At 43.0% G+C, this 71,634-nt stretch overlaps 4 protein-coding genes across 4 annotated transcripts in view; all 4 read right to left on the bottom strand.

The window, feature by feature from the left end:
- Positions 1-23,356: 23,356 nt before the first annotated feature.
- RRAGC (Ras related GTP binding C) lies at positions 23,357-43,775 on the bottom strand. The gene is made up of 7 exons (XM_023196474.3): positions 43,416-43,775; positions 40,879-41,082; positions 39,771-39,970; positions 36,424-36,538; positions 35,658-35,800; positions 29,973-30,121; positions 23,357-24,879 (listed from the first exon to the last, which is right to left on the bottom strand). Exons 1-7 carry the CDS (start codon positions 43,650-43,652, stop codon positions 24,728-24,730), a joined length of 1,200 nt encoding a protein of 399 aa, XP_023052242.1. The 5' UTR covers positions 43,653-43,775; the 3' UTR covers positions 23,357-24,727.
- A 2,535-nt stretch (positions 43,776-46,310) lies between these two features.
- MYCBP (MYC binding protein) lies at positions 46,311-57,219 on the bottom strand. The gene is made up of 5 exons (XM_023196473.3): positions 57,120-57,219; positions 56,847-56,919; positions 51,684-51,732; positions 51,001-51,130; positions 46,311-48,537 (listed from the first exon to the last, which is right to left on the bottom strand). The coding sequence occupies exons 1-5, from the start codon at positions 57,201-57,203 to the stop codon at positions 48,493-48,495; spliced, it is 381 nt and encodes a 126-aa protein (XP_023052241.1). The 5' UTR covers positions 57,204-57,219; the 3' UTR covers positions 46,311-48,492.
- A 683-nt stretch (positions 57,220-57,902) lies between these two features.
- On the bottom strand, positions 57,903-60,175 carry GJA9 (gap junction protein alpha 9). Its single transcript, XM_023196470.3, has one exon. The coding sequence runs from the start codon at positions 59,934-59,936 to the stop codon at positions 58,392-58,394; it is 1,545 nt and encodes a 514-aa protein (XP_023052238.1). The 5' UTR covers positions 59,937-60,175; the 3' UTR covers positions 57,903-58,391.
- Positions 60,176-69,764: 9,589 nt separating this feature from the next.
- RHBDL2 (rhomboid like 2) overlaps positions 69,765-71,634 on the bottom strand; it is a 43,999-nt gene continuing 42,129 nt past the window's right edge. Inside the window, exon 7 of the mRNA XM_026455759.2 lies at positions 69,765-70,630. Within this exon, the coding sequence (XP_026311544.1) occupies positions 70,451-70,630 (180 nt within the window). The 3' untranslated portion in view covers positions 69,765-70,450. The remainder of the gene's footprint in view (positions 70,631-71,634) is intronic.

Here is a 71,634-nt window from a genome sequence, read left to right as displayed (position 1 = left end):
CTCAGCCCTCGCAATCCTGGCTTGGTGTGTGCATGTGTGCACAGGTTTCCCTATTGTTATCTTGGGAAAAGAGAAAGCAGATGTTAACCATCACCCCTTGAGAATTCACCTTGCTGTGCTGTAAAATTCTGCATTATTCACATTCCAAAATCCTTCCACTCTTGTATCCGTCTTAGATAGGAGTGAATATTTGAGAATTCAAAAATGTGGAGAGGATGGAGGCGGCAGAAGTTTATTAAATTGGCCCAGGGCAGTTTTGAAATTTGAAAGTTTCTCACACTCTCTGGCTCTGAGCCAACTCTCAGCCGACTTGGCTGAGCAGTCTGTGTAAGGGTTTCTCATCGGGTACCCCTCTTTCCATCCTTATGGAAGCTGAAAAGCAAGTGTGGTTGAGTACCAAAGGAGGACTCCAGACTTCTCCAGGTCCATCTGGACTCTGGAGCACACCAGAAACAAGGCACAGAAACATAAGGAAGATCCTCAAAATGGCTTCACAGCAGGTGCATCAAATATTGGTTAAAGTAATGAATAATTTTTAAGGCAAATAATTCCAAGGCAACTTCTTTTTCACGTAAGTCAGCAATGAAAACTCAGCCGTTTCTTCTTGCTCTGATCTGGCTGACCCGAGCTAACTGACCCATTGGAAAGCGAAAGATTTGGGGGTTTTGTTTTTGTTTTTCTCCGTTTTAGAAAAAAAGAGCGAGAGAGAAAGAAGCAGCAAAACCAAACCAAACATCAACTCATTGAAAAACTGTAACACAGTTTAAAAGGGTGTTTCCCAAAAATACAAATGCGCTTTTCAACAAGATAACTGCAGGTGTCTGTAGCAATAGAGCAGAGTGATTAAGTGCAAGGCTTTGAATCAAAAGGACCTGGGCTTTTGCCTCTGTCTCTTTCCAGCTGTGTCACCTTAAGCCAGTTAATTAATCTCTCTGGCCCTCAGTTTCTTCCACTGTAAAACGGGAATAACAATAACACCTATTTTACGAGACTGATCTGAAGATTAAACGAAATAATGGAGATAAAGTGCACAGTATCTGACATATACTAGGTGCCCAAGAAAAATGTAAACTGCTGTACGTTATTATTTTCATTATCGTTATTGTTGGTGAGGTCATTTTTAAGCACCTTGGCCCCCAGAAGGAGAAGCATCCACAAGTCCTGCACTGAAGCCACAGCTGGGATGTGGCTTTCATCATGAACTAAACTCAGTGATCCCTTGACATGAGGCAAACTGCAAAATCAAGGCCCCTTCTGGTAGGGGGCAGGTGGGTTCTCCTCCCCAACCCTCACTCCCCACCCCCAGGTTTTGGTTGCAGAATTCCCAGCTACGGAAGACTTAGAACATTTTGGAGTAGAAAGAAAAGAAAGACAAAATAGAACCTTATTCCAGTACTTAACGGATTAACTACAGTCCTCAATTAATGGAATTCTAAAATGTACCATCTTTTAAAGAAGAAATGACCCAATACCTACCCTCTGATCTCTGTCTTCGCCATGGGTAAATTGTTCCCTAACCCAAGTGCCACCCTCAGAAGACTCAGGTGAGTCCTGGTACCTCCTAAGCCTCACAGAGACACACTTGGGTTTGCTGTAAAAGGTGGAGCGGAGCCCAGAGGAGGCGACAGATGTGTGTGCGAGATTGTCACAGATCGGGGTGAAACTGAAAAAGACAGTCTCATTAACCCGAAATAACCAGCCAAGCTAACTGACCCAGAGCCCATACTCTCTGAGCACTGGGGGACATGGGAGTTTGCTGAAGCCTCTGCGCCAGGTGTGGGAGGCTGAGCGCGCACCCTGCAGAGCTGTGCAGGCGCTCCCCCGCCTGAGCAGACAGCCATCCATCACTCCAGGAGAGGCAGCGGTGGGGACGTGAACTCGGTCACCTCCTCCCCCTCGCTCCTCCCCGGCAGGCTCTGAGGAGCCGAGGCGGTGGCAGCAGTGCGAGGAACAGAACACGCTGCAAACTGCTTGGCTACCCCTTTACAAGACTGACGCCGCCGACACAAGTTTTTCCATTTCCCCAAACAGCCTCTCCGGCTGCCAATAAAGACGGCTGCTCTAGGCCCTTGCATGCTGTCAAAGGGGTACTTCTCCAGCGGCTTCGGAGACGGCTTGTTTGCCCAGAGCTGGAGCTGCAGGCCCCTAGAGAGAGCCACCTTCCCCCTTGTGCTGTTGGTGAGCTCCCTGCCACCCTGGCCAATTGCATGGCTGTGTGGAATAATTACCGGGTAATTTGATGGCAGGCCTCATAGGTGCTGGGTACTGGCTTCGAAGGAGACTTCGAAAAGGTATTCTGCCGCCCTATGCCTCCTCCCAGTACAAGGCACAGTTAATGCCTCAGATCCCACACTGCCCCTCTCCTAGAAGTGCGCTCTGAGCCACTGGGGCCTAAGCCGAGTTGACAGGCTCCATTAGAGAGCGACTCTGTCATGGAAATTGTGATCTTAACAGAGGGGCATGTGGCAGATACCAATTCCACTCACATCCTTGTACTATGTGGCTCTCCCAGGGGGCTACTGATGGGATCAAGGGATGTTCACACCACCAGTCCCCAACTGCCTTCATCTGACCTGACCTGTAAGGCCCAGATTGGGGCCTTCAGTGCCCAACTCTGCTCCTAGGAACTAATGGCCCATGCACTCAGGGACAAAGCTTCAGATGGTTCTCAAAAGCAATGCAAAGTATAGAACTTTGCAAGGACTTTGGGATCTAGAGGATGTCTTTCGAGCAGGCCTGGCAGCAACAAGAGTCCTGGACTGGGAAAGCTGGATGCCCCAAGTGACCTTGGCAAAGGCCTTCCCCCTCTAGGCCTCAGTGTCCCACCTCCAAGGGCCAGGACAAGGCCCAATTTCTCAGAATCTGAAGCACTGTTCAGGTCTGTTGCTGCCCAACGCACAAAGATGACCTGTAGGCCAGGTCAAATTCACAAGATTGAGCCCCTTCCTCCTAGAAAAGAAAGAAGCCACATCCAGAGAAGCGTGAATAGAGAAGGGAGGTGACAGGGTCCTTTGTAGACCTCACCTGCAGGTCAGGCAGATCCCAGCACTGTAATGTCAGACCTTAAAGTCAGAGAACCTACGACCCTGAGGCCCAAAGAAAGGGGCCAATGAAACGAACCCATGAATTCATATCGGTGCACACTCCAGAGGCAACAGGACTGACCCCAGTCCCCTGAGTCCCACCTCCCTTCTGATGTAGGGAAGGCAGGGTTTGCCCAGCACCACCACTTCTTCTGCCCACACAGATGTCTCTCTCCGGTGACTGGGCCCAAATCACCCATGTGCCAGCCTCCGAGACATGCCAATCTCTGCTCGCCCACAGGTGCTGCCACGGAGATGGGCGGGTGCCTCCACCTGCCATTGTGGGTTCTGGGTGGAGGTCGCTGGGGCTGAGGCAGGCAGGGACCGGCCCGTGGCCTCTGCCAGCTAGAGAGATACTCTACATGCCCAGGTCTGGAGCAGTAGAGGGGAAATAGGGAGAAGGCTTGACCATGGGTTACGTCTAAAGGGAGCGGATCAGGACACAGTCAGGCGGCCTCTTGCAGCGGATTTCACCCCACGCGGTCCCCGGGCCCTGTGGGTGCGGCCGGCATTGACCAAGAGGGGCTGAAGGCGCCCCCGCCTGGCGAAGCCCACCCCAGCGCGGAGCCCAGAGGGCCACGCCTCGGACCCCGCGCCGGGGAAGCCTGGAGCAAGCCCCCGCTCCGTTCCGGGCAGGGGAGCCTGGGCTGCTTTCGACAACTCTTTTCTTCCTTTGGTCACTCCGGCCCCGGAAACCTGGGCTAGGGTGCCAGCGACAGCGCCTCCAGCGGAGCCGCGCGCAGGCCCCTCCAGACCCTGGCAGCGCGGCTGCCCGCCCGCCTCGGAGACCAAGGCTGCCATCTAGTGGCCACGCGGGCGCCGTCGGGGACCGGAGCCGGGCCGAGCGCCGGGGGCTCCCGAGTCCGCGGCTGCGCAGCGGGGTTCCCAGGACCGGGACTTGGGCGCAAGCTTCAGCATGAGCTGTGTGACCCTGGGCACGCCCAGCCCTCTTTGGATCAACCGTCCTTTCTCGGTAAAACGGGGAGGATACAACTCCTCTGCTCGGGGTCATCGGGAGACGCGGGACCGAGGGACGACGCCTCCTCCTTCCCGAGACCACCCGCCCCATGCACTCCGCACCGCACTCCCGTCCAGGGAAGTCTTAAGGAACCCAGTCCCCTAGATGGGAGGTGGAAGGAGGCGCTGGGGAAATCCCGCAAAGCAGGAATCCGCACTAAACAGCAGGATCCTTTTCTAGGAATTGTAAACCCAGAATTGTAAATAAAATGCTAATGATTTATTCGTGCTCAAACGCCGGGGGCTGCGTCGCCGCTTTTGAAGACAGCTCCAAGCGTGGCTTTCCAGGAAGGCAGGCCTCCCCGCGGCGGCTTCCAGGGCTCTCCGGGGCCTCCTCCCTGGCCGCGGGTCCGGGCTGGGGGACAGGCAGTGGTTCTTGGTGGAGCGCTCCCAACCCGTCCTTCACTGAGACCCGGGTGGTGGTGGAGGAGGTCTTTTTCCTTCCATCCACAGCCTCCTCAGCATTCACCCATCATGCATTCAACCAATGCTTCCCCGTCGCCAAATACCTACTAAACCCTTAGCTGACCATTGGTAGTCAAAAAACAGTCGTGGGAATCACATCTGGTGGGGAAGATTGACTTGATGAGCAAATCCTACAAAGAAACGCGTGCTTGTAAGTTACAGTGTCTGGGGTAGGGGTGGGGCTGGGGAAGGTAAATACAGTTTTTTAACTTCCGGGATGGATTCCATCAAAGTTCTGAGAGCCTGAAGGAGCACTGAAGGGATCGAGTCTTAACCTTCTCTTGTGAGTCTTGACTACCCTACATATTTAAGGTATTTCATTAAAGGGTAAGCTTTAAAAAAATAAAAATAAAAACAAAGATAATTCAAGCAACATGCATTCGCATCTGTGACTGCCATGGTAGGGTCTGATGCCTGACCTGGCTGGGGAAGGGGGTGGTGGAGTCACTGATCATAGGCAAGAGGAGGTGGAAAACAGGGACTTTCCTTCAAACTATGCAGCCTGCCCAGCTGACCAGAGCAGCAGAGATGTCTCCGTTTTCAGCTGCTTCTCCTGAGTTGGCAGGAGGTGCGCAAGAGACCCCAGAAGTGGACTCAGAGCTACCTAGAGAAGCTTCCGTGGCCACAGGGCCTCCACCTCAGGGCTAGGAGACCTGGAGTGGCCCCACCCAGCTCTGGCACAACTCCCTGCAAAAGCACATTGCAGGCTTTGTTTGTTTTTAATAAAAGCTTCTCTTTCCCACACTCCCTTTATATAGTTTCTAGAGAAATAGCACGTCTGGTTAATACTGACCTTCCTAAGGTCCTTTTGAATATAAGACACAAATGTATCAAGGACGATCAAGATTCCTACCTCCGCCAGCAAGCTGATTTTTTGCATTTGGTGGGCCTCCATCAGACCACCAAGGCAACAGTCATAGACTGTACTGTGGAGGAAATTCAGGAGTCCTGCAGAAGCCTAAGCTGAGTGACCTTTATTCTTGTGTTCACTGGACAAATGTTTATTGATCTCCGCCTATAGACTGACTCCATCCTGGGCCTTGGGGATTTAAGACAGATAAAACAACTCCTGCTCCCAGTGGGCTCACAGCCTGAGTCAGGTGTCTCCTTTTCAAAGTAAGGAATTCTGGGATTGCCACCCTTTGCCCCTTGGACCTCCCACTACCTCCACACACACAATTATGTGTCCCTTAAATTAGTGTATAGTTTGAGGGAATTCATGAAACAATCAGGTCCCTGAAGCTTAAAAAAAAAAAAAAGAAGTGATACTTGGTCAGAGTAACCAGGAACAAAGTCCAAAAACAACCTCTTTGGGGCATCCTTGTTATAATACCCATACCCTAGGCTGAGCTATGTTGAGGATCACACTTTACTTCACAGGGTCGTGTTCTAGTAGATTTCTTTAAAATAATTCACAGTGTTGGAGTCACACAATGTTGGATCAAAGAAATAAGACACAAAAGAGCACACACAGTATGACTCTATTTACATAAAGTGTAAAGCAGGCAGCAATATGCTGTTTGGGTGTAAAGTTATGAAGAAAGGCAAGGAAATGATCACCACAAAAATTAAGATCATGAGTACTTCTAGGAGGGAGAGGGTTGAGATAAAGGACACTTAGCTCATACAGTGGGCTTCTGTGGGGCTGGCAATACTCCATTTTTTACCTGAGTGGTGGTTACAAAGGTATTTGCTTATAAATTATTTGTCAGATTGTATATATGTTTTATGCACTTTTATAATGTAATAGCCCCAAATTTTAAAAATGTCAATAAAAAGATAAAGGAAGGAAAAGAACATCCAACCTATTTTTTAAATGTATTATAATTGTCTCAAACTGAATTCTTCAGTTTGAGTGTCTGTATCCTGCCTGAATTCTCTATCACTGCTTGTATCAATCATTTGATGGTTGCAACAGGTTCTGATCCTGACTTAGCCTTATAGACACTGGGAAGGCAAAGAGCTGAGCCCAGGAGACTTGCGCTTTAGTTCTACAGTATTACTAATTCATTGTATGACCTTCCCTCTCTGGGCCTCAGTTTCCTCTACTGCACAATGGCAGGGGTTACAGGAGATGACTTTTCAGGCCTGTAGTCATGTGACAGGTGCCTCGGATCCCACACATCTTGCAGTGATGTCACTGCCAGAACAAGTGAACATCCCCAAAGTCAAGTCATCAAACACCCAAGGTGGCCCTCTGACACTGCCACAGACTGTTCCTGGGGGCTGGCACCCTGCCTTTCACCACCTCCCAGAATCTACAGCTAGAGAATCACTCCATCAGTTCTCAGATTCCTCCCCTCTGCAGAGACAAGAAATGTCTTTGGGCCTGATGTCCCTCGGGGATGTGAACACTGCTAAAATCCCATTGATTAATCGGGTCCCACCCTTGGATCAATGGCTGGCATTAGAGGAGCTTAGCGCAGTTTTATTAGTCTGGCTGCCCTCTTGCAGATGTTATAGATGAAGAAATAAAATGAGGAGGAGAGGGAAAAAGGACAAAATCATTAGTCTGAAAGGAGCAAAAGAGCATCTTCTCTGTTTTGTATTCAGATTTAGAGCTGCACTGTCCAAGCCAGGAGCACACACAACAATCCATTTGTATGCTGTTTCCAGGAGTTCAGCTCGGCCTCCTGATTTCTCACTTTCCCTGATCACTGAGATCCCAGGAGCATTTGGTCCATAGCAACTGCCAGCCCAACCTCTGAAGCCATTTTGCAGGGCTACGAAAACACCTGAGGTCCCATTCATTCATTTGTTCATTTCTCACAAGGGCAGAAGGCTTTTGCCTGATGTAGGGAAACAGGCCTAACTATCTACCAGATAATCCATCTTGAAAATGTCATATTTGCTCTGAAGGGACTGGTCCTTCCACAGGCCTTGCAGAGAAGCCTGCTACAGTCCTCACCTTACCAAAGCTTTGGTTCCAACAGAGAAAACCCAAGGGCTCAGCTTGCTAAAGCTCTCCAGAGAGGCACTTTGAATTAAGACCAGAAATGCTTTTAAAAGACTCTGGTCTCTGGTCTTCTAATGATGACCTCTTCCTTAATTTTGTGATGGCTTCATCTGCCTCTTTCGATCATCTAGGTAGCTATAAAAAGCTAAACACCTCCTACTAACCCCATTAGGATGAAAGCGGAGGATTTTATTATTCATTTTTCACAGGAAGAAGCTCAAACTCCCCCAGGAAGTGTAAAAGGTAGGTTTTGATGTATCTGGTTATGGAGAGGTTGCAACAAAGCAGACCCTCTGAGAATGGGAATGTCTTGTGGAAGGACAGGCAGGAAAGGTTGGGGTGACCAAGCTCTCTGCAGGAAGGGAAGGGAATCATCTCAGGCAGTTCCACTGACTCCAGCAAGGCGTGCATCACCACTCTGTGGCATAGACTGATTTCAGGACCTGCCTGGGAATCCAGGAATAACCCAAATCTCCTAGAACACTGTCTCTTGATAATTATCTGTTAAACATTTGCAACACACACACAAAGGTAACTAAACAGAATGGTTCCGCCCAGGACGGTGCTGTTCATAACAGTAATAAAGCCCCTGCCACAGACAATGTCATTATCCAAACGCCATTAACATCAATATTCGTATCAAATACCATCTGGCAAAGGAGCCTGCAAACCCAAGCTCTGGGGCTTCCCAGCCTGGTGGGGAGGGGGCAGCCCACAGCCTCCTCCTTCTTCACCTAATGGCATGAGGGGGCCAGGCCTGCCTGAGAATATAGAGCGGCAGACCCACACTGAGCGAATGCTAAGGTATAAGGGAAAAGAAGGACAGGGCGGGTGAAAAGCATCTAAGTCTAATTTATTCACTGTCATTGACTTCTCTTCAAGTCCTAATTACAAAGATGCAACCAACTGCTCCTTCACAATGTCATAATAGGGAACTGATTGAGTATTTGTATAAACCTCGGAGGAATCATTGTTTTGAAGAGAAACAGAACTTAACCTCCCGCCCGTCCCCAGGGTTGCCTCGCAGACAGCGTCACATGCAGAACCCTATACTTAAGTTGAAAGAGCTTTCCATGGGAAGTAATTATGTGACCCTAGTTCTTCCTGGAGAGAGAGAGGCTGGGTGCTTGGGGCACAGCTCAACTCCTCCTCTGGGCTGGATCCTGCTTTCAGGCCACTGCATCGGTGTCAGGCATGTGGCCTGAGAACCGGAGGTCACCCAGGCCTGAGGCCCAGCATCGCTGAGCCTGGGCATGTGGAAAAAAAGAAAAAGGCAGGAGCCTCATGGGTCTGGAGCTTGACAAAGTGGTGCTGGGCAAAGGCAGAAAGAAATACAGGAGCAGGTTTCGGGGAGATCCTAACAAACCATGCCAAGCTTCATCCTTCCCTTCTGTCAGTTTTAGCTATTATGATTATAAGTGTCCACAGGTGAATAAGTGAATACCTGCTTATGGGGTTACGGTGAGGGTCAAACGAATTCATAGTAACAATAATAAAAATAATAATAGCTACCATTTATTGGGTTTGACATATACCAAGTATGAAGCTGAGTGACTCACATTTTATATCATTTATTCCTCACCACTGGCCAGGTGCGGTGGTTTCTCACCTGTAATCCCAGCACTTTGGGAGGCCTAGGAGGATGGATCACTTGAGGTCCGGAGTTGGAGATCAGCCTAGCCAACATGGTGAAACCCTGTCTCTACTAAAAATACAAAAATGAGCCAGGCACGGTGGCGGGCACCTGTAATCCCAGCTACTTGGGAGGCTGAGCCAGGAGAATAGCTTGAACCCAGGAGGTGGAGGTTGCAGTGAGCCAAGATCGTGCCATTGCACTGCAGCCTGGGTAACAGAGCGAGACTGTGCTTCAAAAAAAAAAAAAAAAGAAAAAGAAAAATCCTCAGCATCACCATGCGAGGTTAAAAAGCATTTTTCCCCACTGGTAAAGATGACAAGATGAACCAGAGGGTCAGAGAAATTGGGTAATGTACTCGAGCTAAGGAATTCAGTAAGTGGAAGAGCTGGAGTTTGAGTCCAAATCTACCTTAACTCCAGTGCCCAAGCTCTTAACCACGATTCTGTTCCATAACTAAAGGCATTTTGGAATCTCTGATATACTGAACACGGGATATTAACTTCTGGCTCTACTGCTCGCTGCAGAGCAGTTGTGTGACCTTGGGTTGGTCACTTTGCCTCTCTGGGTCATCTGCCTGCCTCACAGAGTGGTGGTGACACTCTCAGAGGTAAAGGCTGAGACTGCTTTTCCTAATGAGTAAATGAAACTGTACAAATGGAAACGGCAATCAAAATGAGCTTTACTATCAGGAACAGGATGGCACAGCAGTTAACATCTGGGAAGCGGCAGCAGCAAGTGCAAAGAGGAATGGCTTTTGGGAAATGCCAGGGAAGCAGGCTCTATTCGAGCCTATGCTCTGGGACCGCTACAGAGCGGGTGTTTCCAGCTGCTATGGGCTCTTTAGGGAGGACCCAGGGACTGGAGAGATGCTGCTTGGGCTATGGGCTAAGAATAGGCCTTTGGTCCCATACAATCCTGCTGGTGGACAACCACACTTCCAGAGCCAGGGACCTGGACATTGATAATGAGATCACAGTTACTCTTACCATCAGCTGCAGAATCATTTGTACTGAGACATAGCTGGCTGCTCACAGCACTTAGAACAGATCTGACTTGCACTGTCTCTGTGGAAGTGAAGATGCTATAAGGCAGAAAACTCTTCTCTACCTCCACTTTAATCCCTTCTGGAAAGATACAGGGCTCAATAAATTAAAAAAATACAGGGAAATGAGGATGCACACACAGCCTGTAGGGTTGTTCCAGGGAGAAATTCCTGCAGTGAGAAGGGGGTCTTCATATCCTAGAACTTTTTTCAATCATCCAGCACAAAGCCTTCTAACAGGAGACAGAGACAGGCTTGGAGAGGGGACACAGATACTGTCTGGAAGAATCTAAATCTTCGACTCCAACATGGTTCACACTCTGTGTGCCTCCTATGATAAAGCCTAATCATTCCTCATGGCCTCTAGCTCCCTGCATGCCCCTTGGGGCTGATGCGGTAGATACTTGTGGAGTGACTAGAATGGGGTAGGTTTGGAGGCCAGGACAGAGCTAGGGTTCATTCACCTGGGAAAGCAAAAGACACCACTGCCAGAGGGGAGCAAAGTCAGAGCACAGCTCAAAGAGTCCAGAGCAAGGAGACAGGGTCCAGGGAAGCAGGTCAGGATCTAATGGGAAGCCTGAGTAATTGCATGAAATGCCAGCCAGCATTTAGAGCTCACCTTTACGGCCAATGAGGACGTGACTCACGGCTTCCTCAGCCCTATTCCAAAAGCTCTGGGTTGATGAAGGGTTAGAGTGAAGGGGGGCAGCTTCTGTCACTGAGTACACAGGTGCCAACACTCTGCCCTCAGCCTCCCACAGTGCCCTCTGAAATCCCTGGGCACTGTCTTCTCTGACTCCAACCCACTAATGTCACAATTAGCGGGCAGAGGAAACTTCTTTTCTACTTTTTCCGAACTCATTCAGGCGGAAGAGTCATTAATACTTCACAAGCAATGAAAAATCAAAAGGGGAAGACTTTTTTGCTGTATTTTTTAAACATTTGGGTAGGGAAAGTCAGATGTCAAAAAAAATCCCCATTTACCTGTTTTAAAATATGAGCAATTAATATTTTCCATGAAGGTTCATGCTCCCTCTCTTCATTCTGTTTGCAGGGTATTGTTAAGCCGTGCTTTATAATTTGTTGCATGCTTAAATATTCAGTCTGTATTTCATTTGGGCTACACATTTAATTCAGCCAACATGTTCATTTTAAGATCAATACTGTCATAACTATGTTGAAAAATTAAATTATTGTAACTTTATTTACATTTCTTAAAAGTACTGTGAAAATTATTCTTAACCAGGACCTAATCAATGTTAGAGTCTAAAAATATGCCACTCTGCATGAAGCTATAAAAAGATTAATGTACATTTTTTACAAGAAATTAGTAGCTTAATGAAGTGGATAAAAACGCTGTCACAATTTTTATTGGATCTAAATTGCATAGTAGTGGAGGTACAGTAAGTGCCTTCTACATAATGACATAATGAGTCATGACTGGTGCTGGAAGGCTAATTTGCCCTTAACTGACACAAAACCAGGGAATTAACATCCCAGTCGCTCTACGCCAATAGCAGATGCATTATTTCATTGCACAGCAGGGTTTTTAACTAAACTCTTAACTGTAGAAATATTGATCTATTCTTCTGTGAAATGATGAAATTGGAATTTTTTAAAAGGACGGCTTAAATTATGGCTGCTGCAGTGACATTTGCTTTCACAGAACCATGCCTGCCTCCAGAGCAGATGCAACAGGAGAAGTGTGGTTAGGCTCATACCTGTGTTTTAGGGTCTGCAGTCAGAGGAGAAAGGAAGAGGGGAGTTTATATGAGAGTAAATGCTGGCATTAAGCCACTGTGAGGAAATGACAGACCATCTACAGGTGCCTAATTTCTACAGTGACATTGGTTGAACATTGTCCCAGCCCATAAATTGGTTTACTTTGAAGATTGTTTCATACTTGGAAGTTGTTTTGAATAGAGCATCTTCAAAACAGTGATACTCAATCTAAGTCCCAAATAAAATTTTAGTGGTGAAAAGTAGAATGGGAAGTAGTTGAAGCAGCTACAGACCCCTATAAGAGGCAAGTATAAAGTGAGAGACACTGTACTGTCCTGATTTCCATTTTGTCATTCACTCATTCATTCATTCATTCATTCCTCCTCCACGTGTTGGGTATCTACAGAGTGCCAGGGATGGTTAAATACTATAACCTGCAGTGACTAATTATTGCTTCTGTCAAATAGTGTAATGCAACATATTTCTCTGTTTAACCAATGAATCAAAATTCATTTGGCTTTGAAATTTTAACAATAACTAAATTTAAATTTGTACTAACCACAGATACTTTGAGCTGTCACAACCCAGGAATTTAGAAGAAAGAAGAACAATGTACTGACAAACAGATATACATCTGCCACCTCTTCACCTCTTGTGTGTCTCTCTTTGACACTTTGGGTTAGCACACGCACAAAAAAAGGCAGCAGCAAAAACAATTCTTCGTGCTTGAGGAGCTGAGAAACCAAACCTATTTAAGTCAATTCAACAAGCCTGCAAAATATGTCACATGACCTAGGCATAGGCACACAGAATAGCCAGAGGTAGTTTGATCCAGCCTGGAAGCTGGTGGTTCTCAACCCTAACTGACATTAAGCCACATGGGAACAACCTTAATTACTTATAATAATCACACACCTCATAATGACAATTTGATCAACCATGGACCACACATACTACAGTGGTACCATATGATTTTATTTTTACTGTACCTTTTCTATGTTTAGATACTCAAATATTTAACCATGGTGTTGTAATTGCCCATGGTATTCAGTAAGTAACATGCTGTATAGGTTTGTAACCTAGGAGCAATAGGCTACCCCCTATAGCCTAGGTGCGTAGGAAGCTTTACCATTTTAGTTTGTGCAAGCACACCCTGTGATGTTCACACAATGCTGAAATTGCCGAACGACTCATTTCTCAGAATGTATCCCTGTCATTAAGCAACACATGACTGTAGTTTGGGATGGGTCTGGTATCACTATCTTTTTTTTTTTTTTTTTTTACTTACCCCAGGTGGTTCTAATGAGCAACTATGGTTAAGGACCACTATAGACATGTAATAAAACAACACCAGAAACTGCACAGACCACGCTCAGAGGATTGGAAGAACTGATCAGGTTCTGACGGAGAGCTACAGCCAGGCCAGATAAGAGTGCACAAAAGGGCACTTGGATATTTTGCAGACTGCAGTCAATAAACTCAGGTCCCTGCTCTCAGTCCAAGACCATTTTCTACGACATATTAAAACCAATAAACATCTCCTCCTCCTATCCCCTTCAATTTTTATAGGATTTTTAAAAATGCAAATATGTATATTGTTAATTATAAAAAGGATACATATTCATTCACTGTAGAAAAATTGGAAAAACACTGTTAATATGGTTTTAAAAAAGTAATGAGAGGTTTCAAATCTATATTATTTTAAAGACGTACAAGAATCAATCTATTTAAGAATGTCCTAAAGTTGATTGTTAAAGCATGTATGAAAGATCCTGTTCTTGTATTCTTATCAACATCGAATATCATCCTTTGAAACAAATGCCCATTTGATAAAGAGAAAGAGAAGCTTATTATTTTAATGTTCATTTCTTCTATTATTAGTGAGGTTTTATGGGTTTTCATGGTTTTGGCCTCTTATACTTTGTGTCACACACTAATATCTTTCCCTCATTCCGTTTTAGAATATATTTTTTACTGATTTATAAAATTGTATAAAAAATATTAACTTTCAGCCTGAGTGCAGGGGCTTACGCCTGTAATCCCGTCACTTTGGGAGGCCAAGGTGGGTGGATCACCTGAGGTCAGGAGTTTGAGACCAGCCTGGCCAACGTAGTGAAACCCAGTCTCTACTAAAAATACAAAAAATTCACAAAGTGTGGTGGCGGGTGCCTGTAATCCCAGCTACTTGGGAGGCTGAGGCAGAAGAATCACTTGAACCTGGGAGGTGGAGGTTGCACTGAGCTGAGATCACACCATTGCACCCCAACCTGGGCAACGAGAGGGAAACTCCGTCTCAAAAATAAATAAACGAATAAACAAATTTCTCTGTTATACATAATAAGCATGTTTCCTGGTTTCTCTTGTTTCATTTAATAGTACATTTCGACAGAGAAAAGCTGTTCATTCTAGGTGTGTAAAGTCATACACACACCAGAATTTGTTGTTAAATTGCATCTAATGTTTATCCTCCTTATTCTCTTAATGTGTTGATATGTGTAGGGCTTGGAGTCAGAAGGTCAGCACTCATCAGCTTACCAGCTGCATGATTTAGGGCAAGCCACTTCACTTCTCTGAGCCTCCGTTCTCCCTCATCTGCATCCTAACTTCTGTCAGGTTGAAATTCAGTCAGCACTATAATGGCAAGGACTTTGCTCTCTTATTCACTGATAGATCCCGGGAACCTAGAACACAGCCTTGCATCCAGCAAGTACTCAACAAGTATTTGTTGAATGAATGAATAAGCATCTGGCTTGGATCCTAGCCTCACTGTCATCCACAGCAAGCCCAGCAACCACTGCCCCTGAGCAGCCTTACACGGATCACAAGCTGTGTCTCCCAGTCATGTTGTTTACATTTTCCCCATTCTTACCCAGCACAGCAAAGCCTGTACTGAGTGTACAGTATGAAGCCAGCCCAGTGCTGGGCACCCCTAGTGGATAAAAAAGAGGTCCAGCAAATACACAGACCCTGCCCTTCAGCCTAGTGATTGACTGGCAGAATTTCATTAAATATACAGAATAATTGAAAAAGAAATGAATGGGCCAAAATGTGGGCCAGGAATCTTCAAAATGTTGGGGCTCAGAGCACGATACCCTGAAGTATGGTGCCGGGACATGCTGAATACTTTGAACGGAAGGAAAGAGGCTCAGAATTCTCTTTCTGATCTTCTCCTGCTCTTCTTTCTCCTGCTCCCATTTTTACCTAAAGGCAGGCCATAAAACTGAAATTCTGGCTGGGCATGGTAGCTCATGTCTGTAATCCTAGCATTCTGATCCCAGGAGTTTGAGACCAGCCTGGGCAACAAGGCAAAACCCCGTCTCTACTAAAAACACAAAACAAAATTAGCTGGGCGTAGTGGCGCTGCCTGTGTTCCAGCTACTCAGGAGGCTGAGGTGGGAGGCTCCCTTGAGCACGGGAGGCAGAGGTTGCAATGAACCGAGATCACGCCACTGCACTCCAGCCTGGGTGACAGAGCAAGGCTCTGTCTTAAAAAAAAAAAAAAAAAAAAAAAAAAAGCAAGAAACAAAAAACTGGAATTCCTCTTCCCCAAGGTAGGTCACAGCAACTAGAACCCCTCTCTCCCAAAGCCAGTCACAAAACCTGTGATATTACTCTAACCTTTTCCCACCTTTCTGTGAAAGAGCTAACCAGAAGGAAATTCTCTGACCTACCTTGTCTCATAGTAGGTCTTAAGACCTCATTCCAGAAGATGTCCTGCCCTATACCCTGGAGGAAGGAGTGCTGCATAGAAAGGTCAAGAAGAATCTGGGCAGACCTTGCAGGGTCTCCCCCTTCAGTCTGTTACCATGAGGTCTTACCCTCCATGTCCAATCCCATTTCTACACGGCTGTCCATTCTTCATCTACTTGAAGTATAAAAATGGACAGTTTTCCCTGGGTCTCTGATTTTCGTTTCTAAAGGCTCCCATGTCATGTAAAACATTATTTCGTTTTGTTTATTTTTTTTGAGACAAAGTTTCACTCTTGTCACCTAGACTTGTGTGCAATGAGGCAATCTCGGCTCACTGCAACCTCCGCCTTCTGGGTTCGAGCAATTCTCCTGCCTCAGCCTCCCTAGTAGCTGCGATTACAGGTGCCTGCCATCAAGCCTGGCTAATTTTTTGTATTTTTAGTAGAGACAGGGTTTCACCATGTTGGTCAGGCTGGTCTTGAACTCCTGACCTCAGGTGATCCACCCCCTTCAGCCTCCCAAAGTGTTGGGATTACAGACATGAGCCACCACGCCCGGCCCATGTCATGTAAAACTTTAAATAAATCTATTATGCTTTTCTCCTGTTAACCTGTCTTTTTTTTCTTTCTTGCCTTGCTATATAGTGCTGATCCTGTTAACCTGTCTTTGTCAGTTTCACTAGCCCTGGCCAGGAACCCTCAGAGGGTTGAGGAAACTCCCTCCCCTCCGCTGAGGAATGCCATTAAGAAGGGAGATGCCGAGTCGGGGAAGGCTCGTTACAGAAGGGACCCGCCAGGGGACTCGAAGGGCAGCGACCCTCAGACACACAGAGGAGAGGAAGCTGGTAGGCTAGAAGGGGGAAACTAATGAGATAGGCTTATTTTTCCTCCCAAAACCGTTGGCTTCATGTTCTACTTGACCACAAGACAATTACGTTTTATATTCATGATTTCCCTCACCCAGACTATTTTACTTGCTCATTGACACTTGTACCATATGTCAATGTATCGGTTTCAAGAAAAGCTCTCCTTTTATAGTTTTTACATATATAAGGGGCAGAATTGGAAATCCTAGGGGGAAAAAAAATGTGAAATCCAGAACATGCAGCCAAGTCCAATTTTGCATTTCTGTTCTAAATAAGCCTCCTGAGTGGCTTATGCTCAGATTCACAACTGGTTCCTCACCTTTTTGGAGACTGAAAAGGCCAGGTTCTCTCTGTCCAGTTGGTACATGTAATTTTGCACACAAATTCAAGGGCTCTTAAAAACCTCTGTAACCCACCCACGGACTCCTAAGATAGTTTAGTGATCTCTTCGCATGAGAAGTTCACTCTGACGAGTATCCAATAAACCCAACTTCAAATTCTGTCATCACTATAAATCTCTTTTGCCTAAGAAACATTATTTCTTTCTAATATTTTACAACCGGTCACAAAAACTGGATCTTTCTGGTTCATTCAACCAGTACCTGCCTGAGCTCCTAGCCAAGAATCATGACCCATAGAGTATGTTAGTGTGTAACTTAGGGTAACACTAGCCGTTATAATAAATAAAGCCCATAATCTCAAAGGCTTAACACCAGAGACATCTATGCACTGCTTATCAGTCCAATGCAAGTGTTTCTGGTCAGCAGATGAACCTTCCCCTGTGTGATCCAGGAATCCAGGTTCCTTCCATGTCAAGGCTCTGCATTTTCAACAGTGTTTCTGTGCTCATCTGCAGTGATCTAGTAGAAGGGAAAAAAACATGGAGGATCATGCCTGAGATGATTATATGGGCTATGCCTAGAAATAGAATACATCACGTCCACTCACATTGCATTGGTAGAACTCACATAGTCATCCCTAATTGCAAGGGTGACTGAAAATATCCCTATGCCCAAGGAGAAGAAAGCTTATTCTGCCTCTGCCATAACGGATGTGTACAGCTACTCTTAGAAAGTTCTGGGATAAGCTGCTCAGAGTCCCAATGTAGCATTTTCCCTCCTTCCTTCTTCCTTCCTTCCTGGCAGCCTCTAAGAAGCTCTGTTACTATCAGGAAGACAGATCTTTGCTCTAGCATCAGACATATGGGACTTCAATTCCAAGCTATGCCAATAAAACTAGCAATATGTTCCTGCAGGTTCTCTGTGCCTCAGTTTTCTCATCTGTAAAATGGGCCACAACAATAGCTCGAACCTCATTACACTGGATGGATTAGATGAGAAGGCACAAGTAAGGCTCTTAGCACAATGGTTGGCAAGGTGAAAACTCTCAAATATTAAGATACTCATGCTACTGCTAATCATAATTTTAATTAAGCTAGTACAATTATTAGTATAGGCTAGCCCAAATTTTTTAAAAGAAGAAAAGGATCTAAGAGATAAGCATTGAGGCTCCTGTGAGAATTGAGATAAAATATGGTAAAGGGTAACATGAAAATAATACCAGTTAAACAGCACTTTTTTGACCATTATTTTGGATCTGAAAGAAATCAAGAATAAATGAAGGACTTGATACATTGGAAGAGGAGAGTCAAGGACCTTTAGAGGCAGGTCCAGATCTCCACTGTGTGGCCCAGATCTCCATTTGGAAGACCTTTCGAGGTCACTAACATCCCAGGCAAAATCCAGGAGAATCTGTCTCCTTTTCCAGATTCCAGGCACAGAAACCTGAAGGATAAGAACAAATTAGAGACCTTAACTTCATTTCAACAAATAAGAGACATCTCAGTGGTGAGCATTCCTCCCTCTCTACCTGGTTTCCTTCTCATTGCATGAATCATTCTAACTTTTGTTCCAGCTGTCTACCTTCCATTGACTGACCAAAGCCCTCCCTAAGGCCCAGTTCTGCCTCCCACCCCGCCTTGCTCCCACTCAGTATGCCAATTCAATCTCTAACTCAGTCCTCTTGCCCTTCATCCAGCCTCAACACTCTAGTAGTCCAGAAAACATTTCCATGGAGATCCTGTGGCCCCTGACCCTAATGAGTTTCTTTTCGCCAGACAGCCTGCCTTTCTCAATTGTCCCATTCCCATCAATAGACTGCCACAGGGGTCATGTGAGGAAATAGTCCGAGAAACCTCCGTGTTAGACATCTAGCCAGGAAGAGCTACAGTGCAGCAGCAGAAAAGAATCCTCCAAGCATAGAAATGGCCAACAGCTCCCTTTCCAAAGTCAAGACAGGTATTCGAGAAATGTTTGGTAGAGTTATAAGCATATTTCTCAGTTCATCTTCCAAAGCTGTAGAGCAGTACCTTTTCTGGGAAAAAGCCTGAGTACAGAGCATGCCAGCACTGCTTTTCAGAGAAAGATAGGCCCCATCTGCAGGTGCATTACCTGGGACACAAAGTCTGCATGCCAATTTGCATGGAGATAAGAGAGAGGACATGGAAAGAAAGGAAGGAATAGTCACAATTTACTACAATGTGTGTGCTAGCACCTCTTTTTTAAAGAAAAGCAAAAAGAATATTGTAGAAAATTAATATTCCATTTTTATATTTCAAGTTCCTGTCTGTTCTGCAGGTTACATTGTAATAAACCAAATTAATTCTCTCCCACGTGACTTCTAATATTTTATCACTCCAGGCTGGGCATGGTGGCTCACGGCATTCTGGGAGGCCGAGGCGGGCAGATCACTTGAAGTTAAGAGTTCGAGACCAGCCTGGCCAACATGGTGAAACCCCATCTCTACTAAAGGCACAAAACATTAGCCAGGGATGGTGGTGCACACCTATAATCCTAGCTACTCGGAAGGCTGAAGCAGGAGAACTGCTTGAATCCAGGAGGTGGAGGTGCAGTGAGTTGAGATCACATCACTGCACTCCATCCTGGGCTACAGAGTGAGACTCCATCTCAAAACAAAACACACAAACAACTCTCTCTATATATATATAGTTATTGATCACTTCAGTTCAAAATTGCGTTTTAAAGTGTAAGAATCTTAAAGTGGAAGTTGCAGCACTTTGTGGGCAACACGTTGGTAGTAACTGGCACTTTCAAGTGTGGGGAGGAACAACTAGTTTCCTGCCTTTCAGTTCCTCATTTGCAATTTTCTCAATTATATTTTAAACAGGTCTGAAGATGCACTGGTGTATCTAGTTCTTTTTACATTAAAATTTGTCTTAGCAAAGTCACAGCTGGGGCTCGTGAAGAGATTACATGGCTCTAGAAGAAAGAAAAACAAGCTGGGAGCGATGCCTCACACCTGTAATCCCAGCACTTTGGGAAGCTGAGGCAGGGGAGGATTGCCCTGATCCCAGGAGTCTGAGACCAGCCTGGGCAACACAGAGAGATCCTCATCTCTATATTTAAAACAGAAAATTAGTCAGGCATGGTGGTGCATGCCTCTAGTGCCAGCTATTCAGGAGGCTGAGGCAGGAGGAACGCTTGAGCCTGGGAGGTTGAGGCTGCAGAAGGCTATGATCGTGCCACTGCACTCCAGCCTGTATGACAGAGCAAGACCTTGTCTCAAAAAAAAAAAAAAAAGAATAAAGAAAAATATGTATCCATGGAAGGATAAGGTTCTGCAGCCTTTTCCTTTGCCATATTTTCTCTCTCAACCATAAGTGTGAAATAATTTCAACAAACCTCATTTGACACAAAGAAAAGTGGTGAAAACAGATATTTTAATTCAAATATGTGGCATTTCCTTCCATGGGAGTCTTGAAGAGCACACACATTTACAACAGATGGATTAGAAGAGGAAGCAAGAAGTTCTGCTATAGGAATGTGGCTAGAGCTGTCTTAAGGCCTTTTTGTAACTCATAATCCATAAAGCAAATGATGTTAATAACCTTCGTTTTACCCAACCCCCTCACTAAAAAGTGAAAATCATCAACTGCTCCACTTCCAATAAAATGTCTCAAATCAGTCCTGAATATTATCCCAGGGAAAATACTTTGGGAATTCTTTGGATCTGTAAGTTAGGTATGCACTTGGGTGATATGGGCAATACATACTTTCAAGACAGAGCATACATGCAGAAGCCAGAAAGCAAGAAGCTGTGTTTAAATAATACAACACTGCCACCTAGAGGCCTCACACTAAGGACTTAGACACCATCACCAAACAGGCTGAAAAGGTAGACAAGCTACCTGTACTTCGCAGCACAGCTGGCACAGCTGGCTTAAATGAGTAGAGATATTGAAGAAATGTTACAGAGTAAATATGCTTCCCGCTCACTACCTACAAAGACAAGAAACCAGTTTGGTGATGGTTGTATTAAGATATTTGGAAAACAGTGTAAAAATCATCCTTCCAATCCCATGAAAACATTTCAAAACAGTGTGAATTTATTACTCACTGATTGAATATGCATTTAATGTGTCAAATAAACCTAGGAACATGGGATATATAAACCAAGGTAAACAGGCTTCCTTATTGCAGGTCTTCTCAGAACCTTTCATATTTGACTGTAGGTAGTGAATCTCCAAAGAGAGACTGCAGAATGCAAGTTTCCAAAACTTAACTAAGGAATCCTTTTTTTCGTTTTTTTTTTTTTTTTTAAAACACACCAGTGAGCCAACTCTCCCATCCTACTAAGAAAGGAAGGTCGAGCGGTGGTGTGCAGCTGCAGGTTATGGAATCAACCCGCATGGGTTCCCATTCTAACTTCACCACTTTACAATTGAGCTGTTCTGTATCTATTTCCCCATCTGTAGCACAGGACTGTTAACACCTACTTCCCAAAGAGTTGCGAAGATTACAAGGTAATACATGTAAACCACCTAAAATAATTAGTGGTGGTTTGCTATCCCCCCTCATGTCCTTCTTGGATGTTGTTTGTATCCAAAGTCTCCTAATGTACAGTTCCGGAAAGCTACTATTAACAAATAACACTCGCCTGGCACGGTGGCTCATGCCTGTAATCCCAACACTTTGGGAGGCCAAGGCGGGTGGATCACCTGAGCTCGGGAGTTCGAGACCAGCCTGGCCAACATGGAGAAACCCTGTCTCTACCAAAAAAGTACAAAATTAGCCAGGTGCATGCCTGTAATCCCAGTTACTCAGGAGCCTGAGGCAGGAGAATCACTTGAATCCAGGAGGTGAAGGTTGCGGCGAGCCAAGATCGTGCCATTGCACTCCAGCCTGGGTGACAAGAGTGAAACTGTCTCAAAAAATAAATAACACTCCAATTATGCCCAACTTCTGTCCGCATTCCCTTTACAGACTATGTTCCTTTGGGGCTCATGAGAGGGACAGCGGGAGCATTTAAACTAGCTAGTTACTAGCTTACTTACTAGCTTAGATGGAAAACAATGATATTAATAATCTCTTTTGAATAACTGGAAGGGCTTTCAGCATTTGCAAAACAAAGGATAGAGATCCTTACCAAAGTCCAAAATTCACACACAGTGCTTTCTCCAAAAATGCTTGAATTTACCTTTTAAATCATTTCTCCACACAGAACTCAAGATGTAGAAGGTAAATTAACAAAACTCCCAAATACCTCCAGCATTCTACATTGAGACATCATATACACGCATATATGTATGTGTATATATGAATGTGAATGGGAGACGTGGTGGTATGTGAAATAGCTAAAATATCTTGCTGCTTAAGACTTTAAGGTTTTTTTAACCATCTGTCCTAGTTCTCTTTGAAGTAGACTGGTAGAGATCAACATCCACTGGGATGCAAAACATTCCAAGCAAAACCCTGATCATTTTATTCTCCCGTTTTCTTCATCCTGAGTTGTCTCCTTTCACATTTACTTTCTATTTCACAATTAAGGATTTCTCCTTAATCACTAACTGAATTTATAATTTTCAGTAATAGGAAAACCTAACATTTACTGGGCATCTACGTACCACATACATCTTGAAGCATTCTCTCCATTTAACCAATGGGAGCCTAAGGCTGGAGGCTGAAAGTAGAGGCACGCAACGCTGGGCTGCCAGGCCTGGAGGACAAGCCCTGTTTTGCCACTAACTAGATCTATGATGAGGCTGGCCACCCTTAGTGCACCCTCGACAGTGCCAGTTCACACCTGCTGCTCAGGCATCCTTACTAGTGGCATCCCTTCCACTCTAAACAGTATCTGGAATTTAAGTTATACAGTCCTCCTAGCTATAGCCTCAACACGGCTCCTTATCCCTCTGCACCTGTTTCCAAAATCTGAAGAAGGAGACAGGATTAGATAGTTTTTCAAGAGTTTTTTCAAGCTGTTTCTGTGATTTCCATTTCGGAATTAAAACAGCCTCTAAAGTAGTCCAATTATGAAATGTAAAGATCTTTCGATCTGTCTTCCTCCCACTGATAAACTAATGTCTATTTTTCTCTGATTAGTTTAGACCCAACCTAACTAAATGTTTGTATGGACAAACAATGCTTTAACAGACATTTAAGAGTCCATGAGCATGTCAGCAACTGGAGGAAAACGGAAAACAAGCTGGAATCGGTAGAATTGTTTAAGTGTGTGTTACTTCACTCATCTCCTCACTCCTTCTTAGCTTGGATAAAGTGCATTAATGATGCCAGGACCAGGATACTCCCCACCATGTGTGAGATTTGCAGATATGAAACACCCAACCAAAAACATGTTCACCTGAGCTTAGATTTACTACCCTAAAGCAGAAATGGGCCAGGGGAGATACCTGGACACAAGGCCATGAAATTCCCACATCAGGATAGAACTTGAAGCTCTGACACATAAGAAAACGTTAACCACATGAAGCAGCAAAAGAAATGGATGAAAAAATGGCAAAGTGGGACAACCCAACGTTCCACCACCACCCTCTCATACCTCAGGCAAGGAGAAAAACTCATTTTGGAGTAAATACATTTATTGATACCCATTTTATATATAGTTCAATGAAATAATCTATAAATATAAAAAGCATTTTTCTTTTGGATATCACCATGGTCCATGTAAATACTCAACAGTCAGAATCATCTGCAGGAAGCACTCCAAGTCACACTGTTAGGTTTACAGACCTGAATATACATATTGCATTAAACAGTGGCACTTATGTACTCAAGTGGTTCAGTGGCTTTGGAAAATATGACTACTGGGCATGTGGAATAGAAATAATGTGTTAGGTTTAAATCAATGGAAAGGGTATCAACCATCAACAAAAGCAACAATTATGAATTAATATCTTAGGCAAAGAAAGTACCACAGTTGACACTTGGTGTCAGAATACTGGAGACAAAGTATGTAAAACAATGCCTGTTGCAGCACCACGTGCTCACTCCAACTCCCAGTGGACAGTCCCCCAGTGCCTTAGGGTCACTTGTGGTCAACAAAATGCAATGAAGAAGCTCGATAGCTTAGAATAAAAGGTCTGTAAAGGCTGATATCAAGATTAAAGTAAGTTAAACATTTCAGTGACATAATGAGTTTCTCCCCTAGAAGGGGACTGTGGGAAAAGCTTTTAATTCCCTTTGTTACACTGAGCATGATCATTTATCTAATGCAGAAGAAAGAAGCCAGACATCTGGTACTCAGAACATAGGTGCAAAAATTTTCTTCCATTTCGAAGTTTTTTCAACACTTCCGAGGGAACTAATGCAACCACTGTTGAGCCTTGCTCTCTACCTGATGCAGCATAAAATTTTCTCTCATTTCTTCAATACAGGAATGTCTTGCTGCAGACTATGTGTCTTCTGAGTTAGCAAGCAAATGCATTTAAAAGGTCTTAGTTGTGCAATGTCCAAAACTGAAATCTGAGAGGCAGTGTTAGAACTTAAGCAAGGCAGAATTTTTAGAGTCTACTCAAATGAAAGCCTAAGTGAAGCATATAAAAATTCAGTCTTTTCTATTATTTTCAACTGGAATTGATGGCAACATTCCCTGGTAAGGATGGGTAACTGGTGTCATATAACTCCAGGTCCAAAATATCCCAACTACGTAAAGTGGACCCAAAAGAGGAGAAATACACACTTGAGTTCTGTGGTCTCCAGAATTTTTTTGTTTTGTTTTGTTTTGTTTTGCCATTTTCAAAAAAGAAATAGTAGCTTCAGTTGTACACCACCAGTTGAAGGGGTTTTCATCCAAATGAGAAACTCTACCCCTTGTCTCTAGTGGAACAGGCACCAGATTCCCACAAGCGGCAGCTCCCATGTCCTGTAGCACGTGGCATCCGACCCTGGAGTGAAGAGTAAGCTGGCACAGAGCCCTGACGCTGGGATTCAGACTAGATGGCGTTTCGTGGTGTGCCATTGTGTGCCAGCGCTTTCAGACTGGAGGCACTAGTCTGGTGTCCACAGCTCCTGTGAGAAGTCACACCCACCTCAAAAACCTCATGAATAGCTTTTCGGAAACAGTGGAAGTTGTAGTCTATTAAACCTGCAGGAAGGAAAAAGAAAAGAACGCCTCCTGAATTGTCAATTGTGAAATTTTATATTTGGGTTTGCAGCCAAAAATAACTCGGATAAACACTGGTTGGAAATTCTTAAGCCTCCAAACTAGATAGCAACCTCTTCAATCGTAAGAACAGCTGGTCGTCACATATATCCACCATCATAACATTCTGCTAGACAACAAATGCGATTAGACCATTACCTTGGCCAAATTAATACCTCTGGCATCCAAGTTTCAAATCACTCAATTCACATTCAAGAAAAGTAAAATATTCAAATACGCTGTGTGGCCTGCTTGAACATAGTGTGATCTTTCAATAATTTATATTTGATTTGATGAAAGTCATTAAATACTTATTGAACAGCATGATAGAGGGTACAATATGTCAAAGGAAACAGCAGATATGGTCCATGCCTTCCAGACAGGATATGTTAGCTGGGGCATAAAGCCAAACTACAAGAAACAAACCAAAACAATCTGGTGTCAAATTGACTACAACTGTGAAGGAAATCCAAAGGAAAAACCAAGTGCAGGGCAAAGTAATCAACTGAAAACTTCAGGGACAAGAAAGAACTTTGGGAACACAGACACGATTTAATTAGGCAGAAAAGGGGAACAAAATCACGAGAAAACTGCAGGGACCTGGCCATGAGAACACAGCACAGGCGGAAGACAGGAAAAAAAACGGTCTGACTGGAGAGTGGGACATCAGAGAACTCTTGGTAGGAAATACTAAGAATCAGGTCTGAATAAGCAGGTTACAACCAAATTAAGGTGGACCTTCAGCCTCAGAAAAGAAACAAACTATAAAAGACAAGTTTTGATCAATTCAACTACATTAAAATTTATTTCTGTGCCAAATGTAAAATAGACAATCAAGGAAATTTGAACACTGGCCAGATAGTTGATGATATCATTAAATCACTGTTAATTTTGTCGTTTATTGTTTTAAAAGCCACTACCTTTTAGAGATACCTACTGAAACCTGTAGAGACAAAATGATTTCATGTCAGGCCTTTGCTTCAAAATAATCCAGTAGGGAAAGTGGTATAAATATGAAACACAATTAGCTATAATTTTGATAACTACTGAATCTGGGCAAATGATTAAAAGTCTTTTATTATACTGTTTTCTCTACTTTTTTACATATTTGACAGTTTCCACAATAAAATAAAAAGCTTAATAATCTATAATAACTGAGAAGCTGTCCAGGAAACATGATTGAAGTGTGTCTGTGGATGAGGGCTGAACCAAGGAGCTGAATGCATAGAGATTCCTTGTGCTGTCCTACCTTTGTGTACACCTGAAAATTCCCATAAACAAAAGTTAATTTTTTTTTTTTAGAGACAGGGTCTCACTTTGACACCCAGGCTGGAGTGCAGTGGTGCAACCATAGCTCACTGAAACCTCAAACTCCTGTGCTCAAGTAATCCTCATGCCTCAGCCTCTTGAGTAGATAGGACTACAAGTGCGAGCCAGCACACCCAACTAACTTTTTAATTTTTTGGTAGAGACAGAGTCTTGCTATCTTGCCCAAGCTGGTCTGGAACTCCTGAGCTCAAGCGTCCTCCCACCTCAGCCTTCCAAAGCACTGAGATTACAGGTGTGAGTCACCACACCTGGTCTAAAAAAAAATTTTTTTTAAGATTAAAATGGTTAGAAGCAGGCCACAAGTGATCCACACATGTAATCCCAGCTACTTGAGAGGCTGAGGTGTGAAGACTGCTTGAGCTCAGGAGTTCAAGACCAGCCTGAGCAACACAGCAAGATTCCCATCTCAAAATAAAAACACAAATAAAAAAATAAACTAACATAGAGAAAAATAAGGAACTGCTAACAATCAGTGCAAAAAAAGATAAATATATATGGATCAGGTAAAATGTGAAAGAAGAAACCTGAATAGCCATGAAAAGATACTTGCCATGAAAAGACACTTGCTCTAACCAGTAATTTAAAAAGTAAAAATGAAAATCAAATAAGATACCCTTTCACACCTACCAGATTGATAATAATTAAACAGTCTGACAATACCAAGCATTACTAAGGATAAGAAGCGATAAGAACTTCCATAGACCAGTGCCAGCCAGAGGTGAAAATGGCAAAGTCACTTTGGTGAGCTGTTTGGCAATATCTTTATTAGTTAAAGACATATGTACTCTTATAAATTCCACTCCTAAATGCATACCCTAGAGAAATTCTCCACATGTGCAAAGGCAAACTTGTTCATGAGCATTTGTTACAGATTTGTAATTTTTAAAATAATCCAAATGTCCAGCAACAAGAAAATAAAATGTGGTATAGTCAACCCTATATGGCAGTGAAAAGGAATGAACTAGAACTATGTGTCATCAATTTGAACACATCTCAAAAACCACCTGAATGAAAAGAATCAAGCAAATTGCAGAAGACTACTTATATTTTTATATCATTCATACAATACCCTATTGTTTAAGGATAGACATGAAGTAAAAAAAAATAGGAAAAATAAAATACATACAGCTCAAAGGAAGGGATTTCAATTGAGAAAAACACACAGAAGACTTCAACTGGCCAGGCAGTTGGCTCTCATCTGTAATCCCAGCACTTTGGGAAAGTGAGGGAAGAGGATTGCTTGAGGCAACGAGTTCAAGACCAGTCTGGGCAACATAGAGAGATCCTATCTCTAAAAAATTTTTTTTAAATTAGCCAGCATGGTAGCATGAGCCTATACTCCCAGCTACTCAGGAGGCTGAGGTGGGAGGATCTCTTCAGCCCAGGAGTTTGAGGCTACAGTGAATTATGATCATGTGGGGGCAATGGAGTGAGATTCTGTCTCCAAAAAAGAAAAAAAAAAGGTTTTAATTGTATCTGTCATTTTAGTTCTTAAGTTGAAAGGTGAATATACATGTTTTGTTTCACCCAAAAATTTGTGTACATCTGAACTATCCCATTAAAAACTCAGGTAGAAGAGGGAGGACTTGTTGCAGTAAATAACAGAGCTACTGTAGATCCTTGAGTAGTTAAATAACATACATTTCCTGAAAACTAGTCTGTCTTTGGGATAAAAGATGATACATACTACACCCTCCACATATATGTCAACTACATGAATATTATCAAGTAAGAGACTACTGCAGCACCACTGGCCTGAAGCAATGAGAACCTGGAGTGGAATCACTGACAGTGAAAATGGAAAGGAAACCCAAGAAACAGTTCCAGGAAACAAATGATCAGATTTGGTGAAAATTCAATATAAACAATACAGAAGAATAGAAACAGGAGATCACAAAATCTCCTCTGTGAAGCAATCTGCAAGCGCCCCTTCAGCAATCACACCACACAATTACCTAACTATAAGATATTTACGCTCAGACAGGAGAAACTCGCGCGACCAGTGACAGAAGTATGACAGCCAAGAAAGTCACGAAACAGGCGAAATACTCGTCAACCAATGATTGACATGACGTTGAAGGTAACATTCACAATATTTAAGAAAGAACGTCTTACTAATAGCTCCAAACATGGGACGAGAGCATGAGCCAAAGTCATAGCTGGAGATGTGAATTTTTCAATCACATAGAGAAGATTAACTGAAGCCATGTATTTGATGAGCTGACCTAGAAAATAAGCAAGCAGAAAGACTTGGCTCTGACAAACAGGACTGAGGGGAAAAAAAACAGCCAGAAGAAACAGGAGAGGTGGTCGGGAAAACAAACACACAAAATATCCCAAGAATTCAGCTTCAGAGAAGCAAAGAGAGAAGAAAGTTTTCAGAAAGGAGTGACAAGATCACATGCTTAGAAGGATGAAAAGGCTGCAGAGTAAGAAAAGGCCACTGAATGCAGCAAAGAGGTAACCTGGTAACTTCTAAAAAGTCTAGTTTCTATCATCAGAGTGAACAGGCAACCTATAGAATGGGAGAATATTTTTACAATCTATCCATCTGACAAAGGGCTAATATCCAGAATCTACAAGGAACTTAAACAAATTTACAAGAAAAAAAATAGCCCCATCAAAAAGTGGACGAAGGATATGAACAGCCACTTCTCTAAAGAAGACACTTATGCAGCCAACAAATATATGAAAAGAAGCTCATCATCACTGGTCATTAGAGAAACCCAAATCAAAACCACCATGAGATACCATCTCACGCCAGTTAGAATGGTGATTATTAAAAAATCACAAAACAACAGATGCTGGAGATGATGTGGAGAAATAGGAACGCTTTTACACTGTTGGTAGCAGTGTAAATTATTTCAACCATTGTGGAAGACACACAAATACCATTTGACCCAGCAATCCCAAAGGATTATAAACCATCCTACTATAAAGACACATGCACACGTACGTTTATTGCAGCACTCTTCACAATAGCAAAGACTTGGAACCAACCCAAATGCCCACCAATGATAAACTGGATAAAGAAAATGTGGCACATATATACCATGGAATATTATGCAGCCATAAAAAAGGATGAGTTCATGTCCTTTGCAGGGACATGGATGAAGCTGGAAATCATCATTCTCAGCAAACTAATACAGGAACAAAAAAACCAAATACTGCATGTTCTCACTCATAAGTGGGGAGCTGAACAATGAGAACACATGGACACCGCAAGGAGGACATCACACACCAGGGCCTGTCAGCGGGTGGGTGGCTGGGGGAGGGATAACATCAGGAGAAATACCTAATGTAGATGACGGGTCAATGAGTGCAGCAAACCACCATGGCACGTATACACCTATGTAGCAAACCCGTGCATTCTGCACATGTATCCCAGAACTTAAACTATAAACAATAAATAAATAAAAGTCTAGTTTCAGTAGACTTGTTCAGACGGAAGCCAAACTGCATTCAGTTAAACAGGTAATGAAAGCATCTGAAGGCAGAAAGGCTAGATTTAAAATGAAAGATCAAAAAAAGAAAAGAGAAAGTCTGATCTATATATGGAAGGGAAGGCCAAAAGCAGTTTGAGCTTTTTTTTTTCCTAAGAGCCATTTGTCTTAACACTGCAATTATTATTTTCTCTTGTTTTCAAGAACCTGAAAAGTTATGGCAAAGAAATTAACATAAAAAACAGCTTTTTAAAATGCTATTACCTTTTCGTTCAAAGCTTTCTTCCCTTAGAATGCAGACCAGTGCCAAAAATTTAGTCACCTCCTTTAAATAAAGGACAGTTGTATTATTCAGCTTGATAATTGCCATAGATTCTTTGTCATAAGCACTTCCACTTCCATCTTCCTTTAACCTATTTTAAAAGAAAGTACTATTCATTACAGGTTTCCCATCTAGGCATCTGTCACATTTAATTTGCACAATGACATCCACCCAGTTTCCCAAATGTCTCTGGGAAATAATACTGGCTTAAATACATTGGGAGAGAGTGTTGTTAAGGTATAGCGTTCCTAAACACAGAATCTCAGGGATTCCTATTAAAAACAACTCCATACACATTCTTTAATATAGATAATCAGACATTTGGAGAAAAAGGTGCAAACATATGTATATCTTAACCAGGGAAATGACAACATTACCAACATCTCACTAAGTGGGGCTACTCACCCCCTACACTGTGTTCTGTAAACCCAGCTGAGGTGTCTCCTCTCTTCACTGCCCTCAGGTCACAGGGCCCCTCTGGGACCTGCCGCCTCACTTAAATGAGCTCCTTCAAGGCACATTCTATATGCCAGGTCAATCACATTTTCACAGAAAACATATTTTTTGCTTCCTCACAAAACCAAGAAAATACTTAAGACTAAACAAGAACAGTCTCAGCTAGAGACTAGTAGGGACTATGTTGAAATTAACAACTTTTAAAAAAAGATACGGACTCAGAGTCTTTTCTGATGTAATTGCCTATAAAAATCTAAAGGTTATCTAGCTATTGTTAGGAATTAAGAGTTGTCAAAAATGCTTTTTTAAAAGTATTTGCCTTCAAAAACAAAAGAGGTGAGGGAAATAACACTAAAAAGAAAATGTCAGCTGGGCACAATGGCTCACGCCTGTAATCCCAGCACTTTGGGAGGTTGAGGTAGGCCGATCGTCTGAGGTCAGGAGTTCAAGACCTGCCTGGCCAACATGGTGAAACCCCATCTCTACTAAAAAATAAAAAATAAAAAAAATTTTAAAAAAACCATTAGCCAGGCATGGTGGCGCACACCTGTAGTCCCAGCTACTAGGGAGGCTAAGGCAGGACAATCACTTGAACCCAAGAGGCGGAGGTTGCAGTGAGCCGAGACTGTGCCACTGCACTCCAACCTGGGCAACAAGAGTGAAACTCTATCTCAAGGAAAAAAAAAAAAGGAAAAGAAAATGTCAGGAGTAATTGGTAATTTTCTTTGATAGCAAAACAATGTATCTTTTTTCTCCTATTTTCACTTTTCTATATTTTCCATGCAGTTTTTAATGAATAGGGGTGAGGCTTATTTTTTAAACTATTCCAAGCCTCACAATTTATGTTCTCATATGGTAGCATGAGCATAATGTCAAAAAAAATTTGGGGTCTGGCATGGTGGGTCATGCCTGTAATCCCAGCATTTTGGGAGGCTGAGGTGGGAGGAACACTTGAGCTTTGGAGTTCGAGACCAGCCTGGGCAACACAAGAACACACATACACACACACACACACACACAATTTTAAGGTGACAGAAATAACACTAAAACAGTTGTTAGTAGTTGACCTGAATAGTGGCTCTTTACTCCTATTTTCATTTCTCTATATTTTCAGTGTATTGTTTTTTTTCACAAAGTGGGGGCTTATTTTTACTATTCTGAACTTCATAGTTTACCTTCTTATACATTTCTTTGATCCTCACAACAACCCTGAGGACACAAATTATTACTATAGCCCTATTTAACCACATTATGTCCTTTCTGCAACAAGCGAAAGTAAACTACATAAATACAAAGAGGACTATGCCCATTGAAAAGATACAGAGGCCAGGCACATGGCATACGCCCGTAATTCCAACACTCTGGGAGGCCAAGGAGGATCACTTTGGCCCTGGAGTTCAAAACCAGTCTGGGCAACAAAGTGAGACTCCATCTCTACAAGAATATCCAAAAGTTAGCCAGGTATGGTGGCACATGCCTGTGCTCCCGGCTACACAGGAGGCTGGAGGACAGCTTGAGCCCAGGAGGTCGAGGCCGCAGTGAGCTGTGTTCACACTACTGCACTCCAGCTTGGGCAACAGAGTGAGACCCTATCTCAAAAAAAAAAAAGAGGTAGGAACTGAAGTTCATTAAAAATAAAGTGATCTCCTGGCAAAGTCAGGACTCAAACTTAGGGTTTTTAACTCAATTCCACGCAGTTTCCAGTACCTTAACTAATATAAAGTTAATTTGGGAAGGCAGAGTGGAGGAGAAATTAGTGTCATTTGCTTTTAAGAGTATAGAAGAAAACTACTTCCTTCTAATTGGAGAAGAGGAAGTTGTAAGTGCTACATGTTCTCAGCTTATAGTTAAGATGTCCCATGCAGATCTTTTTCTGTGCCACATGGAAAGTGAGAACAAGAACTAACTCGGACAACAGGTTCCAACATAGACAACCCTGAAGATGATTCCCTAAACCAGTACCCACAGCCAGCAACTGTAAGAAACTATAAAGTTCCTAATGTCAAGCCAGAATACCATCTTGAATCACACACTAACATGAGAAAGAGATAAGAAGGGCACATTCTATTCAAAGTCGGGAGATTAGCGCGACTTGATTTGGCTGTGATTAATAACATTAAGAATAAAAATATGTTAATGACCATAAAATGCTTACTCAGAATCTGTAAAGCATAAGATCTGCTTTCTACATTTATCTGTTTTAAGTTTTTAAGACTATTAGGAAAATATGCTTATCTGAATCTTAGTCAAAATAATGCCAAGGCAGGCCAAGAGTAGTGGCTCACGCCTATAATCCCAGCACTTTGGGAGACCAAGGCAGAATACTGCTTGAGGCCAGGAGTTCAATACCAGCCTGGGCAACACTATGAGACCCTGTCTCTACAAATAGTAAAATTTACAAAAAAAAAAAAAAAAAAAAAAAAAAAAGGCCAGGTGCAAGGGTTCACACTTGTAATCCCAGCACTTTGGGAGACCGAGACAGGAGAATCACTTGAGTCCCAGAATTCAAGACCAGCCTGGGCAACATAGTGAGACCCTATCTCTACAAAAATCAAAAATCAGCCAGGCATGATGGCACACGCCTATAGTCAGGAGGATCACTTGAGCCTGGGAGGCGGAGGCTGCAATGAGCCATGATTGTGCCACTACAATTCAGCCTTAGTGACAGACCATGTCTCAAAAAAAAAAAAAAGTTAGCTGGGTATGGTGTGGTGTGTGGCTGTAGTCCCAGCTACTCAGGAGGCTGAGGTACGAGAATCACTTGAGTCCAGGAGGCTGAGGCTGCAGTGACCTGTGGCTGGACTGCAGTGATGTAATCATAGCTCATTGCAGCCTGGAACTCCTGGGATCAAGTAATTCTCCTGCCTCATCCTCCTGCTTAATCCCCCAAGTTTAGCTAGGACTACAAGTGCACACTACCACACCCAGCTAATATAATGTACTTTATTATGTATAAGGTATTTTAAAATGTATTGGCTGGAAGCAGTGGCTCATGCCTATAATCCTAGCACTGTGGGAGGCTGAGGCAGGTGGATCACCTGAGGCCAGGAGTTCGAGACCAGCCTGGCCAACATGGTAAAATCCTGTCTCTACTAAAAATACAAAATCATCCAGGCGTGGTGGTGCACTCTGTAATCCCAGCTACTCGGGAGGCTGAGGCAGGAGAACTGCTTGAATCTGGGAGGCAGAGGTTGCAGTGAGCCGAGATCGCACCGCTGCACTCCAGCCTGGACAACAAGAGCGAGACTGTCTCAAAAAAATAAATAAAATAAATAAAATGTATCTAACACTGAAAATAAATTTTATAGCTAAATTTGATTTTTGTATTATAAAAAAGTTGGTTTACGAAATTTTGATTTGTTTTAAATAAAAACCAAACATTCTACTCATCCATTTTTTAAATTAGAAATGGGAAATATGAAACTTTCCTAAAAAATATAATAAACGGACAATGCCTCATTTTCATTATGTAAAGAATTAAAACAAGCCAGGCATGGTGGCTCACGCCAGTAATTCCAGCGCTTTGGGAGACCAAGGCAGGTGGATCACGAGGTCAGGAGTTCAAGACCAGCCTGGCCAACATGGTGAAACGCCATCTCTACCAAAAATATAAAAAATTAGCCAGGTGTGGTGGCAAGCACCTATAATCCCAGCTACTCAGGAGGCTGACGCAGGAGAATCATTTGAACCCAGGAGGAGGAGATTGCAGTAAGCTGAGATCTCACCATTGCACTCCATCCTGGGCAACAGAGTAAGACTCTGTTTCTCTCAAAAAAAAAAAAAAAAAGGCCGGGCACAGTGGCTCACGTCTGTAATCCCAGCACTTCGGGAGGCCAAGCTGGGCGGATCACAGGGTCAGGAGATAGAGACTATCCTGGTTAACATGGTGAAACCCCGTCTCTACTAAAAATACAAAAAATTAGCTGGGCATTGTGGTGGGCACCTGTAGTTCCAGCTACTCAGGAGGCTGAGGCAGGAGAATGGTGTGAACCTGGGAGACAGAGCTTGCAGTGAGCTGATACCGCGCCACCACACTCCAGCCTGGGCAATAAAGCAAGACTCCATCTCATAAATAAATAAATAACAAAAGAGAGCATATAATCACAAAAGTTAAAGGAATAGATGGATAGACATAGAACAGGTAAGACAAATGTACTCTCCTACTTAGAGGCAGCTGGAGAAAGACATGGAAAAATTAGGCAAAAGACCAAAATGAAGGGCAGAGTCAGAGGTGAAAGAGACGTTTAGACTAGATGGAGCAGAGAGAAGACACAGGGAGTAGAAAGTAAAGATAATGCTAAAGCATCTGAAAAGCAACTTGAGAGTGCTGATGTTAACATACCAGGGGAATCTAGGAAGTCAATTGAGAGTGCACAGAATGTTATTAGCCCTTTTTTTTTTTTTTTTGTAAGCCTGGGGTCTGTGTTGCCCAGACTGGTCTCCAACTCCTGGCCTCAAGCGATCCTCTCACCCCAGCCTTCCAAACATCTGGGATTATGGGCGCAAGCCACCACACCTGGCCATTATCAGCTTTTGAAAAGCCAGTAATTCTCCAAAGTTTTCACTAGTCCTCTGGCCTATTCTACAAAATCACTTGCTGGCTGGCTTTCATAAATTTCCATATAGAGTTTGGCAAATTTACATAAAGGAAGAGGTCAAATTTTAGAGATTTATTTTGGAAACTTGTATATATGGGTCAGATTTTTAAAAGTTCTTCCAGCATCCAAAATTCTAATTACTTTCTTTGCTCTCTGAAAGATTAAGAATCCCTAATTCCACAAAGCCTGAGGTTAAATCAGGAACCAGAACTTACTTTGTTATTCAGACCATTTTAAATAAATTAATCTAGCTTTTCAATCTAGCTAAGTTCCAGTAGTGAGAAGACACTGTGCAATCCTCCCCCATCCCCACAACAGCGGGAGAAACTCGCAGTGATAAACAAGTCCAGTTCTAGTCATGCTTTCCAACTTTTCTTAGCCATTCTCTGAAGGAGTAAGACCCAACAGCCCACTTCCAGAGAAATCATGCTCCAAGTTAAAGCACTATGGTCAGAACAATCCCAGTTCATGTAGTACTACTTGCCAGAGGCCTCAGAAATTAGTCTTCTGGACAAATCAAGTTAATAGTTTTCTGCCTGTCTGAGATATTGCAGGAATATGTATATAACTTACCCATATATACAAGACACATCAATTACAACATCGATCATGTCACAGCAAAGTTCATAAGATTGCATATCCACAGGGGAACTGTCTGTTGCAATGTAGATTTTGCTGACAACATCAAAGAGAAAAGCTTTTTCAATACCTGAATTCTTGGAAAAACAAATGGGAAACTGTTCAGTATTTTTTAAGAATCACAATTTACAACTTATCGAAGATCTTGAATTACTGAATAACATCCAAGGTCATTTTTAATTACATAACCCATACCAAAAAACAAATAGCACTTGCTTGAGAGACTCTTCTATTATCCAAAGAATGAAAGTGGAATTATTTCTCTACTCTGATTTACTGACATAATTTCATGAGTCAAATGTTCTTCTTCTTCCTCTTTACTCAAATGAATTATTTTCTAAGACATCATAAAAAATTTAACAAAAATCTCTAAAAATCAAGCAATGCTACATTTTCAATAATCCTCTTATTAATATAACCCATCTCTGATTTGAATCACCTTCCTATCAAGAAAGGTATTATGTGGGAATTTACAAACCATAAAAGAATTACACTTTGACATCAACATCTATTTAAGAATTCAGAAAATAACTTGAGTAATACTTTATGTTATCATTTATTTTACATGTTAAGCAGGTCATTAGTCTTTGTACTTGATTCAGATTAATTCAAGACATTTTTGGAAAATTTGAAAACACAAATATATTCACAAAAATGGAATCAGAAGCTGCAGTGAATTAAATATAAATTGCTCACTTACTGATATAAAGATATTTAATAGGTTTTCCAAGGTCGGCAGTTGTGGAATGAGTTTCTGTACCACCTTACTAAAGGCTTCAAATATTGAATGGTCATAGATACTAGTCAGATAAAAGCTGAAAAACACAACATAGCTTGATTAATTTGAAAAATACCTTATGTTCTGGAACAACTATTATAATACATAAAATTTTAAGTTTCTTAACATTTGATTTCAGTGAGTTCAATAAAGCCTCTTTATCTTGTCTACCATGCCCATTACTCAAGATGACAAATACACTTTCCCACCTGGCTTCATCTCTTTACTGGATTGACACAGAGGGCAACTGAAGTAGTACTGAGAAAAGGATTTTCAGGTACATAAACTCCAGTATTCACTGAAGTCTTTGCAATCTGATCCAAAAAGCTTTTTTTAAGCACATACCTGAGACCAAAAATAAGACTAAAAACCGAGAAAGCTAGAAGAGTTATGTGACATATATTAAATAAGAACATAATTCAGGTTTCTACTAAAACGTCACCTCAAAAAGTTCTTTCCAGACCAGGCTACCTAAAATAGCACTCCTGTACCCAATGCTTTCAACCCCTTTCCCCTAATTTGTTTTTCTTCACACCATTGGTAAGTACTTAAAACGATACTATACATTCATTTAGGTGCTTCTGAGCTGTGTCACTGAAAATGTAAGTTCCAGGGGAAAGAGACTTTATCAGTCTTGCTCCTAGCAGAAAGCCCACTTCCTTGAACAGTGCTCATAAGTATCTGTTGAATAAACAAATGAATACAACTGGTGTTTAGAATTTACGTAAAGAACCTATTAAAGAGGATGGGAGTTGGGACTCTACAGAGAATGGAGGAATCTACAGGAGTCTGGAGGCCTAAAAGGACTTACGGTGGAAAAGTAACACATGTAGATTCAATAAAACATGTATTTGAGAGGGAAGCCTTTAACAATTTAAACACTGTCGACAATTCTACCTGCTTTATAGCTCAGGGAGTATAATCTTCATTATATAGTCGCATCCACCACACATTTATACATATATATATTACAACATCTGAGACACAGAGCTGTGTATACTACTTTATAGGTAATTTAAAGATACTTTCAGCCGGGCACGGTGGCTCATGCCTGTAACCTCAGCACTTTGGGAGGCCGAGGCCAGTGGATCACTTGAGGTTGGGAGTTCGAGATCAGCCGGACCAACATGCAGAAACCCCGTCTCTAGTAAAAATACAAAAAATTAGCCAGGCATGGTGGCGCATGCCTGTAATCCCAGTTACTTGGGAGGCTGAGGCAGGAGAATTGCTTGAACCAGGGAGGCAGAGGTTGTGGTGAGCCGAGATGGCATCACTGCACTCCCGCCTGGGCAACAAGAGCGAAACTCCATCTCAAAAAAAATAAATTACTTTCAAGGAGCTGACTTAAGAACCTAATCTAGCAAGACAGGGGTCTAATTTAGATGTACGAGCACTGGAACAGGTAAGGCCAAGATGACCCTACAGGCACTAGGGAGAAAGGAATATTTTAGTGTTTCCTGTAGGCCAAAAGGCGAGCAAAGGAAGAATGTCCTACACCTTTGAGGCTTGAGGTAGATGGGGACAGGGAGAACTTGCAAGTCACAGGGCATTTTAGTAAGCTGAGTTTCTAGAAACTGGAAATGAAAAGGAGCTTCATCCATAGGACTGCTAGTACTAAATAAAAGCCTTTTTTTTTTTTTTTTTTTTTTGAGGCGGAGTCTTGCTCTGTGGTCCAGGCTGGAATCCAGTGGCGCGATCTTGGTTCACTGTAACTTCCACCTCCTGGGTTCAAGAGATTCTCCTACCTCAGCATCCCGAGTAGCTGGGATGACAGGCACACATCACAATGCCCAGCTAATTTTTTGTATTTTTAGTAGAGATGGGGTTTCACCATGTTGGCCAGGCTGGTCTCAAATTCCTGGCCTCAAGTGATCCGCCTGCCTTGGCCTCCCAAAGTGCTGGGATTATAGGCATGAGCCACTGTGCCTGGCCTAAATAAAAGCCTGATGCAACACTCTACTGAAGTTAACAAGGTCTAGGACCCTACATGGTACTGAGGAAAGGAATGGCATGTACCACTGAGGTGGGATGCCCTGGAAAGGAACACAGACACAGAGTAAAGAGAATCAGAAGGATCCCCATGGAGCACTGGGGAACACAGGACAAGAACAGCTCAAAATCCAGGTAAAAACTATTAGCAGTGGATTCCCAGAAAAATAAGACGGAATTTTTACGGAGAGCCACTTTCATTTTCTCCTACAAACACTGATGAATTTTTATTTTTTTAACCATGAATTACTTTCAAATTTTTTATAAATTTAATCCAGGCAAACTAGAGGTCAATGAGACTTGTCTACATGGTTTCCTAGAAGAATAACTGAAAGATCTTGGAGCCTGAGACCCAGGGAATATTAAGGGGAGGGACAGCGGTTAGCTTGAGCCCATAAGGAAGTCGCAACAATAGAACAGGGACAGAGAAATAACTTGCTGTCTCTCTCCCCTGCTCCCCCGTTAAGCTACTTCTATCATCAAGAGAACATTTTCTTGGGTACTTTTTAATACTCATTTCTACCTATATCACCAAATAAAATAAGATGTACAAAAATATTCCTCAAACACTTTTAGAATGCATATACAACAAATCAATCCTATATAGTAGGTATTATTTAATAATTTTTAATAGTAGTTACAAACCAATAGTCCTCTAAATTTAATAGCAGCCTTATGCATATTTATAAGATAAACCCACCTAAGCCAAACTTTAGAGATTCATAAAAGTATAAAGTGTTTTAAAAGCTAAGATATATTAGAGTCAGTCCAGCAGGGAGGTGGAAGGGAGCCAGCAGGAAAAATAAAAATGAAAAATAAAAAGAGTCAGTCCAGATTTGAAAGTGCACTCTCTGTATAAGGCTATTCCTACTAAGAAAGATACTGTCTAACACTCAAGCTAAAGACTTCTACAACAAATGTGACAGATTCACTTCACTGATGCAAGGCGGGGAAAAGTAATGAAACCAAGAGGAAGGAGTCCCGAAGCAGATTTATGCCATGAAGAAACAGCCTGACTCCAGCCTCTTGAGATGAATTTGGAAAAGCACCAGTGGAAACACTTCACGACTTCAATCTCCAGGAAAACGCAAAAAGTGGGTAAAGTAATTTCTCAGTATCAGGCTCCCCAGACAGCTTGGAATTCAACAAAGAGATCAAAAACATAAAAGATGTGGCAAAGGGCACACAGGTAGCAGAAACCTATGGTGTTTGTAATGACAGAGATGGGAATACATTGACACATTGTTCAGGGCTCTCATAGCAAACACACATGTTGTTACCTAAGATGGAGTTTTTCTAGCCCAGCATCTGCAAGGTCATCATTGGCCCTTTGATGAATATCCCTCTGTGTTTCTATTTTGTGATCATCAGACAGACCATCAACTTTGTGAATAAAAACCTCAAAATTCATGTCTGGGTTAACTTTGTAGGCTTTAGAAACAGTAATGTGAAGTCTTGTTAAAGCCTCCATGTAGTCATCCTGTAAGTCAGAACAAAATATTTTTTTAAAAGAAATCTTACAAAAGTCAAGTAATGAGTTAAAGCCTCAAACCACCTCTTTCCCCAACCACAGAAAAATACTATCCTAATTATCATCCATATTCAAACATTCAAAGATATTAACTATACTACTAAATAACTCAATTGTCTCAAGATAAAAAAAATTCAATTACCAAGTTAATGTTTGTAATTTTTTAAGTAATCCCAGCTCTGCCATTTATTCAGTGTGTCACTTTAAGCAAGCTGATTAAACTCTGATTTCAGTTTACTCATCTGTAAGATCAGAATTACAATACCTAACAATATTGTGAAGATTAATTAGATCCTGTATGTGAAGGCACCCTCTGTACAGCCTATCACTCAGAAAGCATTCTTAACTAATGCTTAAGCTTATAAAAAGTAAGCTTCTTAAAGGATAGGGACGTGCCCCATTCATCTCACTGACTGCCACATGCTAGGCCCTCCATAAATGCTTGATGAGCTAAACTCAATTTTGACAAATAAGTAAACTACTCACTCTAATACCTACTGACTCAGTTCTCATATTCCTCTTTATGTTATGGGATGGGATCTTTTCAGGGAATGATGCCACTATTATAAAATATAGCAACATCTACCATTAACCAATAAAAGTGGAAAGCCAATGTTAGCTGCTCATGAACTAGGACTCAAGGATGTAAACCATATCTCCTAATCATCTGATACTCTGTACCTGCACAATGGCATGTCTGCTCCCAAAGCACCTCTGCAACTGCATCTCTTACACTGTTAGGGAATCTACTGCCAAAGAAATAAGCTGCAAGCACATGACAAAGAAGATAAACAACCTTCCTTTGTTTCCACATCTTTTTCCCACCAGGGAAGAGGAGTAAACACATTACTAACTACCTGTGCGTCAATGACGTATATCAATGCTCCTGTTCCCCTGAAGATCATCTCATAGTCAAAGGTTGGGTCAAAAAAGTCCATTTGCCCAGGGAAATCCCATATCTGGAAATTCACAAAGGAGCTATTGGAAATGTCATCCTTATAAATCTTGTTGGTACTTTCCAAAAACAGGGTCTCGTTGGGTGACATCTTATGAAACACCACCTGTTAAAAGAAAACAGGCAATTTTACGACTATTAAACTTCAGACTTTAAATTTAAAATCCCACCCTGGTTTAACATTTAAACATTTGATCCCATAGCAAAAAAAAAATTTTGAAAAGCAGAAACTGAACGGTGAATCCATTGGTATTCACTATCCCTTTATTTTTGACAAAAGAAGACACCAAATTAATTTCAATTAAATCTATTTTGGAGCTGAATCTTTTCTATGTTCTATGCACTGTACTCAGTTCTAATAGCAGCAATCTCTATCACCTCCATTAGTTTTTCTGGGAGAAAGCTAGAATTAATTCTGTCAAAATCTGCTTTAAGATTATGAAAGCCTTACAGCTAAAGCTTAAGTAGTCTATTTTATTCAAACATTACTTAAATGTCTACCTCAGGCTCTGAGGAGTAATTTAAAAAGTGAAACAGACTGGACTCTGCCCTCACTGACTTTGCAGTCTAAGAAGGGCAGCGACTATACCAAGAAGAAAGTGAAAACGTCCAGGGGGAGGCCACGGGGACTGACAGAGAAAAGACAGCTCCCATAAGAAAAGAAATGTAAAGGCATTTGTTAAGAATCACAATAATCGGTCCAGTTTGGTGGTTCACACCTGTAATCCCAGCACTTTAGAAGGCCGAGGCGGGCGGATCACTTGAGGTCAGGAGTTCGAGACCAGCCTGACCAACATGGTGAAACCCCATCTCCACTAAATATACCAAAAGTAGTCGGGCATGGTGGTGCAAGCCTGTAGTCCCAACTACTCGGGAAGCTGAGGCAGGAGAACCGCAGGAACCCAGGAGGTGGAGGTTGCAGTGAGTGGAGATCACACCACTGCCCTCCAGCCTGGGCGACGAACAAGACTCCATAACAAAAAAAAAAGATTCACAATAATCACAAGCTACACAGTTGTAACATAAAACCACTTTGCCTCTAACTTACTTTCTAGAAGAGAAAAATGAACAACTACTCTCAAGGTTTTCTCAGTAACAAATGTGAATAACTAAAATTAGTTTGCTAAAAACCTACAGTCAACGTACCCAAGTTTTGCTGTAGAGGTGAAAATCAAGGTAAATAAAACACAGTACTCCAAGAAATCTGGAAGAACGCTGCTTTTTAAAAAGATCCCATCTACAAAATATCACAGATTCAGAAACAAAAAAGAAAATCACAGATTTATTGCGGATAGGCCTTTGCAACAGAGTGGAGAGGTAAAAAGACCAGATGCCTGCTGACACTAGTTTCACTACCAGCTCACTCCGCGTGCAATGGGTTTGGTTGATGCAGGAAGTCAATCTTGCCTCTATTTAACCCTTACTAAACAGTGTAGGCCGGCATGGTGGCTCACGCCTGTGATCCCAGTACTTTGGGAGACTGAGGACGATCACTTGAGGTCAGCAGTTCGAGACGACTCTGGCCAACATGGTGAAACCCCGTCTCTACTAAAAATACAATAATTAGCAGGGTGTGGTGGCGCGCGCCTGAAATCCCAGCTACTGGGGAGGCTGAGGCGGGAGAATCGCTTGAACCCAGGAGGTGGAGGTTGCACTGAACCGAATTGCGCCACTGCATTCTCCAGCTTGGGCGACGAAGCAAGACTCCGTCTCAAAAAACATAAACAAACAAACGTGTACAGCCCTTCATTTGTTTCATTGGGCTTTCAAACGTGAAAGCCCAAAAGTGAAAACAAGCACACTAGGTCTGCAAAATATTCTCAAAGTCTCAGAATTTTATAAACACACCCCTACAGCGGGGAATATCACCAGTAATTACATTCACCAGGCCACAACTACTGAAATTGGTGCAATCTCAGTACCCAATTCCCAGTAATGCTACAGCGAAGTCTCCTTCACATCAGTAGCGAGAATTACAACGCCCAGTGTCTTAGTCACAACTCTTTCTGACGCTGCTCCCTGAGGCTCTGCTGGGAATCCCTGCACACTCAGGTCACCTGAAGTGAGAACAAATCAAAACGGGCCAGGGGAGGGAGTCCACGAAGTTCTCCAAGTGAGAACTGGAGAGTGCGTCTCAGTTTTGTAAATGACACAGGAGCTGGGTCCCAGGGGGCGGAGGTCTTGGGCGGTGCCACCGGGCACCTGCCTCCCTGCAGCCAGTTTCGCCTTCAGCGCTCCACTTGGCCTCAGCTGACTTGGGCGTGGACGCAGAGGTCGGGGTCCCCGCGCGGGCCGCGCCTGTGCGCTCGCAAGAGTGGAAGAGAAAGTGCGGAGGGACGGAGCGCAGGCCGGCCCCGGCCGCCGCCCTCCCGGGCGTCCCCGCTACCGGCCACCTGAGCCCCGGAGAGGGGGCGGGGGACAGGGCGCAGCCCCGCTCACCTTCTGGATGGAGGACTTGCCGCTGCGCCGGAGTCCCATGAGCAGAATCCTCGGCTTAGAGCTGTCAGCGCCCCCCGGGCCACAGCCTCCGCCAGCCCCTGCCCCAACCCCGCCGCCCGCCGCCGCCGCCTCCTCTTCCTCCTCCTCCACGCCGTAGCCGAAGTCCTTTGGAAACGAATCGGCCGCGCCGTAACTGCCGGCGAGGGGCGTCTCCTCCGCCCCGTACTGCAGGGACATGGTGCTGGAGCCGCCGCCGCCCGCGCCCTGACAGGCCAGGCCAGGCCAAGCCAGGCCGCCGCCGCCTCCCCAGTCCGCCTCCGCCGCCGCCGCCGCCACCGCCACCGCCCCCGGCAGCCGCCACCGTCCGGCCCGCCCCCCAGTGCCTGGCTCTCATAGGCCCCGAGCCGAAGTCCAGCCGCTCATTGGCCGTCCGAGCTGCCACTCGAGAGCAGCAGGGTAGGTGGTGCCCCGTCACGTGCCGGAATCACCTGACTAGCAGCCGCGGAGGGGGGAGGAGGAGTCACGAGGAGGGCGGCTCGGCCGCGCCTCTTGCCTGGGCTTGGGCCCTCAGCCCTCCGCCCCGGCCCGCTTGCACCGCAGTCCGCACTGCCCCCCTTCCTTCTTCCGGGCTCCCAGAGCACCGCTATGGAGATGCTCTCCCGGCATTTGAGGGAAGAATTGATTATGCTCATCCTGCAACTGTACTTTTCCAACCGATATTTATTGATGCCTGCAGTGTCCTGGGTACCTAGCAAAGGGCACAGAACTGGATCTGACTCGGACCCTGCCTGCCCTCAGGTTGCTTGAAGATGAACAGAGAGCTCGGACCTCTGCGTAAGTAACCTCGCTACGAAATATTATGTGGGAAGGTCACGGATAAATAATGCTCGGGAGTTGGATGAGAAAGCGTCTGAGCAGATCTAGGTGGATGGATAGATTGGGATGTGCAAAGGTATGGGGGAGCCAGCCACACTGAGGGCAAACCTCAACCAAGGCAGAGTCACGGGTCACCGTGACTTTGTTCTAGCAGGTAGCTGGACCCTGATAGGAAAGCAGATGCAGCCAAGCTAGAACATTTTACCTTCTTTCTTCAGTAAGTCGCCGATAGTGAATACTGCTGCCACTTCAAACCCAACGGGACTCAATTTGCCCTCCTTCCCGCCTTGTCAAAGTCTACTCCAGGAATTCCATCCCCCATAGAACACTGCCTCTTCTATGACCTCGTTCAGATTAGAGACTAAAGTATTGAATAATGAAACCAAACAAAAGCAAAAGCTTGTCACCAGGTATGTCCGAGAAATATAGAGGAATTTTTATCTTTGACAATCAGGCTCTAGAACTGGAACTTTGACAAGAGGATCCACTTAAAGCACAGCCGTATACTTTTTTTAAAGTACGGGAGTGGGGGTGCTCCCAGCCCTCCAAGGAGACTGACTTCTTGATTATGAAGGAAAAATTCGCACATGCAGGAAGGTCTGGGACTTTGGTTTTGTCTAAACCCGTAAGTTAGAGGTAGGATACACCCTTAGAGGTCATCTAGCCCAACCTCTGACCAAAAACGAACCAACTCTATAGTATCTAATAGACTTGCAGAATGCACTTAAATAGTTAGAAGGGAAAAGAGCTCACCATCTCGAAAGGCAGCCAACTCCACTGTGGTAAACTTTTGTTTAAAAATTTCTTTAAGTCGGCCGGGCACAGTGGCTCACGCCTGTAATCCTAGCACTTTGGGAGGCAGAGGCGGGTGGATCACGAGGTCTGGAGATCCAGACCATCCAGGCTAACACGGTGAAACCCCGTCTCTACTAAAAACATGAAAAAAATTAGCCGGGCGTGGTGGCGGGCGCCTGTAGTCCCAGCTACTCGGGAGGCTCAGGCAGGAGAATGGCGTGAAACCAGGAGGCGGAGCTTGCAGTGAGCCGAGATCGCGCCACTGCACTCCAGCCTGGGCGACAGAGCGAGACTCCGTCTCAAAAAAAAGTCTTAAAGTCAAACCACACTCCCTGAAGCCTAATAGAATAAAATAGGAAGTCTTCATCTTTTTCATGACAACACTTCAAATACCAGATTGCAGTATTCATTACCCACTAAGTCTTCTCTGTTCCTTGCTGAGCATCCTGTTTCAACCATTCTATGGTGCTGTTCAATACAACTGATATACATGATAGACATGTTATTTTTCTGCAAACATGTAGCTGCTAGTCCTATGAGGAATGAGCACTTGAAATGTTGCTAGTGTAACTGAGGAACTTTTTGTTTTTTTTTCTTTTTTGAGACGGAGTCTCGCTCTGTCACTAGGCTGGAGTACAGTGGCACGATCTCAGCTCACTGCAACCTCTGCCTCCTGGGTTCAAGCGATTCTCCTGCCTCAGCCTCCTGAGTAGCTGGGACTACAGGCGCCCACCACCACGCCCAGCTAATTGTTGTATTTTTAGTAGAGACAGGGTTTCACCATGTTGGCCAGGATGGTCCCTGTCTCTTGTTCTGCATTCAATCTTGTCAATATTCATCAAACATCTGACTCCTACAAAGCAATACTAAACATTACAACTTTCAGAATGACCAAGTAACACCTAGACAATATTTCTATTTGTACTTTCCAGAATGGAATTTTTTTTTTAAGGATCCATAGGGTGGTTCACGTTGATAATCACTGGAACTAACACTTTGGTCAGCAATCCTAGTGCCTAAATGTGTATAGCTGCATTTCTGAACCTAAATGTTAAGACTTGATACTTCAGCTTTTTGGTTTAAGCCCAGCAGTTTGGGTATTCCACGTGGTTAAAATCATTTTAAAGCTTGTTTCAATATAGTCTTCCAACCAGACTTTCCAATTTGTGTCACAGATTTGGCACTACCATCTGGTCTGTATGTAATCCTTTACAGTTTGCAAGGCACTTTTACATCCATTATATTTAATTTGATTCTTACAACCACCTTCTGAGGTAGGCAAGATGTGAAGTTGATATTTTATAGACAAAGCAACAGAAGCATAACAGGAGCTTAACTGGTAGGATCCATTCTCTCTTCCATCGAGCATCTTGTTGTATATTGTCTTCATCCAAATCCTTGACAGAAATATTGAAGAGGACCTCTAGAGGCTAGGCTGATCCTGAATTCTTAAACAGCACTGACTGTTACAGCAATTTAAGCAAGTCAGTTTCACCTAAAAGTGTGATTATCGAACCCACATGTTGCCTTTCTGTTCAAAAAGGATAGTAGCAAAGACAGTCACAGTCACCTGGCTTACTGACATAAATATTAATACTAATCCAATGAGTAAAAAGCACATGAGGATTGGCTGCCACAAAAAAATTTCAACCTGTATCTACCAAAAAACTGTCACACCAACTAAAGAAGCCAAGTCTCCCTCTCTTCCAAAACCCTCATGGGGCCATGCTTTATTATAATGGTCTGTCACAGGTCCTAACCCACACTGTATTTGATTATATAGTCTCCTAATTAAGTCATTCCTCTTTATCACACCCAGCACTTAGTCCACTGCTGCCCATGTAGGAGGTACTCAAATTGGTAAAAGAGAAATCTATTCAAGCGAATGATCTTCTGGACCCACTCCAAAAACAAACTTGTGACTTCAAGAGGCACCAGCTATAGCCACATTCCTACTAACAGGGCTGATATAAATGCCCTTATAATTGGCTTGGCCATAGTCTCCAACAGGTGCCAAGGCTTTTGCTAGTTAAACCAGTTTTCATTGGATCATTTTGTTTTCTATGTGTTTTGACCAAAAACAAAGAAAGGTTCTCTAACAACAGAGAGAGAATATATGATACAGGAATATGTCTATAAAATGGCGGTCTATCAGTAAGGAAAATAAGTGATCAACAAAACAAAACATCTGACTGTAGGTCTAACCAAAGAAAGGAAAAAGGACTAACAAACAAGAATATAGTGCTTTACCATTTACAAATCTTTCACATACATTCTCATTTGACCCTCACAACAACCCTGTGAGGTAGGCATCACGGATATTCTACTCATTAAACAGATGAAGACAGTAAATCTTAGAGCAGTTCACTGATATGCCCAAGGCTCTACAGTTACGTGAGTGATTTGTATTAATATCAGTCTTTGGCCTAAAAATTCAGCACCCCTCTTCCCCTCATACTTGTCCCACCTACTTCACAGGGATTATATAATGAAGATAAAATGAATTCAAGACTAGAAAAATACTTTGAGGGAGAAAAGCACTATATAATTATACCTACAAACTATGATTTTCCACAATATATGGCTCATTCTTCTTCTCATCTCAGCTTGTGTGTGAACCCAGAGTTGTATATTGCCTCTGTCCTGTGCTCAGTAAGCAAATAAGGCAGGCAGGGGGTACAGTGTGATCCTGTTTAAAGTTACATAAATTACAATCAGGGTAACTGCTATTATTAGGCAAATTGAAAAACAGCACAGAAAGGCCAGTGTGCAACTAGGACCCACTAAAGCTCAGAGCAAAGCAATGCAAGATTATCAGACAAGGCATGATTGCATAGAAGGAAAATGTGGTGTCAGAGTTCAAACTGGCACACACACACAGTTATCTAAGGCAAAGTGGTGGCAAAGAAGTTATTTGTTCCATGTTACACAAACAAGAGCAGAAGACTTATGGGAACCTGTACAAAAGCATCTTGTGTCACACAGATCTCTCCAGCTGCCTATAGGGAATATACATAACAGTGTCACCTTCAAAGAATGACTGTACCTGTGTTCATATCCTGCACTATACCAAGGAATAGCTCCATGCTGAACTGTCTTGGCTAAAATACAACCAGTGCCATCATTCCTAATCAGACTAATAAACAGAATGTCTTTTAAGGTAATGAGTTAGATGGCTGTGTTTAGGTTTTTTTCAGGATTTACTTTGGATTCTCCTGCTTTAAGACCCAAAGAAAGTTATATTGAGTTTTTATTGATGATTCTATGTGTTTTTAACAGAGTGTGATAGGTGAATTAAACATATTAAAAGAGTTCTATAGCATCTGTTCAGAAAAGATTATATACTATACAAACTATTCAAGTCATACAAAACCATTTTTCATTGTCTTTTCAACTGAGAAGAATCCTATTCAGCACGCTTCTCCTCCTGAGGTGGTTCATACTGAGCAAGCTATGGGGCAAAGACAGAGGAATTTAGGTGAATTTCATTCTAAATTGGGTAAAAAATAGAAAAACAAGGTAACTGTTATATTCAACTAGTTATCAAGTCAGTAAATTGTATTTATATCAGTTTCTATAACTATCCATTTTAAACTCTTCAGTGATTTAAGATTTAATACAATCAAATCTAATGAAAGCCCTTTTCATATAAACCTTTAAAATTGCTTTGAAACTAAAATTTCATTCCAGATCATGACTGTACTGTTCAAATACTTGATATGCAATAAACTGTATCTTCCCAAAGATTCATTTGCTTATAAGGAACTTTCTTCCTCTCCACCAAAAGTTTACTGAAAATACCCACTGAAAAGTAGATAAAGAGTTATGTGACATGTCTTAACTTAGCCAATAAACTACTAATGTCTTTGAGTTAAAAGGTTCCAAAGAGTTAACTAGCATTACACATTGTGGAACCTTGGATAATTTAAAATAAATGCATTTTATTTTATGCTAAGTGTGGTTCCTTGCAAGAACACTAGGCTAACATTAGGGTTCTGCCAACTACCTGTTGGAGTTGAGAAGCTTATTAGACTTCACTGTGCTTTCGTTTCCTCACCTATAAAGTGGCTTGTGTACTTGTTTCACTTATCTCACAAAGTTGTTGAGAAGATAAATTATGAGAAATACTCAGAGTAAGGTAAAATACATTATGTGATTAAGAACGTGTTAGGCCGGGCGCGGTGGCTCAAGCCTTTAATCCCAGCACTTTGGGAGGCCGAGACGGGCGGATCACTAGGTCAGGAGATCGAGACCATCCTGGCTAACACGGTGAAACCCCGTCTCTACTAAAAAATACAAAAAAACTAGCCGGGCGAGGTGGCGGGCGCCTGTAGTCCCAGCTACTCGGGAGGCTGAGGCAGGAGAATGGCGTAAACCCGGGAGGCGGAGCTTGCAGTGAGCTGAGATCTGGCCACTGCACTCCAGCCTGGGCGACAGAGCGAGACTCCGTCTCCTAAAAAAAAAAAAAAAAAAAAAAGAACGTGTTAAGACCTCAAAGACTTAAGAGTTGATTAATTTGAAGTTCATGAAAATTCTCACAGGACTTTGAAAAAAGAAAAAACTGGCTGGGTGTGGTGGCTCATGCCTATAATCCCAACACTTTGGGAGGCCAAGCCAGGAGGAATGTTTGAGCCCATGAGTTTGAGACCAACCTGGGCAACACAGTGGGACCCCATTTCTAAAAAAATTTAAAAATTAGCCGAGCATGGTGGCAAATGCCTGCAGTCCCAGCTACTCAGGAGGCAGAGGTCGGGGGATTGCTTGAGCCTGGGAAGTCAAGGCTGCAGTGAGACATGACTACACCACTGCACACCAGCCTGGGTAACAGAGACCCTGTCTCAAAAAAAGAAAGAATAAACTTTAGCACTAGATAAAATTAACTCCTAACAAATTTACAGAGGGCCACCACATATGGCCTTGCAGACTATGAACTGTACAAATTCTAAGAGGTACCATTTACAAAGCAGTGGCCCCATATTGGCCTACTTAAAATCAACTGCTTAAGAACTTCAGAACTGACCATTTACTTATAAAGAGCATTAACCAATATTCTCATCCTTTTGTTGATGCAGGTTCCTAAGAACCTTTTTTTTTTTTTTTTTTGAGATGGAGTTTCATTCTTGTTGCCTAGGCTGGAGTGCAGTGGCACGGTCTTGGCTCACTGCAACCTCCACCTCCCGGGTTCAAGCAATTCTCCTGCCTCAGCCTCCCAGGTAGCTGGGATTATAGGCATGCACCACCAAGTCCGGCTAATTTTGTATTTTCAGTAGAGACGGGGTGTGTCCGTGTTGGCCAGGCTGATCTCGAACACCTGACCTCAGGTGATCTGCCCACCTCGGCCTCCCAAAGTGCTGGGATTATAGGCGTGAGCCACCGCACCCAGCCAGACCTCTTCTTGACCACACTTTGCTTCTTTGCTTGTCCTATTTCCAGTATGTCTTGTGGTTTTCTTGTTTTCTTTTCTTTCCCCCAGCGTGAGATGAAGTCTCATTCTGTCACCCAGGCTGGAATGCAGTGGCACAATCTCGGCTCACTGGAACTTACACCTCCCAGGTTCAAGCGATTCTCCTGCCTCAGCCTCCAGAGTAGCTGGGATTACAGGCACATGCCACCATGCCTGGCTAATTTTTGTATTCTTAGTAGAGACAGGGTTTCACCATGTTGGCTAGGCTGGTCTCGAACTCTTGACCTCGTGATCTGCCCACCTTGGCCTCCCAAAGTGCTAGAATTACAGGCATGAGCCGCCACGCCCGGCCTGTCTTGTGGTCTAGACAGAGCATAACTTTGGCCTTTGCAATGAATTCAAATTGATATTCACCCACCTTCCTCCCCTCCTGTCCATTTTAGTGAGGTTTTCATCATATAATTATTACAGGTAAAATTATTTTAACATGAATTATTTTTTAAAATTTACCTTTGCTTTCAGTTTTTTATTTTCTTCTACAATAGCTTCATATTTCTCTTTCATTTCGGCCAGTTCTAGGCGAAGCAGCTCTATTTCTGGATTCTCTGGGGTAGCAGCTCCTAAGTGATGCTTTAAAAAACTATTATCAATGTTAAGAACTTACTTATTAGACATGAATGAAACTAATGAAATAGCACAGAGTAGTATCAATATCCCTGACCAGAGTCACCCACTTTACCACCAATATCTACCCAGAGATCACCATCCAAAAACTCAAGTGAAAGTAACTTTCTCTGCCGGGCATGGTGGCTCACGCCTGTAATCCCAACACTTTGGGAGGCCGAGTTGGGCAGATCATGAGGTCAGGAGTTTGAGACTAGCCTGACCAACATAGTGAAACGCTGTCTCTACTAAAAATACAAAAAATTAGCTGGGCTTGGTGGCAAGCACCTGTAATCCCAGCTACTTGGGAGGCGGAGGCAAGAGAATCGCTTAAAGCCGGGAGGCGGAGGTTGCAGTGAGCCAAGATCACACCACTGCACTCCCCACCAGGCAACAGTGCAAGACTCCGTCTCCAAAAAAAAAAAAGTAACTTTCTCAATATTCAGAAGTATTTTAAAGGTTATTGTCTATCTAAAAAAATAAGAGTTTCAAAATAAAGCCTTTTTCTGACTTGAAAGATGAAAGGATACTCCAAAGCACTGTTAGGTTTCTCTGGTTCTTCATATAAGGCTACCAACACTGCAAATCAAAAAGCAGAAAAAGCAACAATTGACGTATTAAATTTGAATGGCTGAAATTATATTCCATTACCAAGTAAATATTAGGTGCCAACTATATGCTGAGCACGTTGCAAAGACTATACAATGCTGAACAAGACAGACAAGGTCCCTGTTCTCAACAAATTTACAGTCAAGTGTAAAAGATATGCAAGGAACTAGACAGAGGGTGTCAAGCAGTAATACTGGATAATGGGTTACGGTAGCACACTGGAAGAACACCTAAGCAAGCCTAGGACATCAGGGAAGGATTCCTAAAGGAAGGCAAAGACCTGATACCTAGGGGATGAGTGTTTCAGATAAAATGGGAAGGCCCAGGAGCAAGAAAACAATGTATTGAGGAACTGAAAATTCAAGTATGGTTGGAGATGTAATTTGGCAGGAAAGGAAGCTGGAAAGGTGGTCATGGCCACATTATGGAGGGTCATGCAAATTTGGTTGGCATATAATTAAACAGTTTTAAGGAAGGGAGTGACAGGATCCACTCTTAACTGCTATGTGAACCAGCTGGAGTGGGATGAGGATAAAGGCAGGAAGAACAGTTAAAAGGCTTATGTGGTCATCCAGTTTAAAAAGACAGCAACCTGCAGCAGAGTGATGCGAGTGATAGAACAGTGAGAAGAAAGAAATTCGAGAATTTAGGAAAGAATCAACAGGACTATGGTAATTACTGGAAGACGCTCTGAATTCAAACATGATCTTAAAAGTGAAGTTTGTTTTGCTAAATAACCCCAACCAATTTGAGTCAACATGCTCAAATCAACATTAAAATAAGATATACTTGAGTGGTTTCATATCTAATCACTCATATGAGCACTGCCTTGCTCTTCATCTATGGAACAAATTCTTCCTAGAATTTACTACTTCGACAAAAAAACTCTAAATTAGTAGTTGGCCTTTTTGTGCATGGAACCCTTTGAAAAATTTAATAAAAGCAAAAGAAGTAACCATACACAAAAAAATGTGGCTGGGCACAGTGGCTCACGCCTGTAATCCCATCACTTTGGGAGGCCGAGGCGGGCAAATCACCAGGTCAGGAGATCAAGACCATCCTGGCTAACACAGTGAAACCCCGTCTCTACTAAAAATACAAAAAATTAGCCGAGCGTGGTGGCCGATGGCTGTAGTCCCAGCTACTCGGGAGGCTGAGGCAGGAAAACTGCATGAACCTGGGAGGTGGAGCTTACAGTGAGCTGAGATCATGCCACTGCACTCCAGCCTGGGCAACAGAGCAAGACTCTGTCTAAAAGAAAAAAAAACAGTGATAGATATCTAGACCCCAAGTTAAGTCCTGTTGTAAACCAACTTACATACTTCTTTTGTTCTTTTAGAGTTTTAATAACTTACCAAAATAATATACAGTATGAAAAACTCAAATAGGCAACTATATTTAACAATTTACATTGAGTTCTGATAGTTACTCTTCATCTAAATACACTTAACAGCACTATTTTTTGAGAAATTCGTTGTTTTTGTTTGTTTTTGAGACGGAGTTTCGCTCTTGTTGCCCTGGCTGGAGTGCAAAGGCATGCAATCTCCGCTCACCACAACCTCCGCCTCCCAGGTTCAAGCGATTCTCCTGCCTCAGCCTCTCTAGTAGCTGGGATTACAGGCATGCCCCACCATGCCCGGCTAATTTTGTATTTTTAGTAGAGACGGGGTTTCTCCATGTTGGTCAGGCTAGTCTCAAACTCCCGACCTCAGGTGATCTGCCCTCCTCAGCGTCCCAAAGTTCTGGAATTACAGGCATGAGCCACTGCACCCAGCCAAATCCTAATTTTATAAGACACGAATATTAATAGTCTTCTCTCTCCTCTTATTCCCCCATCCCATTTCTTTTGGCTTCTAATTTCTGTCAGTGGTACTTACAAGGTTGATCATTGCAGAAGATACTGTAAATACTAAGTTTCCTGTGTTTTTCTATAAATGAAATGCACTTCCTTTTAATCAGACAAGAACTCTATACCCAATCGTGCGCCCCTTTTTGCCTTCGCAGCCAGGATTTTTAGAGGTTGATATAGTGCTCAGAATAGCTAAAATGCTTCAGCTTCCAAATGACTTATCATCTTTATCTTTAGCCATCCTTTCATAGTGTTTTAATGTTATAAACTATTTCAAATCATCTTGGAAATAAGCTGTAAAAAATTTAGGCCAGACACAGTGGCTCATGCCTGAAATTCCAGCACTTTGAGAGGCCAAGGCAGGAGGATTGCTTGAGCCTAGGAGTTTTTGAGATCAACCTGGGCAACACCCCGACTCTACCAAAAAAAAAAAAAGAAAAAATTGGTTGGGCATGGTGACTCACGCCTGTAATCCCAGCACTTTGGGAGGCCTAGGCAGGCGGATCATGAAGTCAAGAGATCAAGACCATCCTGGCTAACACAGTGAAACCCTGTCTCTACTAAATATACAAAAAATTAGCTGGGCGTGGTGGCGGGCACCTGTAGTCCCAGCTACTTGGGAGGTTGAGGCAGGAGAATGGCATGAACCCAGGAGGCGGAGCTTGCAGTGAGCCGAAACAGAACCACTGCACTCCAGCCTGGGTGACAAAGCGAGACTCCGTCTCAAAAAAAAAAAAAAAATTAAAAATTAGCTGGGCATGGTGGTGCATGCCTGTAGTCCCAGCTACTTGGGTGTCTGAGGTGGAAGAATTGCTTGAACCTGGGAGATTTAAGACTGCAGTGAGACGTGACTGCACCACTGCACTCCAGTCTGGGCGACAGAGACCTTGTCTCGAAAATATATATATATATGTAAATTAAATTTGTGAGGCTGGGCACAGGGGGTCATGCCTATAACATCAACACTTGGGGAAGCTAAGACAAGAGGATCACTTGAGGCCAGGCATTCCTGGGTGACAGAGTAAGACTGTCTCAAAAAAAATAGAAAGTAAAAACAAATAGAATTGTGTAAAGCACCTGTGTTTGAAGCTGAAAATCAAATTTTTAATAAATCACATCAATACTGTGTTGGCTGATGTTATTTAGGAGCCTGGAAATCTAAGGAGATTGAAAGGTTAAATTCTAGTGGAGGCCAGGCGCGGTGGCTCACACTTGTAATCCCAGCACTTTGAGGGGCTGAGGCGAGCAGATCACCTGAGGTAAGGAGTTCAAGACCAGCCTGGCCCACCTGGTGAAACCTCGTCTCTACTAAAAATACAAAAAATTAGCTGAGCATGGTGGCACATGCCTGTAGTCCCAGCTACTTGGGAGGCTGAGGCAGGACAATCGCTTGAACCCGGAGGTGGAGGTTGCAGTGAGCTGAGATCATGCCACTGCACTCCAGCCTGGGCAACATCTTCTGTGTAGTCAGTTACCTCCTACAACTGTCATTTTTCTGTCTTTTACCATTCAATCTTTCACTTGCTCCATCCAACCACTCTGGCCTCCTTATACTTCCTGAAACTCTTGACAGATATTGTTTCTTTCAGGTTTCTGCTCAAAAGTACTTAAGAAAGGCCTTCCCCCCACCACCTTATATAAAATGACACACACATGCCTCCTGTCGTTTTTTTTTTTTTTTTTTTTTTGAGACAGAGTGTCACTGTTGCCCAGGGGCACAATCACAACTCACTGCAGCCTTGACCTCTTGGGTTCAAGTGATTCTCTCACCTCAGCCTCCAGAGTAGCTAAATTACAGGCACACACCATGCCCAGCAATTTTTTCTGTTAAGAGACGGGAGTTTTGCCATGTTGCCCAGACTAGTCTTGAACTCCTGGGATCTAGCGGTTCACCCACCTCAGCCTCCCAAAGTGCTGAGACTACAGTCATGAGCCACGTGCCTGGCCTCACCTGTTACTCTTTATCCCTAATTTCGCTGTATTTTTATCTGTAACATTTACCTCTAGCTGACACTATGTATTTATGTATTTGTCTCCCTCAACTAGGACATAAGCTTATGAGAACCCAGACTTTTATCCTCCTCTGCTTATCTCCAGTGTGCAGAACAGATGCCTGAGTAAAATGATTAAATGAAAGAAATGAACTTGTAGAGTTTTTAGAGGGAATGACATTCAAAGCATCCGTGATACTTCCAGAGACAACATAGCACAGTACTTTCAGAGTAGTCCCTTAACACTTGCTGAAGTTTATTTGCAAAGAGGTAAACTATTATCTGAACCCCAAATAGGTAACAATTCAAAACTACTAGCCTGCTTTCTGCTAAGACCCAGGAGTTATGCTCCTAGAATTTTCCTCTAAACTTTGCTTCTGTCCAAAGAGCAGTTACCTACTTATTTCCCACACTTCCCAAACTTCCTAGTTTCATATGACCCAAGTCCTGATCCCTGCCAACAATTCCATTCTACACCCTTGAAAATCCCAGTGAGTTAAGTGACATAGCAGGCATTTAAATTACTGCTAAGCTAATGAAGTAAACTGTACCCCACCCCTTGGAATCCTCCTGTTTCCGACACTTTACTCATCTACTTACTTAGATCTTGAAGCCACGAATGAAGAGATACAGCGTTAACAGTAAGTTTTCATTTTAAAAAGTGAAAACAATGTAACCATCTTGATATGCCCTCGAGCTCTTTAAACTGTAATTCGACTTTAACTATGAAATATACACAAAATAAGAATTGACACAGACTAAGGAATGGGGGCTGAAAAGCCACAGCCATCTCCTACTTCGGGGATTAGGCTCACTCAACTACTTCATAGCCCACTTTGAAATTCGGTCATTTTTCCAGTTGCTCTTTGTTGGAGGGAAACTGTTTCTTAACAAGATTCTGAGGACTCCACAAAAACCGTAAGGTGGGAGGAATTGGGATCTGAAGGTCTTTGGCAAACATGTCCACTGCGGCTGCTCGAGGCAAAGCAACGGAAGTTGAAGAGACTTTGCAACAGCTGCAAGAGTTTCACTCCCAGTGCGGAGAAGGGTAGCGTAGCTAGGCTACCTCACCCGGGCGGCCTCCAGCAGCCAGGTCCCTGCCGAACCCCGAGGCCCACCTCGCTGGACCCCGGACGGGCCCCATCTGTTTCCCCTCCTTCCCCACGCTACGGCCCGCTGGGGAAAGGGGCAGCGCCGGGGAGCACGACGAGGGCACGAGGTACCCTCTTCTAGCTCAGGCTCACCCTTGGTCAGCGTGTCCAGCACCCCCGACTTCTCCAAGTACCTCCGGAACTGCTCACGCTTCGAGTCGGCGGCCTGAAGAGACACCGGGGGTCAGTGGCCAGAGCCCAGGAGCCGAGCAGGAAGAAGGCGCTGGGAGTCTGGCAACCCCGCCTCCGCCTCGCTACCTCGGGGGCCTCCCGCCCAAACCTGCGCGCGCGACCCCACTCCCACCCAGAGCCGACCAACGGCTTGCTACCGCCCGCATGCCCCCAGCCACGCCGCGCCCCCCTCACTTTGTAATGGGCCATAGTGACAGCGGCAGCGGCGTAGCTGGCGCCGGAGACCGCGACTGGCGGGTTGGGAGCAGAACTGCTCATGCGCGGAAGGGGGTGCGCGCCTGCGCACTTGCGAACCACGGGCAGGGATCGCCGGGGTGTGGCCTGTTTTCATGGCGACCAGGACGCTCTGCATCCCCCGTTGCAGGCTGAGCCAAGGGAGGCTGCGTATGCCCGCCCCTCTGGCTATTGGAGCCACACCTCTTCCTCTTCCGGTCCGCGTAGCGATTCGTTTTCTTTGCAAGAGATGAGGTTTTGGTAACTCTGTGCTGGCGTCCGGAGGCAGGGCCCGGGAGCACTGGGACTATTGCGAGAGGAAGGATCGCCGCACGGTAGTAGCGAGTTCATCTTTCTCATCTGGGACCTCGGAAACTGTGGTGACCCATAGGTGCTGGACTTCTTGGCTCTCGTCCTGAGAAAGTGTTCACGACTTTGCAATAGCTGAGGAGGGTGTTTAGAATCATGTATTTTGGTTCCAGCTTTTATCTTTGGAGTCTCCTTGAGTCGTGGTTGACTTGATGTGGGCTTCTGGAGGATGAGTAGTAACGAGCTTGCAATAGCTTTTGAGCGCTGTGCGCCAGGCAATGTAGAAAACACGGGTATTTTAAATTTTAATCCTCACAACACCCCTGTAGGGTGCGTACTGTTAATTAAGTGGAGAGGTTAGACGTCCAGTGAGTAGAGCCGAGTCCAATCCGGGTAGTGAATCACGATGCTATGAACTGGTGAAGGGAAGCCACGGATCTTTTTAAGATTTTATTTACTAGGTAGCAACATGTGATTATACTCAAGACACATCAGGATGCAGTCTAGAAGGAAACCACGTGATTGTGTTCCAGGGGCAAACAAAATTAACCCAATGTCCAAGGTGGAATTATATAGATGAAGAACCGTGTCCTGAGGCTGTGGTCTCTTCAAAGAGAAAACCTGATCAAACCATTTAGCCCCAGTTCTGAACATGTGATTTTCCCAAAATCAGTTACACACATTCGAAAGAATATCATTTAAAAAAAAAAAAAAAATCCTGATTTGACAACCTTATGTCTTTGGATTTAGAAGTATTCTTTCACAATCTAGAATTAGAGCTGTTTTTCCCTTGCTGAAATGAGTTTGCAGTTGTCTGTCTTAACAGCTGGTCTTTAGAGCTGCCCATATCTGTTTTGTCCGTGCCCCACCACCACTAGGCTACTTCTCTGATGATATATATAATGTCTAAAAGCCAACCGCTGTTTAGATCTGAAGATCTGTGGGAACCCGCCTACCAATGAGATTGTTCGTTAGGGACACTACGTGATTTGGAGGACAAACAGGATTATTACAGGTTCTGACCAACCCTAGGTCAAAGGACAGCCCTTCCAAAGAATCAGCTGTGTTTGGAATGTCAAGTGATTGAGACTCTCCTTGTGAAGGAGGAAGGGTTCTGACTATGCCCTTTCTGAACTGGCCCTTGAGGTTACCTTTAGGAGGTGACCCCCGGTTTCCATGTTCTGTAGAGGAACCCCATGTAGCTGTAAGCCACCGCGGTTTCCAATCGCAGTTAGCTGGCAAGGAGAAAGCTGTTTGGGGTGACTGCCTCCTGTTGTTCTCTCCATCTATAGCAACACCTGGAATAGAATGGTGACCCCTAGAGTAGTAGTTCCTTTTGCTGTCTTTGCCTTCAGTTTCTCTTTTTTCCCTTAACTGGTTACCATTAACTTCTTTTCCAAATATTTTATGAGTGTCTTTATTATTTGAACTGATGTGTTGAAAATGAGTACAGCTAGTACTAAGTGTGGAAATCTCATTAGAAAGTACAGTTTCCTGTTCATTCAAAATGCATTTCTCATCATTTACACTGTGATTGTCAGGATTTGGCTGCAATACAGAAGATGAATTTAAACTAGGGTACACTGCAGTGTGTGTTTGCTTTTCCACTAGCAGATTATAATCCGGGGCAGAAGGGAGTCGCTTCAGTGAATTTGCAGATGTGCTCTGATATTTGGCTACGTTTTGTTTTGCCTTGTTTGCATGGAATTCATTATGTTCCTTCTTCAACTTGTATTTTCCCCAAATCCCTCTTTTAATCTTTTTAAAACCTAGGTGGAAAATTTCTAGAATGTTTAAGAAAAGTGAAATAGTGGCTATAGATTGCATAAATAATAGGAATATTGTCTTTTCTGTTGGTCTTGAGACAAAACAGTCGATTATATTTGGACACGGGTGGCCATGGCACTTAAATAGAGGCTCTAAGTGAAATCCATATAAAAGGTACTGTCCAATCATGAATCCAACTTCAACCACAGAGCGAGTGAAAATGTGTATCACATAAGTGCAAAGCAAGGTTCCTCTGAGTGGAGCTTTATTTAGTTTCCTTTTCTCCAGCTGACAAAGCTCTTGCTCCAATCTCCTCCGATCCCTAGGCATTTCAAACTCTACCCCCTCCAGTTCTACTCTTAACTGAGCTTTCATCCTTTGCCTCTCTTCCTCTAGAACTCTCAGTCGGTACAATGCATGGCCCATGTAGACCAGGGATGGTGAAGACACAAATATCACCTGCAGAACCCAATATCTAATGAGGGAGATAGGAAAGGCCTGGTCGTAGCATACATTTCTGCAGCCTGGTTGTTCTGTATTGCAGATGAAGCCGGACTGCTCATCATTCCAGACATCTTCAGCTGCTACACCCAGAACAAGCATTCGAAATATGAATAGGATGGTGAGCCAGATCTTTCCAATCATGGTGGAGTGGATGTGAACTTCCTCCAGAGTATCTCCAAGGAGATTCCAGTCCCCCATGTTTATTTAGTCAGCCATCTTAGCTCTGATCCCCATCAAATAAGAAGCAGATAAATTCTTCCATTCTGAAGGGAGCACTATTTCTTAAAGCAAACCTATGGTGAAAATATAACAATATGTCACTTGTATATGCTGGTTGCTTTACTTTTTCCCTAGATAGCTGTGGGGTTTTTTCTTTGTTTGTTGAGACAGAGTCTCCCTCTGTTGCCCAGGCTGGAGTACAGTGTTGCAGCCACAACTCACTGCAGCCTCAACCTCCCAGGCTCAAGCAATCATCTCCCCTCTCAGCCTCCTAAGTAGCTGGGACTACAGGTGTGTGCCACTACACCCAGATAATTTTTTTATTTTTTGTAGAGACAGGGTCTCACTATATTGCTGCAGCTAGTCTCAAACTCCTAGACTCAAGTGATACTCTTGCCTTGGCCTCCCAAAGTGTGGGGATTACAGGTGTGAGTCACCACACCTGGCCAAAGTGTTAATCTGTTACCAATAATATATTTAAATGTCAGGAATTTAAAATCACTTATATTTAGACATCACAATATAATGAAAAAACATGATACCTGGAGGAGGAGTGTATATATTCTCTATTAAGAGTATAGGCTGGGCGGAGTGGCTCACACCTATAATCCCAACACTTTGGGAGGCCGAGGTGGGTGGGTGGATCATTTGAGGTCAGGAGTTCAAGACCAGCCTGGCCAACATGTTGAAAGCCCGCCTCTACTAAAAATACAAAAATTAGCTAGGCATGGTGGCGGGCGCTTGTAGTCCCAGCTACTCAGGAGGCTGAGGCAGGAGAATCACTTGAACCTGGAAGGCAGAGGTTGCAGTGAGCCAAGATCATGTCACTGCAGTCCAGCCTGGGTGACAGAGTGAGACTCCATCTCAAAAAAATTTTAAAAAAGAGTATAATTTTAGGCCATGTGCATTGGCTCATGCCTGTAATCCCAGCACTTTGGGAGGCCGAGGTGGGCAGATCATCTGAGGTCAAGGGTTCGAGACCAGCCTGGCCAACATGGTGAAACCCCGTCTCTACTAAAACTACAAAAATTAACCGGGTGTGGTGGCAGGTGCCTGTAATCCCAGCTACTCGGGAGGCTGAGGCAGGAGAATCACTTGAACCTGGGAAGCAGAGGTTGCAGTGAGTAGAGATTATGCCACTGCACCCCAGCCTGGGCAAAAGAGCAAGACTCCATATCAAAAAATAATATGTGTATATATATATATACACACACACACACACATATATGTATAAAATTGTACGCTGGGCACGGTGGCTCCTATACTCCTAGCATTTTCACAGGCTGAGATGAGAGGATTGCTTGAGGCCAAGAGTTCAAGACCAACCTGGTCAACATTAGAGAGACCCTGTCTCTTAAAAAAAATAAAATTTAAATTTAAAAAATAATATAATTGTAGGATTTCTCATCAGAGAGGAGTCATATTACTTAGCTGAAGTTTATTATTGTTGTTGTTGGGGTTTTTTTGGTTTGTTTGTTTGTTTGTTTTGAGACGGAGTTTCGCCCTTATTGCCCAGGCTGGAGTGCAATGGCACAATCTCAGCTCACCACAACTTTCGCCTCCTGGGTTCAAGCGATTCTCCTGCCTCAGCCTCCCGAGTAGCTGTGATTACAGGCATGCGCCACCATGCCCAGCTAATTTTGGATTTTCAGTAGAGATGGTGTTTCTCCATGTTGGCCAGGCTGGTCTGGAACTCCTGGCCTCAGGTGATCTGCCTGCCTTGGCCTCCCAAAGTGCTGGGATTACAGGCATGAGCCACCGCACCCAGCCTGTTACTGTTTTTCAACTGAGAACTTTTGGAAAGGTTTCTAAAACTACTAACTTGACCTTAACCTTATTTAAGATTATTTGATATAAAAGTTATAACAAAGTCAATTTTTTTCCCCCAACATGCCATTACTGGCTTGAAAAGTCAGTAATTTTTTTTCCTTTCTTTCTTTTTTTGGGACGGAGTCTTGCTCTGTCACCAGGCTGGAGTGCAGTGGCGCAATCTCAGCTTACTGCAGCCTCCCCTTCATGGGTTCAAGCGATTCCCCTGCCTCAGTCTCTTGAGTAGCTGGGACTACAGGCACCTGCCAGCACCCCCAGATCATTTTTTGTATTTTAGTAGACACAGGGTTTCACCATGTTGGCCAGGATGATCTCGATCTCCTGACCTCGTGATCCACCCGCCTCGGCCTCCCAAAGTGCCAGGATTACAGGCGTGAGCCACCGTGCCCAGCCAAAAAGTCAGTGATTTTTAAATCTCATTTATACCCATAGGAAAATGAATATGCTTCATTTGATAATTCAGTAAGATACAGCATTTAATGAAGCCAAAGGAAATAGATCTGGCTCTCACAGGAATTTAGATTAGTTTTTTTAATCCAAATTGAAATAAATTTGAAATAAATTCTGGTTTCTTCCTGGCAGTTGGTGAACATTTTCAGATATTCATCTCAGTAATATTTATGAATATGAATAAAGTACTTATTATACTTTACTATGAAAAAGTACACTTTTTTTTTTTTTTTTTTGGCGGGGGGAGACAGTCTCACTCTGTTGCCCATACTAGAGTGCAGTGGCAGGATCTTGGCCCACGCAACCTCCACTTCCCAGGTTCAAGTGATTCTTATGCCTCAGCCTCCCAAGTAGACTACAGGGAAGCGCCACCACGCTCGGCTAATTTTTGTATTGTTAGTAGAGACGGGGGTTCACCATGTTGGCCAGGCTGGTCTTGAACTCCTGACTTTGAGTGATCGGCCCTCCTCAGCCTCCCAAAGTGAGCCACCACGCCTGGCCCAAATTTTGTAAATTCTTATCATGTTAAAATGAACTTCAAGCCCGGCACAGTGGCTCACACCTGTAATCCCAGCACTTTGGGAGGCCGATGCAGGTCACCTGAGGTCAGGAGTTCGAGACCAGCCTGGCCAACCTGGTGAAACACTGTCCCTACAAAAATACAAAAAATTAGCTGGGCGTGGTAGCAGGCATCTGTAACCCCAGCTACTCAGGAGGCTGAGGCAGGAGAATCGCTTGAACCTAGGAAGTGAAGGTTGCAGTGAGCTGAGATCATGCCATCGCACTCCAGCCTTGGTGACAAGAGCGGAAACTCTGTCTCAAAAAAAAAAAAAGAACTCCAAAAATTCTCAACTATTTTATGGTACCAGAATCTTTTTTTTTGAGACGAAGTTTCCCTCTTATCGCCCAGGCTGGAGTGCAAGGGCACAATCTCCGCTCACCGCAACCTCCACCTCCCAGGTTCAAGTGATTCGCCTGCCCCAGGCTGCAGAGTAGCTGGGATTACAGACATACGCCACCACGCACAGCTAATTTTGGATTTTTAGTAGAGATGGGGTTCCTCCATATTGGTCAGGCTGGTTTTGAACTCCCGACCTCAGGTGATCCGCCCGCCTCAGCCTCCCAAAGTGCTGGGATTTCAGGTGTGAGCCACAGTGCCCAGCCTTGTGGTACCAGAATCTCATTATAGATACTACTTGAAAGAGATTGTTCACTGGTATGGTGGTCGTATTATGGAAACTTTCGCTGTAGCAGTATTTGACCTATTTAAGACATATAGCTGCTCTCTTGAAGGAAACAGTGGGGCAAGTTATAATTTAGCTGCTTGGATTATTTGCCAGTAGATTCCATATTAAGGTTGGTATCCCAGGTTATCTCAGAGGAAATATACCCCAAAAGAAAGATTTTTTAAAAGTGAATGTTTTCATTATTTTTCATTTAAAATATAAATATTTTCTATTTTTCCTGTCCCCTTTATATAAAGGGAACTGTTACACAATCAAACAAACTACTAAGATACAAGATGTGTTCATCACTAAAATCCTGGTGAGTATGTTGTTTCCCCCATCTTACAGATGAGGAAACAGAAACACACCTTAATTTACCTGAGGTCACACAGCTGGAGCTGGTGTTCAAACCCAATCATTGTGGCTCTAGAGTCAGCTCTTTAAATTTTTTACTAAACTATTACTTTTCCTCTATGAGCAAACTTCAGATTTGCCGGAAAGAAACATTAAGAGATCATCTGTTTTAAGTTTAATCATTTAAATTTAGGAATGTCAAATAGTGATAGCTTTGGCTTTTTAAATAACTAGTTCTAGAGTCTTTAGTTCCTTTCTTCAGCCATTGTTCTGTTAATATGGTTTGCAAAAGCATCAACCTTCTAAAATATAGTTGTATTCCTGAGATAGAGAAACTTTCCATTGACTTTATTATGTTAATAATAGCATACTCTGGCCGGGCGCGGTGGCTCACGCCTGTAATCCCATCACTTTAGGAGGCCAAGGCCAACGGATCCCTTGAGGTCAGGAGTTTGAGACCAGCCTGGCCAACATGGTTGAAACCCTTTCTCTATTAAAAATACAAAAATTAGTCGGGCGTGGTGGCGGGCACCTGTAGTCCCAGCTACTCAGGAAGCTGAGGCAGGAGAATCACTTGAACCCAGAGGCAGAGGTTGCAGTGAACCGAGATCACACCATTGTACTCCAGCCTGGGCGACAGAGCAAGACTCTGTCTCGACAAAATGACCCAACAACCCAAAGCACTTTAAAACGTAAGCAAGTTGGCCAGGCGCGGCTGCTCACACCTGTAATCCCAACACTTTGGGAGACAGAGGCGGGCGGATCACGAGGTCAGGAGTTCGAGACCAGCCTGACCAACATGATGAAACCCTATCTCTACTAAAAATAGAAAAATTAGCCGGGCATAGTGGCGCATGGCTATAATCCCAGCTACGCAGGAGGTTGAGGCAGGAGAATCACTTGAACCTGGGAGGGGAAGGTTGTAGTGAGCCAAGATCTGGCCACTGCATTCTAGCCTGGGTGACAGAGTGAAACTCTGTCTCAAAAAAAAAAAAAAATGTAAGCAAGTCTAATTTATGGTTCATAAATAATAATAATGTAAGCAAAGATGTAATTCATGTTGTTTATAATAGTCATAAGCTAAAAACATTAATTATCAATACAAGAAAAACTGGTTAAATAATGGACCACATCCACGGTGTGATACTATGCAACCAATAGAAATGTTAAACATACATAAAAAGGCATTTGATACTTCATTTCAGTGAAATTGATGTTATAAAATAAAATAATATGGCCCTATTATTATCAATTTAGTTACATTTACAAATGTATACAAAAAAGTCTAGAAGGATATTCATGAAAATATTAACTGTGATTAGCTCTGGATGTTGGGATTATAAATTATATACTTAATATATTGTAATTATATGTATTTTAATTTTTTACTATGAGCATTTTACTTTTATAATCATAAAAAGAAATAAAGGATTTTTTTTCATAAAGGACAACACATAGTATTTCCTGCAAGAAGGAACAGTATTATTTAGCTACAAATTAAAGCTTTCTTAGCAAATGACATAAAAACTAGTATACATAGATACAGTCCCATAGAATTCAAAAGAAAAAGATAAAAACATTTGAAACAACTCTTTCTTAATAAGCTAAAACAGAGAGATTAACACAAACCTTTCTTAGTTTAGGTAAATCTGAGAAGCAAACCATATTTAGCATGGCCATCTTCAATTTATTTTCTGAATGTGTCCCTTTGCAGGTATAGAGCAGATTCAGTTCAGTTCAATGTAGTTAGTGAGTCATCCATCAACTAAAATCCATTTCCCTTTCTGCTTATCCTTGCTTCTAAAACAGCACCATCCAATAGAACTTTCTGCAACAATGGAAATATCCTATCTGTGCTAGCCAATAAGGCAGCCGGTAGCCAAATGTAGCTATTGAACACTTGCAATATGGTGTGTGTATCAGAGCAATTGAATTTTTAATTTCAAATAATTTTAATAAAAATGTAAAGAGCTACAACTACCTAATGGCTGCTTTATTGGACAGCACAGATAAAGAATGCTTATAATAGTCCTAATAACACACTGCAGTCTAGAAGACTAAAGTCATGAGCCCCAAATTAAGCTGAGTAAATGATTCCTCCATAACTCAGAGATGTCAAATTTAAAATGACAGGAGATATTTGTGTGCTGTTTGTACTGTAATTTTTGCCACTGGGGAAACCCAATAAAATATCATTGTCTTTGTGCAATAAACCATGTTTCTAGAACCAAAAAAGTCTTTCTTACTAGATAATAACGTCTTGGTCATCTGCCTTAATAAATGGGTCATGTCCGATTTCATAGATAGATCCTGATTCTCTCTCCCATGTTCTGTTATTAACAATTACATTGTATTTTAGGTCATTAGAGGTCTCTTCAGAGCTAGTGATCTGGCAGGTTGAGCGTAACACATAGATATTTCCTCCCTGGGCTTCTTTGCCAATAATAGCTACTTCTCAGATTAAATACAAACGTTTCACTAGAGACACATATATACATATATATTTATATTTTTTATATTTTATATTTATATATTTATATTTATATATTTTATATTATATATATAATATTTTTTATATTTATATATAGACACATACAATGTAGTCATGTTTCTATATTGTGTATGAATTACGTATGTGTAACATAAATTATTAATAAATTTGAAAATTGCTCAACCTTAGTAGAAAATACACAATTAAGTGAAATATTATTTTTTACCTATCAAAATGCAAAATTTTCAAGATTTATAATACCTTCTTTTGGCAAAGTAGGGAGGCACTGTTACTCTCATATCCTGTAGGTAAGAATATAAATGGATACAGCTATTTAAAAGGCAATTTAAACCTCTCAAAATTAGCATAGCCTTTCTGCCTCTGGATACTTGAAATATTCACTCAGTATACACACTCAGAGACACACTGCACATGCTAGGATGTTCACATGGCACTGTTGGTAATTATACAAAAGCAGCAACAATTTACATGTCCGACAGAGGAATGGTTAGCTATGGTACATCTATATCACTCAGCAATTCAGAGAATAAAGATCTCTGTGAACTAATAGAGAAAGGTCCCTAGGTCATGTTGTAAAGCAAGTTATAGAACAATACATGTATCACATTTATCCTGCTAAAACCTACATTTTATAAAAATATCTAACTAGAGGCCGGACGTGGTGGCTCACATCTGTAATCCTAGCACATTGGGAGGCCGAGACAGGCGGATCACCTGAAGTCAGGAGTTCAAGACCAGCCTGGCCAATGTGGTGAAATCCAGTCTCTATTAAAAATACCAAAAATTAGCCAGGCATGGTGATGCATTCTTATAATCCCAGCTACCTGGGAGGCTGAGGCAGGAGAATTGCTTGAACCTGGGAGGCAGAGGTTGCAGTGAGCCAAGATGGTGCCACTGCACTCCAGCCTGGGTGACAGAGAAAGACCCTGTCTCAAGAAAAAAAATACATATATATATACACACACACACACACACACACACACACACATATATATAATACATATGCATATATATATATATAGCTACAATTGATTAACAAAAACTTTTCCTAGTTGAGGTAAATCTGAGAAGCAAATGATGCTTAGGGGGAGTTATACCATGGACACTTCTAATTTGTTCTTTGAATTTGTCCCTTTGAGGGTATAGAGCAGATTCAGTGAAGTTCAGTACGGTGGATGAATTGGCCATTAACTTAAACCCATTTTCCTTTCTGCTCATCCTACATAGAAAAAAGTCTGCAAGGATACATACCATACTGTTGTGACCACTGATGATGGTCATCACTAGGGAAAAACAGCAGGTTTGAAGTGAGAAGGTAAAAGGAGATTTTGTTTGTTTATTTAAGACAGGGTCTCATTCTGTCACCCAGGCTGGAGGGCAGTAGCATGATCTAGCTCACTGTAACCTTGAACTCCTGGGTTCCAGTGATCCTCCCACCTCAGCCTCCAGAGTAGCTAGAACTACAGGCAAGCACCACCACACCTGGCTATTTTTTATTTTTTTATAGAGTTCTTGAATGTTACCCAGGCTGTTCTCAAACTCCTGGGCTCAAGCAGTCCTCCCACCTTAGCCTCCCAAAGTGCTGAGATAATAGGCATGAGCCACTGCACCTGGCTGAAGATTTTATCTTTTAACTTCTTGTTTGAATCTTTATTTAACCAAGAACATGCTCATAAGGCCAGGCATGGTGGCTCACACCTGTAATCCCAGCACTTTGGGAGGCTGGAGGCGGGTGGATCACTTAAGGTCAGGAGTTTGAGACCAGCCTGGCCAACATGGTGAAACACCGTCTCCACTAAAAATACAAAAATTAGCTGAGCGCAGTGGCTCACGCCTGTAATCCCAGCACTTTGGGAGGCGGAGGTGGGTGGATCACCTGAGGTCAGAAGTTCAAGACCAGCCTAGCCAACATGGTGAAACCTTGTCTGTACTAAAAATACAAAAATTAGCCAGGCATGGTGGTAGGCGCCTATAATCCCAGCTACTCAGGAGGCTGAGGCAGGAGAATCATTTGAACCCGGGGGGGTGGAGGTTGCAGGGAGCCGAGATTGTGCCATTGCACTCCAGCCTAGGCAATAAGAGCGAAACTCAGTCTCAAAAAAATAAAAAATTAGGGGCCGGGTGTGGTGGCTCATGCCTGTAATCCCAACACTTTGGGAGGCCAAGGTAGTCAGATCACCTGAGGTCCTGAGGTCGGGAGTTAGAGACCAGCCTGGCCAGTATGGTGAAACCCCATCTCTACTAAAAAAAAAAAAAAAAAATACAAAAATTAGCTGGATTTGGTGGAAGCCGCCTGTAATTCCAGCTACTCAGGAAGCTGAGACAGGAGAATCACTTGAACCCGGGAGGCAGAGGTTTCAGTGAGCCAAGATTGGGCCACTGCACTCCAGCCTGGGTGACAGAGCAAGACTCCATCTTAAAAAAAAAAAATGAGCCAGGTGTGGTGGCGCACACCTGTAATCCCAGCTACTCGGGAGGCTGAGGTAGGAGAATTGCTTGAACCCAGGAGGCAGAGGTTGCAGTGAGCCAAGATCTGCCCACTGCACTCCAGCCGGGGAAACAGAGCGAGACTCCATCTCAAAAAAAAAGAAAAAAAAGAACACACTCATATTCCCATGTTCATACTTAAATTTAACTTTTGAAACACATTTCTGATCAGTTTTTCTCAAAATACTAAAGTATTAACTTTTCTCACTATATCTAAGTGCATATGCCCTTCATAATACAGTAACATGTTTAGATGGGTGTTTAATAAATACGTTGATGATAAAAGAAAAAATTATGTCTCCTGTATTCCGATGACCTAAAACTACCATTTCCAAAAACATAATAAACCACAGTCTGAATTCTACACAGAAAAAGGACACATGCTTCTCAGCTTTCAGGTATGACATTTTACCTTTTGTAAATAAATCCTACCCACTCCTGGGAGAGCCATGAGCCACACGAAAGATGACAGTCTGATCACAGATGAGAATCTGAAGTCTAGGTATATAGTGTGCACCAGAAAGCCAGTGCCAGGTTCTTTGGGATCTTAGACACGGTATCAGAATCTTAAACTAGCAATCCAGAAAATCCTCAGTCTTCTTCTATGAGATACTTCCACCATTCATGGTGTACCCCCATAGATGTTTGTTCCTGTACTCCCGTGATACTCTTCAGTATTTGGGGAACACAGCACTGTTGGACCTATAGGAGAGACTACAGGTTTCCAAGTCATTATCTATGTTTAAATTCTGCTCCCCTCAGACAAGTACATAATTCTTTAAGGGTTTATTTAAGGGATTCTTTACGATTACTCTAAGATGCAGAGTAATAACTACCTCTCTGTGTTGTTGATAACATTATCAATAAAGTATGTAAAACACCTCGAACAGTACTGATCTATCTTCTCAAACAGTGATCTATTTTAAAGTGATTATCAGGAGTCTGACACAGGTATAAAAAGTTTTTATTATCAGCATTGTACAGTATTCATAGATTTTATGAAGCATTCTCCAAAATACATCCTCCAAGGAGAGGTCTGTTTTATAGAATACCATATGCCTGGGAAAGAAAGACCCAATCTCTAGTTTTGTTTTGTTTTTTGAGACGGAGTGTCGCTCTTATCACCCACGCTGGAGTGCAGTGATGTGATCTCGGCTCACTGCAACCTTCACCTCCCAGGTTCAAGCAATTCTCCTGCCTCAGTCTCCCAAGTAGCTGGGACTACAGGCACGCAGTACCACACCCAGCTAATTTTTGTATTTTCTTTAGTAGAGACAAGGTTTCACCATATTGGTCAGGCTGGTCTTGAACTCCTGACCTCAGGTGATTTCACCCACCTCAGCCTCCCAAAGTGCTGGGATTAGAGGCATAAGCCACTGCTCCTGGCCCCAATCTCCAGTTTTTACTGTGCTTCTTTTCTCTCTTCTTCTTCCCTTTCTACATTAAGAAGCCTCTTCCTTAAATCCTAAGGTCCTTTTGTAGGCAGTCTTTGCAACTGATGAGTTTAATGCTGTTTTTTCCTCTATATAAAGTTGTTAACCTTTGCTGAGACTTCTGTTTCTTCATAGAGTCTTCCTTTTTTTTCCCCCCATCCAGATGGCTCTTTTTATTAATTGGCTTATAATAGGGGCAGGTCAGTTTGCTGGAGATAGGAAAATGTTGAAAAACACAGCAAATAAGACACAAGCTAAATAAGCAACGATTGCTATCCAAAACCTTGGATCTTTCAGCAGTGCTTTATCAAAGCAGCTAAACACCGTGTAGCCGATGGACATTCCAGCAAATCCACCTGCAATGTGAGCTGCAAAAGACACCTTGAGAGAAAAGGAGAAAATGGAAATAAGTGAAGACAATGCTAATTGTGTATTTCAGTTGCATCTCTCTTATTCAAACACAGATATCATCACAGTCAAACAAGAGTCTTAAAAGTCTAGAGAACTAGGGGTAAGACAAAAGAGACACAAAACTCCGTGTGCACAGAGAGAAGGAGATACTCTGAAACATACAAAGCTAAGAAATGTCATTTTCACCCATTCTTAAAGTACAAAAGACAGAGAAATTGTTTCTCATTCTTGATCATCATTGCATTTAAAATAATTCTATATGATGCCAACTAAGAGAATGGTTGAGTTGCCATGAGGGATCTCTATAGCAGCATAATCTGATTGCACATACATGGGGTGTCACATTTAAAACACAAGTAATAACATACACAACAAATACCCAAACAGAAACTACCAAATTCAAAGATAAATCCCAGCAAAACTGGAAATTTTTGTCAATTTTCTATATTGTCAGTTTGTAGAACTCAAATTTTCATTGCTGTTTTCCAATCTGCTTTTTTGTTTTGTTTTGTTTTTTGAAATGGGATCTCAACTCTGTCACCCAGGCTGGAGTGCAGTGGCATGATCACAGCTCACTGCAGACTCAACCTCTGGGACTCAAGCAATCCTCCCATCTCAGCTTCCCAAGTAGCTGGGATTACAGGCACATGCCACCATGCCTGGCTAAACCAATCTGCTTTTTATTCTATGTGGACAGGAAAATCCATTCTCTCCTGTTTTCTGGGGTTTTGTTGTTTTGTTTTGTTTTGTTGAGATGGAGTCTCACTCTGTCGCCCAGGCTGGAATGCAGTGACGCAATCTCAGCTCACTGCAACCTCCACCTCCCGGATTCAAGCGATTCTCCTACCTCAGCCTCCCGAGTAGCTGGGATTACAGGTGCCTGCCACCAAGCCCAGCTAATTTTTGTATTTTTAGTAGAGACAGGGTTTCACCATATTGGCCAGGCTGGTCTCGAACTCCTGACCTTGTGATCC

The sequence above is a fragment of the Piliocolobus tephrosceles genome, chromosome 1, assembly GCF_002776525.5.
Source record: "Piliocolobus tephrosceles isolate RC106 chromosome 1, ASM277652v3, whole genome shotgun sequence".
In the NCBI taxonomy this organism is placed as follows: Eukaryota; Metazoa; Chordata; class Mammalia; order Primates; family Cercopithecidae; genus Piliocolobus; species Piliocolobus tephrosceles.
Note: the sequence above shows the minus strand (reverse complement) of the source record. Positions and strands in the feature narration are given on the sequence as shown.

Excerpts from the sequence above, each read along its gene's own strand:
- RRAGC (XM_023196474.3), bottom strand. The coding sequence starts at position 43,652 with ATGTCCCTGCAGTACGGGGCGGAGGAGACGCCCCTCGCCGGCAGTTAC. Across the intron at positions 41,083-43,415 it reads GCAAGTCCTCCATCCAGAAG|GTGGTGTTTCATAAGATGTC; the intron begins GTGAGCGGGGCT and ends TTCTTTTAACAG. Across the intron at positions 39,971-40,878 it reads TATACGTCATTGACGCACAG|GATGACTACATGGAGGCTTT; the intron begins GTAGTTAGTAAT and ends TCTGACTTACAG.
- MYCBP (XM_023196473.3), bottom strand. The coding sequence starts at position 57,203 with ATGAGCAGTTCTGCTCCCAACCCGCCAGTCGCGGTCTCCGGCGCCAGC. Across the intron at positions 56,920-57,119 it reads TCACTATGGCCCATTACAAA|GCCGCCGACTCGAAGCGTGA; the intron begins GTGAGGGGGGCG and ends GTGTCTCTTCAG. Across the intron at positions 48,538-51,000 it reads ATAAAAAACTGAAAGCAAAG|CTTGCTCAGTATGAACCACC; the intron begins GTAAATTTTAAA and ends TTTGCCCCATAG.
- GJA9 (XM_023196470.3), bottom strand. The coding sequence starts at position 59,936 with ATGGGGGACTGGAATCTCCTTGGAGATACTCTGGAGGAAGTTCACATC.